At 40.3% G+C, this 72,089-nt stretch overlaps 2 pseudogenes; one reads left to right on the plus strand and one right to left on the minus strand.

Moving 5' to 3' along the window:
• Positions 1-27,484: 27,484 nt before the first annotated feature.
• LOC148037366 (pentatricopeptide repeat-containing protein At2g03380, mitochondrial-like) lies at positions 27,485-38,303 on the minus strand (annotated as a pseudogene).
• A 47-nt stretch (positions 38,304-38,350) lies between these two features.
• LOC148037367 (subtilisin-like protease SBT1.7) lies at positions 38,351-41,430 on the plus strand (annotated as a pseudogene).
• Positions 41,431-72,089: the final 30,659 nt, after the last annotated feature.

Here is a 72,089-nt window from a genome sequence, read left to right on the forward strand (position 1 = left end):
AGTGCAACGCCTAAGGATCATCCAAAGCTTTTATTTTTTTCAAAAAGATATTTGAATTCTTGTAAATATGCATCCGAGTTCTTATTTTCCACATTGAGCTAAAATAATTTATGAAAATTTTGAATTTGATCATTGCTCATGAAGTGTTTTCGAAAAATGGATTGAAATTTTACCCATGTTTCCAATTTGGGATATAGCCCCACTCACCAAAAAGCATACATCTTTCCTTGTAACATAATTTGTATATGTTAAATACTTTGAGCATCATAGAACTTATTTAAATCGAAATAAGCCATCCATTTGGCTAGCCATGAGTCGACATTTGTCTCATCACATTCCTTCTTTTTCCCTTTGAAGAGATCAAGTTGAAATTAAAAGACAACATCCTCATGGCTACAGACAAAAATGGAAAATGGAGAGCATATATCTCAATCGATTGCCATTACATGCCTTTGATATGGAGAATCACAATGACTGACGAATCCTCATCAAATTTCAAGGAAGAAGATCCCTTGGAGCATTGTATGTGCATAAGTTTGGGTTTGGGAGAAGCTGAACAAGCATCCTCCATGTGTTGAGGTTCGATAGGAAGGAAATATATTAAAAGGAGATACTCCATGAGAAGCCATGGTGGTGTGACAGGGAAGGAATAGACTGAGAGATAATAAAAAGATTAAGAGAAAAAGAATAACATAGATGCAAGAGCATGCGGAGATTAGAATTGAGAGAGAAGCACAATGCAGATGAGGGCATGATTGTAAACAGAATGCATTTAATGCAGATCTAATCAATTGTTTTTTTAAACAAGTAAGGGGCAACTTGTTTATTTCAAAGGTTTGGAAGAAGCAAAAGAAAAAAGAGAATCGTGGAAAAATATGATGTCTAAACCTTTCTCCCATTCATAACACGTAAGTAATACATTTAGGTGCCACATGGGCTATCCCTCTTCACCTTTGACTACTCAAGAGAGAACACAAGAAAGAAGGAAAATACCAGAAGGCAGCAATCATACCATGCAACAGTCTAGGCTTGACAATCATGCCATGCAACCAATTTGTGGCACAATCGTATCATCTTCTCCTCTACAACCTATCTTCATAGTTGTGCCAGCCAATTGGTAGCACTATAAAAATCCATCTAATAGTTAGGGTTCTCTCTCTCTCTCTCTCTCTCTCTCTCTCTCTCTCTCTCTCTCTCTCTCTCTCTCTCTCTCTCTCTCTCTCTCTCTCTCTCTCTCTCTCTCTCTCTCTCTCTCTCTCTCTCTCTCTCTCTCTCTCTCTCTCTCTCTCTCTCTCAAAATGCTCTATGCTCTCACTTCAACACAATTATGTTTCCCTCTTCTCGACATCAAAGTTTGTTTCCCTCTTTTCGACATCAAAGTTTGTTTCTCTCCTCGACCTCAGATTGTTTGATGTACTTAGACTCAACATGAAATAAACATTAAAAATGAAGCAATAATCACACAATTATATATATAGGTCCTTGAGTCCAATACATAGGACTCGACTACCCTAACCTCGAAGTGCCCTTAGTACATTCACACTAAGTCACTTCATGACCATTGTGACTAATGCTATTAGCACCCTTCCAAATATCCAAAGATATAACACTAAGGGAGGTGTTTGAGTGTGACCTAATGTACACCAAAGACAAATCACAAGTGCTATAACCACCAATTAGAGCTGAATTTAATGGAGGAGTGGACCTGCAACAAAGACATAGCTTGTAGAAGAGATGTTGGAGCAAGATGATCCACTAGCAATAAGGCAACAATAGTGGAGCCTAATCTAGAGCAAAACACAATTGTCCTCCAAGTGTAGATCAACACACACGATAGTATAAGGCAAAATAGGTGCTCTTTGATATCAAGGGAGCTATCCAACAAGAGCAATGTGTAGCTAGCTATCAATTGCATCTTGTAGATAGTAAAATGCAAGTTGAACCGATTGAGATTATGCAAAATCTAACAACCTCAACAAGCTAGGGTAAAAATATAACCTATGGAAACCTCCTAAAAGAAAGTGACAACTAGTAGATAACCTTAGCAAGTTGGTTGCAGATGATCAGCAATTGGAACAAAATGAAAGCTATGTGAACCTCCAAAATGTAGACAATGGCTGAGAATGGTCACTACAATAGATGAAGATGAAGATGATAGAAAACTATAATGAAACATAGGCTGGACGAGTCACTAGACTAATGGGTGAAGGGGAGAGTGCGCAATGGAAGTGTTTCACCATTGGTGAAAAGACATCCTCAAAGTCTATGCCTTCCTTCTATGTATAGCCCTTAGCAACCAATCATGCCTTATACTTAGGCTTCCCATTAATACATTTCACCTTGTAGACCCATTTATTAGGAATAGTTTTTCTATCCTTGGGCAAAGATATAAGCTCCCATGTGTTATTTGCATACATAGACTTCATCTCTTTCTGCAGAGCAAGCTCCCACTTTCTCTTTTTTTCACATGATTGTGTCTCTCTAAATGTCAAAGGCTCACCCTCATCAGTCAACAAAATGCAATCCAAAGATGTTAAAACCTGTGTGGTTGCCTTTTAACACATGTAGACCTTCTTACGGGTCTACATCCTTAGGTATGTGCACACCATTACTAGGTGGCCAATTTTCAGCATTTCCTTACTATTGTAACATGTTTTCAGTGTGTTCTTCTTGCTATCCTATTCCATCATGTGCATATAGTTCCTATCCAGTATCTTTTGACTGTAGCATAATGGGTTGCTGCTCATTTTCAGCATCAAAAGAAACAGAATCGTCAGCTAATGGCTGTTGAATGGCAGTCGTTCATGCTGAAATTTGACATTTTTGTCAAGGTCACCCTCTGTAGCACATTTCAGTAATTTTGCCTCATTAAATACTATGTATTGGTTGCATGCTATCTTCCTACCCTGAGGAAGTCAAACTCTATAACCCATCTCTCCCTCATCTCTATATCCCATGAAGCTGCCCTTGATGGATTTCATGTCTAGCTTGGTCCTCTAATCTATAGGTACATGCACAAAGGCATCACAACTAAAGATACACAAATGGTCATATGAAGCAAGTTTACCAAACCAAACCTCTTCAGAAATGTCATTTTTCAATACATGATTTGGAGAGTAATTGCATATATGAATTGCAGTCTTAAGAGCCTCTCCCTAGAACTATTATGGAAGATTAGTTGTGGACAACATGCATCTGACTCTCTTACAAAGTGTGCGATTATATCTTTCAGCCACGCCATTTGATGCACGATTATAAGGGGTCATCAACTCCCTCTTAATGCCATGCATCTCATAAAATTTTAAACTCATTAGAAACATATTCTCCCCCATTATCTATTCTTATAGCTTTTAACTTAAGCCCTTTCTGTGTAGCATGAAACCTTTTAAAAACATCCAACGTTGTCGCAGCGCGTAGGGTTGAAGGTCACCACAGGGGTTGGCAAGAGAATAATGTATGGGGTTTCAAGAGCTTAGACTCCTAAGATGGTAGAGATAAGAGAAGGGTTGAAGGTTTCAAGCCAAGTTCTTGAAGATAAGAGACAGCAGGGTGAAGGTAGATTTAGGGAGAGGAGTAGACGAAAGAGAAGGGGTTCGAAGAAATTAAAGACATAGAATAATACTCAAAAAAAGGAATTAGAAAATGTAGAAGAATACTAACAGAGATTAAGCCTGACAATTTCTTTCAGCATTATGAGAAGATATAACTAGGACATCTCACCAGAATTCTGCCAGATCACTCCTTCATCTCCCACTTTGGAATGCTATTCACGGCCTAAAAACAACGATCGCGCGTCGCACGATTTCGTCAATATCTCTTTTTACATAAAATCCTCTCAAATTGGCTGAAGGCTACAGGCTTTCTTTTACATGACATCCTAATCTAGAAGTTATCTATAGTTTTATGGATTTTTACAAGAGATAATATCTAGATTATCAAAAATTGGCTAAACACTTGTCCAAAAAAATCTAATATTTTGAACCATGGACACTAACACTAATACCTAAAGTGGCATTGGCTCTCTAAATCTAAAAGGAAGCCACACTAGATTTTTTTACATGGTGTGTGCGTAGCGGTACGACATCCACCCCCTCCTAACCTGCACATCCTCTGGCATGTGCCAAAGTCTTACGGATTTGCAGTGTTAAAAGAAGTATCTTCCGCCATGTCAATGTCTTCATCTTCTGCCTTTTCTTCTTCCTCTATGTCTTCATGCTCTTGAATTAAATCCAAGTCTTCTAACTCATATGTTAAACTTTCTCTTTGTTTGAAGAGCTTGATTCTTTTTCCAGCTATGGACATCTTTATGTTGGTCCCATCTAATTCAGCCAATGAATATGTGGCATTGTCATGAACGACCTTTCCCACATACGAGCCAAACCAACGCTTTACCATCTTCCTAGAAGCACTATATTGATTGTCTAGGATGTTGTCATAGACAAGCACCCAGTCATTTTCTTGAATAGCTCTTGGCCGAAGTCGATGTCGTCTATCAAATCTTCTTTTTGTTCTTTAGTCTCGATGTCTTTAGCTTCTCAATGGCTGCTTTAACATCTACATGCCTTCTTTCTAGCTGCCATATGCGCAAAGTCAACAACTCTTCTCTATTGATGCCTTCCTCCCAAGGTAGAAGACTCCATATGAGAATAGATTCTTCAATTGGCATAATTGGTTGTTGTCCATGCATAAGTTCAGCTGGCATATAGCCAGTCACTGAACTGTGAGTAGTTCGGTCAACCCATAATGTAAAAGGTAGCATTTTAGGCCATTCTTTGATCTTTCCTCTACAAGACTTTGCTAGAGCTTTGAGAATAGGTTGATGACCTCTCTCACTCTTTCCATTGCCTTCAGGGTTGTAGGCTAATGTTAAAGCCAACTTAATACCCAATTGAGCAAAGAAATTGTATGTCTCATTAGCATCCAACTCTTCTCTATCTGCAGTTACTTTACCCACACAACCATATCTACAAAACACTTCTTCAAGCAAAAAACAACAAACAGCTTGAGTGGATTTGGTTGTTAATGCTTTGCCTTCAACTTGATTGGTTAGATCCTCTCTTGCAATCACTAAATACTGCACATTCCATATTCCTGTAGGCATGGTTACAAGATCAATAACCCATCTATAAAGTATAGACAAGGGATAAGTCGGTTATAAACCATCTCGATGCTTGACCATAGAATACATCTGACACACATAATAGGTTTCAACAAAATGTGCTATGTCCCGACACATGTTTTGCCACCAATATTTTTATTTGACTTTACTAAAGGTTCCCCATATGCCTCTATGGCCAGCCCATAGGCTTTTATGAAACTCATTCATTACCTGTTGTTGCAATCCTTTGTTACCTAAAACTCGGGCAGGTGCTCCTTTCTTCTTCTTTGCGTGCTTCCATAGATATCCTTCTTTAAGGAAAATGCCATAAGCTTTCCTCTTGATATGCTTGAACTCCTCATCAGTCCAAGTCTCCTTCTTCATTGTGCTCAAATATTAGCTGATCTTCAGCCAATCTTCTTCATAATCTTCTTCAAGGAAATGAACTAGAACTTAAGCAATGCAATGAGCATATTGACTTCTAGTTCACCACCCTGTTGTTTTCAGCTTTGGACCAGTATATGCAGTAACTGAAAAGGTATTTTCAACAGCCATTGAATGAAATTCAGCAAGTATAGATTCTTCAGCTTCATCTTCTTTCATCAACTCTTCTTCATTGTCATATCTTGCACGTGATAGCATGTCAGCAATTGGATTCGCCTTTCTTGCAATATGCTTTAATTTGGGGTTGAGAGATTTAATATATGCAATCCATCTTAGCATGGCAATGTCGAGTGTAGTGCAGTTGGCAATCATGCCCAAGAGTGGGAGACAATCGGTTTCCACCACTATGGAAGCATCTATAAAGTATTCACGATTACACTTTAATGGTGTTACAACTCCCCACAATTCCCTTTTTACTTGTGCATACCTTCTTTGATGTTCATTGAGAACTTTTGCTCCAAAACGAATTGCATGGCTATTACCTTCAAGATCCTCTTGGCCAACATCCCATCCTATCCCAATGGGACTTGTATCCACAGTAAGGATGATGGGTTGACCATTTAAATAATCATCCCTTTTAAGAGTGGGGGCTGGAACTAATAGCTTCTTTAATTTACGCATAGTGAAAGTATGCTCATTACCCCAAGAGAATCTGTGGCCCTTTCTTAATAATTGATAAAGATTTTTTGCTACATGAGTAAAATGTGATATCCATATGAGATAGAATACGCATGCGCCAAGAAATCTTCTTAATTATGAAACATTTGTGCATTTTTCTTACATTCGACTAATGGCATCTATCTTCATTGGCGAAGGTTTGCATCCATAGGGGCCTCATAGATGACCAACCACTAAGACTTATTCTACTCCAAAAATCGACTTAGCTCCAAAAAGGGTAAGATGTACCTCTTCTAGCCTTGTCAAAATCCTGTCACAATCATGAATATGGTTAACTACAAATGTCATATAGTCATCTTCGTCAAGCTCCTCATTCTTTTCATTGACTTCACATCCCTTGATAGGTACATCATCAAGAAATGGAAGAGTAAGTTGTGGAATAAAGTCTCTTAAGACTTTGTGCATGGCATTCATCACATGGGCTATGGAGTTTGTTGCACCTTATGGTAGAGTGCACATGCGGACCAATCCAAGAGGTGTCTTCATTGTGGTAATGTCTCAGCTTTCTAATGAAAGCTGAAATTGGTCGTATCCTAAATATAGGTCACCCATAAAATAAATTGCTCTACCTGCAAAACCTTCAGCAAACCCATCAACAATTGGACCCGAACCAACATTTCGGATTGTGACACGATTAATAGGCTGTAGATCTTGGATGAATCGTAAAGATCCATTTTTCCTGGGTACGGTAAACCATCGATTTGAGTAAGGTGCTGAAGAAGGTTCTAAAATCTTCATTCTGATCTTCTCACTTAGAAGTTCCAATAATTTGGGCAAATGTGCCCTTGGAATGGGAATGGGCTTGAGGTTCCAAGGCACATGTGGGACCGTAAAAATGACCATAGGAGCCACAATATTTGGATCCACACAGCCTCACTTGGTTGAAATGCAAAAGCTTTTCCATGTTTCATTAGCATTTGTATAAAAGAGTGTTTTTCAGCCGACGAAAGGAAAGAATTTTCACCTATTTTGAGCTCTTTTATACTTTCAGATGTGAACTTGTGACCAATGTTTGAAGGATCACTAAGACTTGGCTAATTTGTTGCCCTATTAGCGAGCCCTTCACTTTCAAAAGGTAGTGAAACTACCACAGGTTTGACTTTCTTATCCACCATCTTGTATTTTGTCTCCACTTGCGCTTCAGCCTTGTTGAGTAAACCAATGTCTCCTGCTCAACAAATTCTTGAATTATTTAATAAAAATCCAATGTACATACTTCTATGGACTGATTTTCTACCTGATTTTTTGCATGAGCAGTAGCATATATTTCAACCAATGTATCAATAGTAATCAGTCGAAAAAAAATGTCCAAAATATCTTCATTTTCAACTATCATATCATAAGTTTTCAACTTCCTTTTTACATGACATAAATATTTTATTTCAGCTTTAGTCATGGCTGGAGAGACTTATAACAACCCATACTATTGGCTATATATACATACAAATTTGCTAGAGATAATTTCTGTAGCATAAGGAGGTTTAATCTTTTTACATGACGCACTGCCATAGCCTCCTTTTGTAGCAATGCAGCCTGAAAACCCTTGAATTCTCAGGCATTAGGAGGTATAGGATAATCATGCAGTCGATCTCTCTTTCAATGATGGTTAGCACACACAGTAAGAAATTAGACAGCTCGTTCATTATCCTTGCTTCGATTTTGAGCATAAGAAGAACCATCATCAAGAGATTTTGTTTCCAACCAGGCTTTAGAAATGTAAGGTTGCCCAAGAATGATAGGATAACTACAAGAGTCTTGAACAAAAAAGTGAAAATTGTCTTTTATGTCTCCAATAGTTACCTGTACATTAGGACATGTAGCATATAGCTCTCTAGAAGAGTTATTTACAGCTCTCATTCGCCATCCTAGATCAACATCTATGGGCCATCCGCCACTTTCATAGAGACTCCTTGCCATGACGTTTATCTCCAAGCCATGGTCTAAGAGTGCAATACAAGGTGTTTCTTTTTCTCCAATTTTGACGACTGTCTCCGTTGTTGATCTTGCCCAATGTGTACGGGAGTAGTGACTGCTTGAAATGAACCGAGCATCTTCCTCCTCAGGCATGTGTTGTAGATAGCCTTTGTTTTTGAGAGGTGGACTCCCCAACTTGCTTGGACCAGCCGACCATTACATTTTCAGCTTTCACTTCTTTAATATTTGCATTCATGCTTTCTTTATCTTTAACTTCAATTGCTGCAATTAATTCTTTAACTACTTCAAGATGAATTCCTTGTTAGATTAGCCTTTTTCTCTTCATCCTGCACAAAAACTCGAAGAACGTGCAAAAAAGCATGCATTATTTCTTTAGCTTCATCACCAACATATTGTCTTTTCCTTTTGATTATATTAATAATTACATCATGGAATTCACGTTTGACAATTCCAAGAATTTCGCCTAATGTGAATTCAATTTTACTTCCTAGAATTCGTTCTTCTAAGACTCGTTTGAGATCGGTTGCAGCTTCTATGTCAGACTACAATTTGTAGCCTGGCTGCTTACCTTTCTTCTTTCCTTCGATCTTCTTTGTTTGTGGCGCATCTTCCATCTCTTGATCTGGGATTATATTTTTAGCAAGCTTTTGTTGTTCAAACGTTCTTCTCGTTACATGTTTCGGAGGGCCAAAAGAGAGGCCCTGGTTCATTTTCTCTTCTTCTCTTTTCTTCAATCAAGACTTCTTTATAATTGACGTCAACCAAATGTGCAAAGGCGAAAAAAGAATCTACCAGTTGTTTCCAACCAGTTATTCCTCGAATGTACTGACTGGCATTAGCCAAATCTTCTTTGGCTGCTTTACCACATTCCATTTGATCTAATGCATGCATCCATACTTTAGATTGCACATTAGCTTTACATGCTTTCAAAATTAATTTAATTGGCTCAATTTGTAGCCCATAGGTAGCTGCATCAATTGTTGCGTAGGCATTCATTACAGCTAAATCTTCTAATCTTTTCTTCATTCCACCATTGTCAAAATTTGACTCCAATGGAAGACCTGATTTAGCTACATGAATGTTTCTGTCTTTCCAAAAGACGAGCTTCTGTGCTTCAACCTCACGGAAGGCAGAACACTCCCTCTTGTCATGTTGTTGGCTATCACACCAAATGCAGCATCTCATTGCCTTCTCTCATGGGTCTTTGAGTTGATGATCGTCCTCGCTCTTCAACTTTGGCATCCAACTTCTCCACCTTGGAACTAATTTCTGTAAGATCCAGATGAAGCTCACGCATGCCTTTAATGAGTTCATCCATTACATCATTTTTAGAAGGAACAGAAGAAGAAAGAGTTGGTTGATTAGTCAAAGGAATTGGGGATTTTGAAGGTGGAACAAGCTCCATCAATGGAGTTGTTGAAGTTGAAGTAGAGCCCAATCTTACTCACATCCGCTCTCTTCGAGAAGATATAACTTTAATAGGCAAAAACGTGTACAAAATAATACCTTCCTCTATGATGCTCAGTTCGACAATCTAATGCCTCAATTGGCTCCGAAAGGGGGATTATCAGGACACCTGAGCAGAATTCTGCCAGATCACACATTCATCTCCCACTTTGGAGTGCTGTTCACTGCCTGAAAACAGCCATCGCCCAATTTCATCAATCTCTCTTTTCACATAAAATCCTCTCAAATTGACTGAAAGCTACATGCTTTCTTTTACATGTCATCCTAATCTAGAAGTTGTCTATAGTTTTTTGGATTTTTACAAGAGATAATATCTAGAATATCAAAAATTAGCTAAGAACTTGTCCAAAAAAAATCTAATATTTTGAACCATGGACACTAACACTAATGCCTAAAGTGGCATTAACTCTCTAAATCTAAAAGGAAGCCACACTCTTGATTTTTTTACACGGTGTGCATGTAGCGGCACGACAACGCTTCATTTTTGCTCTTTAACACATACACCCATGACTTTCTACCGAAATCATTAATAAAAGTGAAAGTATGATGCATCTCCATATGATTTAACATGCATAGTGTACATATCAGAGTGTACTAAATCAAGAGCATTGGACTTCTTAACAACACCACAGTAATAAGGAGACTTCACGTGTTTTCCATATACACAATCATTACAAAATTTGAGACCAATGCCTTTTATATCAAATCCCCCTAAAAAGAAGAGAACTTGAAGACCTTTTTGGCTCATATGGACAAGTCTTTTATGTCAAAGTTTCATTTGTGAATGAACTTCAGCCATAGGCAAGAGAGAGCCAAGAACTTGCCAGGTAATGCTTTACAATGCAAATAATACAAAGTCCCCCTTTTCCTACCTTTAACAATCAGCATAGAGTCCTTGTGGACCTTTCAAGATGCACCACCAAATGTAGTTAAATACTCTCTTCCATCAAGTTGCCCAACTCACAATAGACTTTTCTTTATGCCATGTACATATTTGACATCTTGTAAAATTAGCTCTTTGCCATTTTCAAGGACCAATTGAATGGATGTAGAAAATAACTCCAAAGAGGGAGTAATGTGAAAAGAGGTACCATTGTCCACTAACCATGATTGGAACAGCCCATCATGGGCTAAAAGTAAGGCATCAATCACCTCTTTTTGGTGATATGCATGTCACATGTTGTTGCCATAACATCTACATCATTGCATGAGACTGTAACAAATATCTCTCCAGTGTCAGGAAGTTCTTCAATGACCACACTAGATGCAACATTTGCCTTTGCAACTTCTTTTGAGTAAGAGTTGTCATCATCTTTCTTTCCATCCTTATTTTTCTTTCCTTGTTGTTTCTTTCTTTCTTGCTCTTCCTTGTAGTACCAGCAATCGGGCTTTTTATGCCCACACTGATAGTAATAAGTAACATCATGTTGTTTACCCTTGCTTTTACTCCTACTTTTGCCTTTATTTACTACATTACCCCTATTCTCTAACCTACCTCTTAGATGATAAACTGAACCACTCCTTTCTCCACTGGATTTTCTTATGATCTCCTCATTGAGGATAGATCCCCTAACACCATCAAATGTTAAAGTAGTATTGTTATTAAGTGAAATAACCAAAGTCTTCTAACTATCAAGCAAAGTCATCAACAAGAAAATAGCCTTTGATTTATCACTAAAGGGCTACAAACTAGAGTCTTGCAACAATTGACTTAAAATCCCTATGCAAGTACTCAAATGCTCAAATGCTAGCTTAAACTCATCCAACTCCATGTTCACAAGCTTGCACATGAGATGTACTTGATTCATTAGAGTTGTATTTTCATAAGTATCCATTAACTTTTTCCATACAGTATAAGCTATATCAAGACACTTTATGTCTATAAGTACATCATCAAATACAGCTATGTTAACGTATGCAATGGCCTTCTTGTTGAGTCTAGCCCAATTCTCATTTGCCATAGCTAGATGCTTAGTTTCCAAGAGAGCATCATCACAATCCTAAGAAATAAAATGCCTTGCATCTTGTCCTTCCACATATCAAAAAAGCCAATGATATCAAACCTCTTGATTTCAACGAGAGATTTAGTGTCACTACTACTAGAAGCATTAGTGGCCATTTGTCAACAATGCACCGAAAGCAAATGTTGTAATTTATGACAGTAAACAACAAGCTAAATATTCAACTAATTTTAGCCCAGAATTTCAAGAAATAAGAGCAAGGTTTAGTGTCATTGTATTACTAATAGTGTCCAAATACATGTACAACAGTAGAAATGATGACTCTTAGTAATATAACTAAAATTTCAAGATATATTAAATGCATACATCACTGTTATGTGACTTTCACTTTAGCAATATCACCAAAAATAAATTTGCAACAATCCCAGATCTGCAAATGATCTCTAAGACTACTGCACCATGAATATTCAGCAATACATCAACTCAATAGAAGCAGCCTAACATGTATACTACATACATATGTGTCCAAATCAACTTCTAATACACTAAAACACCAAAAATTCTTTGCAATTTCTCTAAAATCTCACAATTGGGAGATTAAAAACTCAAATTACACTACTTACAGCACTAAGATTGCTTCAACAATGTCTTCAAAGTACATTGCATACACTAATTTCAATCAAATCCACAAATTCCAGTAAAAGCCCCAAATTTTAGCTGACTAATCTGTCCCAATTGCATTAATACATGTTCTTGAGGCATAAAATGAGCAAATTTAGCAAAAATTCACAAAAATTCACAAAAGCCCCAAATTTTTTGGGTCCAAATTGCACCATTGTCAGTAAATTCGACTTAATTGAGAAAAATTTCATTGATACATGAAAAGCCCCAAATTTTCCAAAGCCAATATGCACAATGTTTACAATTTTTGAGTCAAATATCATTGTTATGCATGAACAACATCAAATCTAGAAAAAACCCCAATTTCAACCATGAAATTGCTAGAAAATCTTACTTATGCTTCCATGTATGAACCGAGGTATGTATAAATGCCCCACTAATCAAAACCAACTACCGCTTAATCACTTTGTCAAGCATTTTTGTGAAAACTGAAAACCCCTAGAAAAACTGTAGATAGGTTGGATTTTTGTGTTTTATAGCTAGATTTTTTATGTTTATCTAGCTTAGGAATTGACTTTGTCATTTTTTTGAATTTTTTAGTGTGGAAACTTGATAGCCTTGGTCGAGATTGGAGCTTTCAATATGAAGCTTACTGTTGAGAATGAGTATGAAAAAAACCCCGATCATGATTTTGATTGTGAGGCTCCATCTAGTTTTATGAAGCCAAGAAATAAGTATGCTTTCACTCTAAGGAAACTTCATGATACTATTTCATTCAGTAAGTTAACTTGCCTCAATCAATTCATGATTCTCATGGGGATACCTAGTTTTTCCAAAGGTGAACTATCAAGGAGTCTTTTAAAAGACCATGAGGTGGAGGGCTTAGAAATTGTAAAAAGGTTCCAAGATGAAGTTGAGGGTTTAGATTTGTTTAAAGAAGAGAAAAAATTATTTGAAAAGTCTTTCTGTTTCTTTGTGTTCTTCTAGTAGAGATTTTGATGATGTTTGTGATAATTCTAATTGGGATTTTGAGGACCTTGAGAGTGACAATGATGAGAATGTGAAAGAAAATTTGAGTAAGGCTATGAAAAGGATTGAAATATTGAGGGAAGAGAGATCTAAGACTAGGGGTAAAGAGTGTGAAAAAGATTGTGAGGTTAAAGTTGTAGAGAATTGGACAATTGAGTATTTAAATGAGGATTTTAGCCCTAATATATTGCCTAGTATTTCTATTTGTGATTCTTGTGAAATGTCTATTGAGTTCAATTGTAAGAATGCTATGGAAAGGGTTAGTCATTGTGATTGTGGAGTTGAAGAGCTGGAGTCTACTTTTGTTGAAGAGATGAGTAGTTTGAATAGAGAACCCAAGTTTTGATGAGTTTGGTCATGAGATGTCTCAGTTTAATGTGAATGATGGTGTGTTTGGATGTTTTGTAGTGATGGAAAATATTTTTCTAGCACTTTTTAAAGATTTTATTGATGTCTTAGTGGATGGAATTAAATTTGGCAATATAGAGAGGGTTGAAACCTTGTTCCAAAACCCTAGAATTATCATGTTTTCCTTTTGGGAGGATGGGAGAGGTATGCGGATAGTTATAGCTGACAAATTTCTCATTGACAATGTGGGTTATTTTGAAGATTTTGGATTTGAAAATTTTATTGATTTTAAATAAAAAAATTGTGGATGATTTTTGTGTGCTCACAAAGGAGTTATTGGTGAGAAATGTGCCACTATTTTTTTTAGATTTTGAGTTTATTAAGAGGATTGTGGATAAAGTGTTGGATTCGATTTTTGATTGGCTCATAAATGTTGCATTGTTTTATAAAAGTAACTGTTGTGCATGAATGCATGCAGACTAGTGTGAGGGCTAAATATGTCGAGCATCTTTTCAAAAACTGAAAACCCTTAGAAAGACTGTAGATAGATTGGATTTTTGTTAGGTTAGTTGTTTGTATGGCTATTTGTTTTGTGTTTTGTAGCTAGATTTTTTGTATTTGTCTAGCTTAGGAATTATCTTCATCACTTTGTTTGAATTTTTGAGTATAGAAACTTGATAGCCTTGGTCAAGATTGGAGTTTTCTAGACTAGTTGGAGTTAGAGTTTGTTGATAGCTTCCAAATATTTTGGAACTGGTAAGTTTTCCTACCATTACTCTTCCACATCATAGGGATTATGGGATTACAAGCACTTCACATAACACTTGACAAATACACTGCACTTGGGGGTCGTCTCCTGATTTTATCAAACACTTCCATGCCATGGGTTGGGTCGATACACGTTTTGCACCATCATTGAGCACTAGCACGGCATGAGGCTCGTTGCAACTATATAGAGTAAATCTTAGATGCGCACATACGAGATACATCACCTTCATTGTGTTAGAGATCACAGCCAGTGCAATCGGACAGACAGCCGCAGCGTGCAGTCGGATTGCCACGTGGCAGTCCGACCTGTGCAGGCAGTCGGCTGCATTTAATGCAGCCAACAGGCAGTTTTCTGGCGCCTCATTTTTCCCCAGATTTCTGGCTATAAGTAGCCGACATCTCCAGCAGTCTCCTACACTTCTCTGCTCGCAAATTACAAACCGGTGACACGCGCAGATTCCGTCTCTGTTCGCAGATTTCAGACAGGAGACAATGCAGACTGCAACGGACTTCGAGGTGAACAGCAAGTTGCATCGTCGAGGTGGAGACACGCAGTCCAGCGCACTGCGCCCGTGTATATATCTGCATATCTTTGTATTCAGCACACTTTATACAGCAAATCTTCATCTTCCACTGTCTCTTTCTCTCTTCTCTCTCTACATTCTCTCTCTCAATCCTACGCTTCCGCACCGCTGCACTCTGACATGGTATCAGAGCAGTGTTAGAGGGCTAACTGAGCGCAGAATCAACCTGAAGAGGAGTTTCTATCGCGACACAAATTTGTGTTTTCAACGTTTGAGGGCAGACAGGAGGGCTGCGCCTTGGAACAAGGCTGAAGCGAGTGTGGGCGCGCAGGAAAGGAGTCCAGGTGGTGGATTTGCTACTGTTTACTGCTGTTTGATGCGGAGGAACTTTGAGTTTTCAGCCTACAAGTGCAGGTTTTGCTTTTTCATCGCCTCCGGCGGGTAAAGAAGTTTCAGGACGCGGAAGAGCCTTAGCAAGCTGAGTTTTCACAGTCAGAGGGGGCTACTTTTGCATTTGTGAAGGCATTTCAGGTGAAGATGTCTACAGAGATTGACTTGGAGTTCCAGTCGATTATGGACTGGAAGGTGCCTGTCTTATCGGCTCTTCCTGCAGATCAGAAGCTCGACGGCGACAACTACCGCATTTGGCGTGTCATGATGTTGGCCATCCTTGAGTCCTATGATTTGGCGGAGCTTGTACAGGAGGAGATCGACCGGCCCTCGGTAAGAGATGAGTCCAAACTCTCTTCCGATGCTCGTGCGGAGTTGGCCAAGGCTCATTCTCATTGGGACAAACTGAATGCCAGGATTCGTTCCTTTCTTTTTCTATCATGTACTATAGCCGTGATCGCTCACATCGAGCACTTGACGGTGGCTCGGGAGATATGGCTGGAGCTTGATCAGATGTACAATCGGATGACCCTTATGAAGCGAGTTTCTTTGGAGGTACAGATGCGGACCTTGTCCGTAAACAAGTCTTCTTCGCTGCGGGAGCACATTAACAAGCTAAGGCAGCTTCAGATGCAGGTTCAGAATGCGGGGAAGCTGATTTCCTCCGAAGACATGGCGATCACACTTTTGTCCCAGTTGCCGCCACGATTCGGTACATTCTACTCTACCCTTATTACTTCGGGGCGAGAGTCTACTCTTCGGTGGGAAGAGTTGGTTCCTATGGTCTTGGACCAAGAGGAACACCTAAAGGGACAGAATGCTTCCAAGACGGAGGCATTGACAGGTCAAGCCTCTCAAAAGAAGGGGAAGGACCAAAAGAAGAAGAAGGGGGATAACAAGTCAAAGAAGGACAAGGACAAGGACAAGGACAAAGAATCCACATGCCATATTTGTGGAAAGACTGGCCATTGGAAGAAGGATTGCCCTGACAAAGACAAGAAGGACACCAAGGATTCTGGAGCGGTGGCTGCACCCTTATCAGCTGCATTTCTTCATCTAGCTGTCATTGAGGACACTTCACCGAATGCTTCTGATGCTGCAATGACAGCTCCCCAGGCTCGAGAGTGGATCGTTGATAGTGGTGCCTCCCGGCACATGACTCCTTCATCAGATGGTGTTGCCCAGTTACGACCCTCGCGTGGGCAGATTCTCATTGGAGATAGCTCTTCAATATCTATTGCAGGTCGGGGTAAGATGCAGCTTATTCGAGATGGACGAGGTGGTACCCATACCTCAGAGGTTTTGCATGTACCAGACTTAGGGTACCATCTCCTGTCAGTTCATAAGATTTACTCCCTTGGCCTTTTGGTGGAGTTTGACAGTACTATGGTGCGAGTCCTTGATCGTGGATCGAGGAAGGTTCTATCATCCGGATATGAGGAGAACGGCATTTATAAATTGAAGTCTTCCACCGCCCTCTCTACTCTTCTTCTTACCTCTCACTCACAGTCAGAGTTATGGCATGCTCGGTTTGGTCACCTTAACTATGATTATCTTCGGAGGGCGTCACGTGGACAGCTTGTTCGAGGGTTGCCACATATAGTGGTGAGCCAACAGCCATGTGTCTCCTGCATTACGGAAGCAGCATAGGGATGCCATTCCCCACACAGCTTTGCGGTGGTCTACTTCACCGATGGAGCTTGTATCTACGGATCTATATGGCCCTATGAGGACTGAGTCCTTGCGTGGGAGCTCGTACTTCATGCTGATCGTAGATGACTACAGCAAGATGACATGGGCCTATTTTTTGGCATTAAAGTCAGAAGCTTTCTCACACTTCAAGGATTGGCTTCTCTTTGAGGAGAACCGATCGGGCCGGAAATTGAAGACCTTGCACTCCGACAAGGGCGGTGAATTTGTTTCTAATGAATTTGCTCAGTTTTGTGCAGATAAAGGAATTCACCAGGAGTTTGCCAATATCAACACTCCTTAAGAAAATGGCATTCTTGAACGGAAAAACCGCAGTGTGATCGAGATGGCGCACACCATGATGGAGCACTGACAGACCCCTCAGGTTCTGTGGACCGAGGCTGTGGCTACTGCAGTCCACATCCTTAATCGATCCCCTACTTCAACCGTTGAAGGGATGACCCCGTTTGAGGCTTACTTTGGGACCAAGCCAGATGTTTCTTACTTCAGGGTCTTTGGGTGTGATGCCTATGCTCACATTCCCAAGGCTCACCGTGATAAATTTGAAGCAGCTTCCCGAAGATAGGTATTTGTTGGCTACATCTCCCAGTCCCAAGGCTATCGATTGTATGATCCCGTCAAGCGGGATGTGTACACTAGCCGCGATGTGCGGTTTGTGGAGGTTCCGGCTATATCAACGGGTGAGGAGCATCCCGTTCTTGGAGATCCAGGGGAGAGTTGGGCTCCTGCTACAGTTCCACTGGAGCCTGTGCCTTTTGATTATGATTCTGGTTCTAACATAGAGTCTACTATTCCACCGGACGCCCCTGTGGAGTTACCAGCGGTGGATATTCCAGAGTCTTCTGCTGATGGAGAGAGACGAGGGGAGGTTCGGCCTCCTCCTCGATGGGCCCGTGACACACTCCGTGATTCAGGGATCGAGGGGGTTCCTGAGGAGTGGGGACCGCAGGATGGTCCGCGGCGGTCACGGAGGCACCAGGCACATTCTACGGAGCTTGTTTGCTCTAACTATTGTTTGATGACCCGTGTCATGCAGGATCAAGAGCCCACCTCCGTGAAGGAGGCTTTACAGTCCGCACCATGGAAGAAAGCTATGAAAGCCGAGTTGGAGGCTATTGAGAGGAATGGCACTTGGTCACTCGTGCCCCGCCCCCCGAATAAGAAGGTGATTGGCGTCAAGTGGGTCTTCAAGACCAAATACCTTAGCGATGGTTCTTTGGATAAGCACAAGGCTTGCCTTGTTGCTAAAGGTTTTGCACAACGCCCAGGGATTGACTGTCATGATACTTTTGCCCCCACAGCTCGTATGGCGACCATTAGAGCTGTTCTTGCCTTGGCTGGCCATAGGCGATGGCTTGTTTACCAGTTGGATGTGAAGTCGGCCTTCCTCAATGGTGATTTGAAGGAGGAGATCTATGTTGAGCAGCCTCCTGGCTTTGGATCTTCAGATGGGAAAGTCTACAGGTTGAAGAAGGCCTTGTATGGCCTCAAGCAGGCTCCGCGTGCATGGAACGAGAAGATTGATTCGTTCCTCCAGTCTCAGTTGGGATATCAGCGTTCCAAGGCCGATCCGTAGGTTTATGTTCACACTTCCGAGGATGGTTGTGTGCTTTTTATGTTGTATGTTGATGATTTGATTGTCACAGGTGATGATGCACAGCAGGTCCAAGAGACGAAGTCAGCTTTACATCGGACGTTCGAGATGACGGACTTGGGTCTACTCCATTTCTTTTTGGGCCATGAGATTTATCAGTCTCAGAGGGGGATCTTCATCTCTCAACAAAGATATGTACAAGAGCTCTTGGTGTCTTTTGAGATGGAGGATTGTCGAACCCTTTCTACTCCTATGGATCCGAACTGGAAGGCCACTTCCCATTCAGCTTCTCCTTTGGCGGATGCTTCTTGCTATCGTCAGTTGATTGGGTCCCTGATTTGGCTTCTCAACACTCGGGTTGATCTTTGTTTTGCTGTTGGGCTCTTGGCAGGGTTCATGAGTGAACCTAAGACGGTGCATTGGCAGGCTGCTCAGAGGATACTTCGGTATTTGAGGAGGACGTCTGATTTAGGGATTCGTTACCCCGCAGGGACAGATGGTTCAGATCTTGTACTTGCAGGTTGGAGCGACTCGGATTGGGCCAGTGATGTGGACCACAGGCGGTCTACCACAGGTTACTGTTTTACCTTGGGTGCAGGTGTTATCTCATGGAGTAGCAAGAAGCAACCCACGGTAGCCCTTTCGTCTACTGAGGCGGAGTATCGAGCCGCGTCTTCCACCACATGTGAGGCTGTGTGGCTTCGGAGATTATTGGAGGAGCTTGGGTGCCCCCAGACTCGTCCTACTTTGCTGCAATGTGACAATGAGAGTTGCATTGCCTTGGCACGGAACCCTGTTTTTCATGCCCGGACGAAGCACATAGAGATCCAGTACCACTTCATCAGAGAAAAGCTTCAGGATGAGACCATCACTGTGGAGTACTGCAAGACGGAGGACAATCTTGTGGATTTGTTTACGAAGGCACTTCCCCAAGCTCTACTTCGGAGACATTCCAGATCCCTCCGGCTTCTGCCTTGCCCAGGCTCTGAGAGGGGGTGTTAGAGATCACAGCCAGTGCAGTCGGACAAACAGCCGCAGTGTGCAATCGGACTACCACGTGGCAGTCCGACCTGTGCAGGCAGTCAACTGCATTTAATGCAACCGACAGGCAATTTTCTGGCACCTCATTTTTCCCCAGATTTTTGGCTATAAATAGCCGACATCTCCAGCAGTCTCCTACACTTCTCTACTCGCAGATTACAGACCAGTGACGCGCAGATTCCGTCTCTGTTCGTAGATTTCAGACAGGAGACAGTGCAGACTGCAACGGACTTCGAGGTGAACAGCAGGTTGTATCGTCGAGGCGGAGACACGCAGTCCAGCGCACTGCGCCCGTGTATATATCTGCATATCTTTATATTCAGCACACTTTATACAGCATATCTTCATCTTCCACTGTCTCTTTCTCTCTCCTCTCCGCATTCTCTCTCTCAGTCCTACGCTTCCGCACCGCTGCACTCTGACACATTGTGCATGCACAGTTTCTTGCACACAACATGAGAGTTAGGATTATTCATCACTGAGTCAGGAACCTATGGTTGAGTGGGAAAGGTAGTTGGGTGAGTTTGAGGGTCGTGAAGAACACTGTCAATTGTGAGATGGGTTGTTTTCTTGCTCAACATCATGAGGACCATTATTTTTCTTGAGTGACTGTAAGATTTTACGAGGGTGAAGTGGAGTACAACATTTCTTGGTTGAGTATTAAGAGGTGAGATTAAGGATTTAATTTAATCAAGGAATTTTGTTTGCATCTTGCATGACACACGGGCACATGTAGTTTGGCTAGGCACTATTTTTCAAGTGCATTGTGTGGAGCATCGTGTGTTTGTTTGCATCACATAGATCCAAATTTTCATATCTTTGTAAATCATGTTTGACGGAGCACCGTGTACATTTTCAAAGCATGTTCTCTAGGACACATTGCATGAACGAAAATCAAGTACATATGAAGAAAACAACATTCTTTGAAGACTCAAGGGTGGGAGAGTCATAATATGCGCACTCTAAACTTTGAATATCTCTATGTTCTAGACAATCACTCTAGTCCTAAGGCTGGCTCAAGTAATTTTTTGGTGGAGAAAGAGGAGCCTCAAATCATTATGGATTAAATGAGGCTGTCAAGAGTGATGACAATCTGGAATACAAGAAAGAGGAAACTCTGAAAAATTCAGGAGATCTTGATGGGTTTGGACCAGACGAAAGCCACTTGCATAAAATAGAATATGAAGCTTTCTGTTGAGGATAAGTATGAAAAAAACCTTGGTCATGATTTTGACTGTGAGGCTCCATCCAGTTTTGTGAAGCCAAGGAATAAGTATGCTTTCACTCTAAGGGAACTTCATGATGATGTTCCATTTAGTAAGTTGACTTGTGTCAATCAATTTATGATTCTCATGGGGATACCCAATTTTTCCAAAGGTGAACTATCAAGGAGTGTTAGAAGGATGTTGATCTATTGATAGAGGTTGGAAAGAAGAAATAGAGGAGAAGCTAGTGGAGCGGCAAAAAGAGATGGACATGATGAGGTCAAGAATGGATGAAAATTGAACGAGAAGTAGAGCAGTTTTTGTAATCGACTTGTTAGCACAGCATGATTGCCTATATGAAACATTGGAAAGCTCGAATTCTCACACTTATCTTGTACCTAGCAATAGAGTTTGAGGAAGAAGATATGAAGTATGAGGAGACTTGGTGGCTGCCTATTACACCTAAAGAATCTGAGGGAGAAGAAGACATGATCGAAGAAGATGAAGATGATCATAAAACCTTACAGTCGATAGTAACAACATATGTATGGATAAAGAAAAGAGAGAATGAATTATCAAATTCCAGGCATCTTAGTGGACAAGTTCCTGAGAGGTACCCTATTTGAATGCTACTGAGAATAGTGAGGAAAATGATAATGAGAAGGAGTAGAGAATGGAAGTTAGACAAACTAACAGCGACTATGTTGTATGAATGCCTAGAGAGCAAATCGTAGTTCTTTGTATTTAAAAGCAACTTGCAGAGGAGTGATATAACATGAGAAATTGCTCTATCCAACCTGAAGACCGATGTGTAAAGTTCATAGGAAAGTAGAATATATCGAGAAATTGAAAATTTGCAAATTGACATTGACAAATTGCAGACTGAAATCAAGTATGAGAGCGACCAACAAAGTCATCCATGTTGACACACAGATGGAGACACAAAGGTTCACAACCAACCAAGCAGAAGCCATATTTTCAATGATGAAGAGACAAGGATGTGTTTCACGATATTTTCAAAACATTAGTGGCATCAATCATGTGGTGATCATGAAGAAGATGATGAAGTTTTTAACTAAAGGTAACAAACAAAAAGAAAAAACGAAGGTAAAGATGAAAAGCTTAAAAAGCTTATAGAGCGCTTTAAGCCTTTAAAAAGCCTTAGGCTTTTAAAAAACACAAACACAACGTATGTTTTGTGAGAACTAAAACTATAAAAGAGGGGAGATAGAAGCAATAAGGGCCCTTGCCTTACCATTCAAAATTGTTCTTTTGAGAGAGGATAGAGAGGAGGATCCCATACAAGAGTATGGATTTTTGTGAGTGTTGGTCGAACCTTGCAAAAGTTTGAATGCTACCATAGTTGAAGTAATGTGTATCAAACATCAAAGAGGTATGAGGTGACTATTTATTTCCAGACTCAAGATTTTCATGTTTTGATGTTCATTTATGCTCTACCTAGTGTGTTTCTTCGATCTTTTTTAGAGCTACAAGAGGCATAGTTGTTTGTTTGTATTCTTATATTTGTTGAATTGTATTCATGAAACATTGAAAATTTTTGTTGTGTGTTGAACATTGACAAAGTCAATTTCCTAACTGGCACTCCTTATTATATCGTTTTCGGGTTGTGAGTGAGGCTTGTCCTCGATCACCACTCACTAAGCAACATGAGCTATCGCCTATGTGTTGCCTGGTAAGAGAGCTGTCGTCTGACGCTAATCTGAGAATTATCACCTGCACTCACTTGGTCAAAACTGACTGAAAAGACTGTCACCTACATAGTTTAGGCTTTTTGACCTGTCACTTGTCTATCCAATACACACATGCTTGAAATGAGTGATGGCATGATGTTTCTTCATGCGGATGAGCTAGAGCTAACCCGCATGAACTTCAAGAAGTGCACACACCTTAGCTGTAACTTTGATACCAATTTGAAGGGGAGAGTGTGCAATGGAGGTGCGAGACGAGCACGAGCAACAGCATTGAGAGTGATAGAGAGTGAATATAGGGATAGGTATACCAAATTGTGATGGTACACAAAGAATAAATAACATATTTATATGTTGGGGGTGTTATATGGGTGTGTTCACATTCGTATAACTTTATACACAAAGACGAAGGGACTTTACACCCAACAATGGAAACTAGTTCAAAATCACCATAGCAGCACAACGAGATAAGGCGCATGATGGATGGAGGTTGGGATGAACTAGGATAACCTGCAAAAACAAGAGATACAAGTGAACTAACACACTCTATTTACACAAGGAACCAACCAAAAATAGGGGAGTTTGCTTATGGGGTACTAAAGCATATTGAGCAAATTTGACTTTTAGGACTATTTAATGAGCTAATGAACGTTTCATGTGTAATATGCCCTTTTTACCTTAGCATCCCTTCTCATGTCTAAAATTGAAACCAAAAAGGAACTGTAAGCATAGCTCAATCCATGTATACCTTAAGATATCCCAATTCAAAGTAGCCAAAACATCAATTAGTGGGTGCACATTGATTGCCCAAGAACCCACCAAGACCACATAAGCGATGGTTATCTTGTCTCAGGAGTCCAAAGGACCTCCCTAGAGAGGCCAAGGCATCAAACAAGAGTGCAGATTAGTTGCCTAGTGGGTTACCTAGACCTACAAAGGCAATGTTTGACCACTTTGAGCTTTGGGGTTATTTTTTCTTTTTTTATTTTGATCTAGCAATGCCCATGGGGAAAAAGAGGGATGGTCGATTCACAAATCATAAAATCAAAAAGCATGTGCAAAGTTGCATGTAAGGGTGTCAACAATGAAGGAATGGTGAAGAGAGCTCTATATGAACATATAGTGATGATAGAATTGCAAGATGCTTAAGGCTACCCTACAAAATGAGATGTAAAGAGTAATGCTACACGATGAGAATATGCATACCGAAGGTGTCACTTGGACAATGTCCCCCTGGAAAAATTATTCACTTGCCCAAGTGTCCTTTTATGATGATAATCATGCAATGCAAAATGCAAGCACAACATGAAAGGCATATCAATGTTAAAGACAAGACAATTGCGAAATCTAAAGTAACAAAGTGAAGAGTAGAAGCCCTCTCTCAACCATGGATTGGTCAATGGGTACATGTCAAATGCCCAAGAACCTATGAAGTCTATAGAGGCAATTGTAATCTTACCAAGGGAGTCCAAAGGGCCATCCTAGAGAGGTAAAAGCATTGTAAAAAGAGTACATGTCGATTGCCTAGTGGTCGACTAAGACTTGCAAATGTAGTATTTAAGCACTTTGAACTTTGGGCTTTTATAAAAAAATTTGATGTAGCACTGTCAATGGGAAAAAAGAGGGATGGTTGACTCACAAATCATAAAATCAAAGTGCATGTATAAAGTTGCCCACCAAGGTATTAAAGCTGAAGGAATGGTGAAAAAGGATATGGAGGTATGGTGGTGACAGAAGTGCTAGTGGAAACAACTCAAGATATGGAGGTATGGTGGTGATAGAACCACTAGTGGGAACAACTAAGGATCCATGTGAGCAAGGTTCTCAAGAGTGCTTTGCATAATTAGATGCAAACAATAATGCTACATGATGAGAATGTGTATGCATCAAGGTGCTACTTGGACAACATCCCTCATGGGAAATTTGTTCGCTTGTCTAAGTGTCCTTTTACAAAGATGATAATCATGCAATGCAAATTATAAATATTGTGTTTCATATTGAGATGCTTTGGATACTTTATTGAAGTGAAAAATAACAGCTAAATGAGTATAGATGCATCTAAAAGAGATAAGAAAGTAAGGGACTAAGTACGCAATGGGGCTAAGCCTAAAGGAAATGGAGCTAGCCTAAGGTTCCTAAGGATAACTTAGGACTCCTAAGAACTAGCCTAATGAAAGATAAGTCAAAGATGCCATAAGGTGCTAATTGTGGGGGAGATCAAGAATTTACTACATCATTCATCAATGGCCAGCCATTGATAAACATGGACATCAAGGTGAGGAGAAACTGTGTTACCTCCTTAGAGAAGACCCCCACTCAACCTCCTTAGGAGTGCCAACACCACCATTGCAAGGGGAGGTTGGTGTTAGAATTTGAGTTGGATTCCACTTGGATATAGATAGAATATCCATGACTATGGATAGTGTGATTATAGATGTGGGTTTAATATCCTAAGCCTTTGAGCAATACTTATTATCTACATAGCCATGTTTCTAGTACAAGATGCAAAACCTATATTTTTAAGGTAAATAATGCTAGAAGGATCTTTATGATATTTGGACTTTACCACTTCCTTTTTCCATCAATTAAGAAAATTGAGCATTGACATCGAAACACAATATGTAGGCAGGATCAAAGGAGGGTGGAACTAGATCTAAATGTCTAAATGATTCCTTTTCACTGCATGTTTTCTTCAATGAAGGAGGTGATTCATCAACAGAAGACCAAACTCTATGCTTTGGAGCCATCACGGAGGGTGGTACAATGTGCTTGAGGGGGATTCTCCACACAACCGAACCAGAGAACAAAAAGTGACACACTTGTGTACATGAAGAAGGTGCATAGTACATTGATAGCACTTCCGAAAACACCAAGGTGCAAAGTGGTATATCTTTGAGTGTCAAATGATGGCCTAGAGCCTAAATGTGCACAAAAGACAATGTGAGCTAAGATTGAATAACTTATGGTAGATCTAAATTAGGTTCTTGAGATTTGGCATAGATAAATCTAAATGTAAAGTGCTAGTGGGAGGGAAGGGTAGAAAATGTAAGGGTGAATATGAAGCACCAAACTCATACTCAAACGAAATGCATCTCTAATCATAGAGTATTCCTTTAGTCCATATTGATATCAATCTGATTATTCATGGTAACTTACAATTGTTCCCCATATGGCTGAAAAAGCAATATAGACATAATTAGAATCACAAGAAACTGGATTGCATAAACCTACCACGTGGCTTGATTGTGAAGAATTTAGGTGTCCCCAATGGATAGCCTTTCCTCGACTAAGAGATGAACAGTCTTGTCATCAAGGGAGTACTCCAACTGAGATGCCTTGTGAAGCAATATGAGACAAGCTTCAATGAATGATCCCTAGAATAAAGGATTATTAATTAAAGGTGGAGCATTGTCCTCCAAATCAAGACCATAATGCATTTACAAAGCCTCCATCAAAGGAGTGACCTGAGAAAACATCAAAGGGTCTCAAGATTGAGTGATCTAAGCCATCACGAGTCAGCAATTAACATATAGTTTAGTCAAGAATAAATGAAGCACTCACAATAGCCTCATGTAACTCTTTAGAAGAGCATCAGCTCTAATCCCATGTGGAGATATGCTAGGGTTTCCAAAAAAAACGCAAAAGTGTACAACCACAACCGAAACACAAAGAACTCAGACACAAACATAGAAACACAACACAAGAGAAAATTGGATGAATAAAAATGAATGAATTTACAAGATGCTTAGACACAAAGAACTCAGACACAAACACACAAACACAACACAAGAGAAAATTGGATGAATAAAAATGAATGAATTTACAAGATGCTCAAAGGCAAAGCTATCCACCAACAATCAATGGGTCTCCTAGGAGTAGACTAATGGAGGAGTCAAAATGTGCCATTCACCAAAGATAGATCCCTAGTACTGTAACTAGTAGTTGAATGTGAATCTGAATCAAGAGTAGCCGAGCAGCAAAATTTGCAACTTCTAAGAGAGATGTCAAAGCAAGATGATCCACCAAGAGCAAGGTGATGACAATGGGACGACCTAATTTGGGGCAAAACACAACTGTCCTACAAGTATAGATCAATAGGGCAGCAGCGAAAGGCAAAAGAGGTGATGTCCAATGTCGTGGAACTGTCCAACAAGTGCAGTGTGTAAGCAACTATCATGCGCCTGTTGTAGGAAACAAACCGCAGGCTGAATAGATCAAGATGATGTAAAACCTGATGATCTCAAGAAGCTGGGGTAAAAACACAAGCTATTGGAATCTCCTAGAAGCAAGCAGCAACTGGTAGATGACCTCAGCAACAGGCTGAATCCAAACAATCAGCAACTTGGGCAAAACACAGGCTGTGTGAACCCTCAGAATGTGGGTGACAGGGAATTGTAAGAGGTAGAGATGAAGGCAATGTTTACCTTCCAGATGGAGTGGAATCGGTCTGTGAAATAGTTATAGGATTATGGAGATGTTTAAATGCACTAGAGGTGATGCAAGAATGGTGAGAGGTGATTACCTTGAGCAAAAGATATCTAGTCAAGGTAATTGCAATAAGGTGATTTGAGTTGAGGTCATGCTGAACACTTTGAGTGATTCATCTTGAGCATAAATGTGAAGCAGTCTAGTCAAAGGTGATGTCCACTTGGAGTGGGGGTGATAGATCAGTGTGGTTAGGATGGACTTTTACCTTGGATGGTTGTACGAATGTACTCAAGGTGATTTGAGTTGAGGTCATGCTGAACACTTTGAGTGATTCATCTTGAGCATAAATGTGAAGCAGTCTAGTCAAGGTGATGTCCACTTGGAGTGGGGGTGATGGATCAGTGTGGTTGGGATGGACTTTTAACCTTTTGGATGGTTGTACGAATGTAGTCAAGGTGATAATCACCTTGAGCAAGAATGAGTCAAGGTGATGATCACCTTAAGTGAAATTGATATGAGTTCACCCTACCCTTCAGCCTTAATCCAACAGTAAACTTTCACCTTCTTACTGGGAATATCACAACTCTGTACGATAAAAAAGTACTCATATTCAGCCTCATTCACAGTCACAACAAAGGCTACTTCACTCGAACCATATACTATAAGCTGTCCAACAGGATTTCTTTGTGGTTAGGAGTATTAGCATGACCAAACTATGCAGAAATTTCTACATAAAAAGGGACCTACATGTCCAGTAGACTCATCCTTGGGACTGACAGCTTTTAGGCAGCCCAAAGTCTACTAAGTTCACAACTGCAGTTATGGATTGCACTTGTACAACCCTTCAGTATAAGTTTGACAGCATAATATGTGCTGCTAAATTTTCAGAGTCAATTTCAAGAATGTAATCAGAAGCACTCAGACCTCGATTTTTATCCGAATATCTTCCACAAGCATCTAGCAGAGTGAGCCATGTTGTTATAGTGGGCTGACAAGGCATACAATAGGCCAATTCCTCAGCCTCATCTAGTTGGCCTGAACGTCCAAGAAGATCAGTTATGATATTATAATGCTCCACCAAGGGTATCATTGAATTATCATGGATAAGAGAAATAAAATAATGACAACCTTCAGCTACAAGTCCTGCATGACAACATGCAGTAAGAATGGATGAATAGTTAGGTTTTACAACCAGATCTTGCATTTGCTGAAAAATATGGAAAACCTCTTTGGCCTGCCCATGCTGAGAGTCAACTCCAATCATAGAGTTCCAGCACACCAAATCTCTCTTAGTCAACATATCAAATACATCTTGAGCAGCTGCCACATTCCCACATTTACCATACATATTGAGAAGGGATGTACATGCCATAACATCTAACGCAGAGTAAAGACGGAGGGCCTCATTTCTGAGACCATGCTGCATGTAAGTAGCAATCATTGCATTCCATGAAGATTTGTCTTTCTCAGACAGATCATGAAACATTTTTTGTGCCTCTTCCAGATTGCCAAATTTTCCGTGCATGTTCACAAAGGTGTTGCCCATATTAACATCTAATTCTATCCCAGAGGCTAGAAAACATGCATACAAAAGACTTCCTGAAAATTTATCAGGCTGGCAGACATGTGCATCAAGGAGGCTAGTGAAGGTACCTTTGTTAGGCATCACACCCTCCAGTTGCATTTGGTGAAAGACTTGGACTGCTGCTTGCCCCTGTCCTTCATGTGCATAAGTAGAAATCAAGTTACTCCGAGAAACTGCATCTCGCTCAGGCATGTTCTCAAACACCTTTCGAGCACTGTCAACCCATCCACACTTCTCATACATAGAGACCAAACTGTTTCCAACAGCAAGATCTGCGGCAAGTTCAGTGGCTGCAAAACAGGCATGGAGGTACTTGCCTATATTGACTGCTTTGAGGTCTCTGCATATAGAAAGAAATGCAAGAAAGGTTACCTTGTCTGGCATGACCACCTCTGAAAGCATTTGTTGAAAGAGCCCAAACACATGATGACCCTCAGCATGCTGCACAAAAGCTTCAATCATGGTATTCCATGAGACAAGGTCTCGATTGAACATTCCATTAAACATTCTCTGTGATTCCACCAGATTACCTTGGTCGCTGTACATCTTAATTAAAGAAATCCTCACAATGACATCTGTCTCCATTGCAGTGCCCATCAGGACACTGTGGAGCTGCTTGCCCTCCGGTATGTCCCAATGATAAGTGCATGCATTCAAAATGCACACAATAGTATACTTATCTTGCAAAACACTTTCTATGCGCATTTGATGATAAAGTTGAACTGCCTCTTTGACCCGGATGAAGTCAAGGCATATTCCAATCATTATATTCCAAGAAACTACATCTCTTAGAGAGAGCTGGTTGAATATTCTCCAAGAATCTTCTAAACAGCAACACTTCCCATAAAAATTTACAAGTGCATTCAGAATCCAGTCCCCTAAAAACTATGCGTGCATGTACCTGCTTGCCTTCAAAAAGTGCAGCTTCTGTGGCACACGCAGAGACCAGTATAATGAAGATAACCTTGTCTGCTGGCATACCTGCTAGCTCCATGTCATCAAAGAGTACCAAGGCCTCTCCACATTGACCAAAATGGACAAAAGCTTCGATGATCAGGGTCCAAGAAAACACGTTGTGTTGCACCATGCCAGCAAACACTGCCAAAGCCTCTCGCAGAGCTCCACATTTGCCATACATCTGCACAATCAGGTTGCTCAAGAAGACGACTTGATGAAGTCCATTTCTGATGATGTTATGGTGCAGGAGCATGCCCTGAAGGAGGCATGCTTTGGCGCCAGCAAACCGCAGTAGCGCCACATAGCCAGTTTCCTCCACTTGACAAGGCAGCCAATCTGAGGCCTTGTCATTGGATAGGACCTTTGCCGCCGTTAAGCGTAGCAGGCTCAATATTGCGCTTCTCCTTTCCCTGCTGCACGTCTGCACTTGCAAGCCCGCAATGGCTGGGGTTGCTTGAATGAGCTCCAATGGATTGTTTAGCCGTCCAAGCTTGGGCTCAGAGAACGTCAAGGATTTTGCGAGGAGGCGAGCACGAGTAGGTGATACGATTGCATAAGAGTGCACGCTGAAGCACAAGGAACTTTATACGCCTATCCATATAGAAAAAAAAGAGAAATTTTCTAAATACTTATCAAAGTATCTAGAAAAAGTGTGATATAGTAAAAGTGGAACACTTTACAAGTTAGTGATATAGTAAAATATTTTTGTATGGGAATTTCAAAATTCTCTAGTTATTTATGTATTGAAATTTTACTATATAAACAGACTAGTTAGAACTAATCATATAGTATTTTTTATATATAAGAAAACTAGTTGCAATCATGTAGATAGTTTTAAGAATTATTATTATTGTAAAAAATTTAAATCAAAATAATAGAAAGAATTAAAAGATATTATCTTCATTAATAAAGACGTCAATTCAAGATACATATATCATCAATACTCAAAGGTTTATTGTGATTTTTTGTGACATAAATTTTCTCTCTATAGAGTAACCAATCCATGAGAGCTTTTCTCATGGCTGGCAATGTTTGCTCATTGCGTCCTCCTAAAAAAGTAAGATCTCTCTTAATAACACCATATGTAAATTTTAACGATGCATATAGCTCATCAATGGATTGGATGTCTAAACATTTGAGGAGAATGGTTTCTTAGTCTTCTTCTTCAAATGCATTAACAACCTGCATTTTAGAAATACAACATAGATTAGTGTGCTACTACATCATAATTTAATTAGCTACTCTATTGTCTTAATATTTAATAACATTGAGTTACCGATGAAGTTCTTAATGGCAATTCTACATTAGAAGGATCCACACTTTTTGATGGCTCAACATGGTCGAGAGTCTATAGTATAGACAAGAAAATAAAATTAACAAAATAAAATTATGCCACATTTTGTAAAAAGAAATGCAAAGAAGTACCTTAGATAATTTCTTATTTTTGCCTTTACTCTCCTTTTGTTGTTGCTTGCTTTGCTACATTTTCTCGCTCATCTTATCACAATAAGTTTGTAATTAGACATAATTTATTAAATGCATATATTAAAATAAAATATCAAGAGATGGCTAAGTATACCTTTCGTACACAAAGACTTTTCCGTGCTACTTCAATCTCCTCAAGATCTTAGATCATATCTTGTGGAAGAGAGTGTTCACTACTACATGAACCCTATAATACAAAAAAAGTAAAACTTAAAATGGAATATATTTTAATTTAAAAGTATACAAAAATTAAGAATATATGTATATATTCATTGTATAGATGGAATTCCTTGTAGTAGCTCCATAAAACTATGATCTGAGTTTAAATAGTCCTGAATCATAGGTTAAGTGTTAAAGACAATTAAATAAAAAAAGAATATAAACTAAGATATACTAACCATTTCATTATTTTTTTGACATTTTTTAGAAGCAGAAATTGAAACAAGAGGTGGACCACCATTGTGAGATTCCAACTCGTACAAGCAAAAAAATTGAAGTCAATATCAAAAACTAAAAACTCCAAATATTTAAATATTTAAATAGGTGAACGATTTACATACATGTGTTGCACTATTCTCAAAAAATATACATTGTTCTTCCACCATAAGTTGTGGATAATACACCTCCTCACTTGTATCCTAAAATTTTAGAGAAAATATAATGAAAGATAAATATATCTAAGAAACTTAAAGTGAAATGATTATAATAAAGATAAATATAATAAAAATTATACAATAGAAAAAATAAAACTTGAGATGAAAATTGCAAATCTTACCGATTTTTGTTGCATATCTACTTGCTCGAAGCTATGATTCTTCTATTAAAAAAACATAATTGTGCCAATCAATACCAATTTCTTATGTATATAATCTATGGTGAGAAAATTTTGATAAATAAGTATGCTTACCAAAGATATATCCACCAAAGATTATCTTTTCCTCTTGAGTTTCTTTCTGAGATTTTGAGCAACAGAAAGATAGTACAGATATACATCCTCCTTTTTCCAAAGGTAAGTAACACCAGGAAACTCAAGGGGTAAAATTTGATCATAGTTTTGATCTATGATCTCTAAAATTCTATGTTTGTCATCTTTATTATTATGAAACCGTAAATCATTGCCAATCTCATGGCTCTTAACCCAATTATACACTTTTCTGTGATTAGCACAATACCTAACATTTTGCGTATCTCGATAGTATTTTAGTAAAAATGGTTTTTCAAACTCATATTGGTCTTCTCAACTAATCCTTTTAGGTGTTTGAAAATCTGGTCATATGTAGGAGTCTTCATTAGAGATACATCCCCTATTTGTATACTCGTGATTTGCTTTTGAGGTGGCAACTGGACTCTTTTACTTGGTATTGAAACCGGTTTGCTCATGCTCACTGTTTGTTCGAAACTATCATTCTTTGATTTTAGTTCCTCAATTGTTTTTTGCAAAGTGATGATAGTTTGCATCATTGAATCTAGAGTTTGTTGACTTGGGAAGGCCATGAGACAAGCTAAAATTAAATCAAGAAACTATGTTAATATTCAACCAATAAAGAATCAATCAATCATATAAAAAGGATACAATATACAACTATACAAACCATGAGACAAGCTAAAATCAAACAAGATACAAGCTAAAATCAAATTTACAACTTTATATGCTAGTATTCCTCAAACAAGAGATTATATCCATACATTAATCTTCTTCAAGCAAGAAATTTTCTCATTTTTTAATAATCACACATGCACACATACACACAAAGGTCCAACTACCTATACATGAGACACAACATGAGCTATATCCACGAGATACCGTCCTAATATACAAACACCCATAGATAAAGCATTATGATATACACAATGGGATGGCGATCAGATAATGATGTCCATTATGACCAATGCTACTAGCACCCATTTGGATCTCCAAGAATGCAACACACATACACACACTCTCTCTAAAGCAGTCAAGTTACATCACGTGATCTCCACACTATTGGAACATCTATAGACTCTCCAATTGATCATGTTACTCTCCTTCTCTTTGTAACTTCAAAGTTTGACATTACCATGCAATACAAGTTCCAATCCCTCCAAATATCTTCATCAATATCAATTCTCCATGTACTTCTATTATGATCACACTTCAACCATGACAATTTACACATTTTTTCTTCATAATTTACCTCTCTTATCATTGCATGAATGTACTCCCCATCCATATCATCATGTTTTCTTGCCAACACAATATCATATTTTTCCAACCAAGGAGGTATACAACCAACTGCCCCTATTTGTAATAATCTTGTTCTTTGAATTAGATCTTTTACCTCATATCCAACAAGTCTATTATGTAAAGGTAAAGTAACAAACTTATGCAATAAAGAACTCAATGGTCTTATGCAATCCCATGTAAATGGAAGTCGTTGAGTTCGTAGTACACTCATTCCCATGATTGGATCTATAAGTAAGCATTCTTTATTTTCTTCTACAGTTATGCATTGCTTGTAATATTCTCCACTAAAAAAGGTGTAATACTCTCCATCCCATTGAATGGAAAAAATTTAGTAAGTCTTGATTTCCAATGACCTATACTTTCTAACGTACTACAAAAAGTGTCAGTTTCTACCACGACGTCATCTGCGATCTTGTATATTTCTTCATTATAAAGAATTCTTGTATATGTGGTAACTAGATGTCCTAATAGTGTATTCTCTTGAAGACCAAGAAATTGCGCAATATATTTTTGTTCTTCTGATGAAAGGGGCCTACGTTCTCTTCTCTTTTTTGTGATTAAAATGTCTTTTTCATGCATCAGTATGTTACAAGGATATTGGGAATCATCTCTTTCAAAAAGTTTCCACATCTCCTTTGCCTTCTCAATTGAAGAAACCTCCACAATACCATTCTCATGAAATGAATAACAACACGATGTCTGGTAAGTAGTGAAAGCATAACCATCAGGTAAAACAAGACAGGCATGTACTTGGATAAGCATTCTTTCATGTGGCAAAGCCCATCTACTTCCATTTCTAATAACTTAAATATTGAAGTGAAAAATGTCCTCTTATACTAATTTACATAAGATATTTCGTTAAAGCGATTATTAGTCTTTACCGCTATATATAATGCTACCATTCGCTCAAAGTCACAACACCAATACACATCATGCAATCCATGTCTCAATATGTCATCTAGTAGTTCTCCATTTCCTGCAAAGTGTTCTAAGGGAGAAGAAATAGCACCAAAGGCTTCTTTCTTTCGAACTCTCCAAGCAGAAAACAAAGTACGTACAACACCTAAACATTCTTTTGATCAACCAATACATCGACTATAACTATAGAAGGCATGTGCAATATCTATGAGCAACAAACCTAGGTCAAAAATTGACTTTGGTATCTCATCAACTATACCTAAAATATATGGTAAGCACCATTGGATGAACTTTTGGTTCTCTTCGGCCTTAAAGCTTTCATTGTACTTACTTGGATTACGAGGCCATCATCCATGACGAATAGAGGGTGGAGAGAGCTTATAAGCATTGTCACAACAAAAATCTATCATCTTTTTCTTTTCATTGGACATGGCTCTCATGAGTACTCGTATGTATTTTTGAAATATATTTAGAGATAACACACGCATCACATCAGATACCAAGTCTATTGGCAAGTTAAAACCATACAAATCATATAGTTTCCATAGAATAGACTCTCCAGCTAATCCTACAAGCTTTAGTTTTCCATCCTTTTCAGCTTGTGTCGATGCCCTCTTTGAACTTGATAAGGCATCAATCATTTCACCTATGGACCATTGGGTTGGAGGATATCTTCCTTGATATCGACTACCATCGTAAAGGTAACGTCCTTGGAATGAGGGATTACTAGTATCAAGAGTAGCTTGGGCTTTGTCTCTACGACAAAAGAATTGCCCACCATCTTTGAAGGATCCTATTTTGCATTGTGCAGGATGATCCCCTGTAACCATCATTAGCATTAATCTAACAACACAAAAGTTTGATTGTCCCATTGGATTTTCAAAAATCTTTTCTACATGGTAGTTGTATGACACTTGCCTACCATTTATGTAAAGGTCTTGTAGCTCATTAATAAGTGGTCTTAAAAAAGTTTGAAATACATCAGGAGTATTACGAATAAATTTGGAGCAACTAAAAGGTATGAATAAAATAGGAGAAATGCCTAATATGGAACCCTTCCCACCATTAAGGATCTTAATTTCAACCACACCATAGTCCTTTTGAGTGGTACGAGAGGCTTGGAAGGCATCCCAATGTAAAAGAAGTGCCAAGTTCCGAGGATCACCTCTACACATTTTCCTTTTACATTTGTTGAGATGTCGACATTTTTTACAAACAAAATTATACTCTTGCATCTCTTGGTCAAAACCTTGTTCTAGAACTATTGAGAAACAAGACCTTGGAAAAGTTGTATATACTTTCCCACATGTAGGGTTGTTGCACGCAACAACCATCTCATACTCAGCATCAGGATTCCAAAAATATTGATACTCACGACACTTTGTTCCATCCCAAAACTCGTTTATGAATTTTGGTTGCATATGGATGTCTTTCCCTAACCATCTTGTTTTATGACGCCACATGCTTAGGAAATCATGACAAAGTGTCCTGGATCACACTAAAAGCTCTAATTGTTTCTTTAGAGGTAAATAATCAATAGCTAACATTTCTCTCCTTGGTTTATTGCATTTTTTACACTTTTCACAACATTCAATACAATCACGCTTTAGTATTCTTTTTCGCATATTTTGTTTGCAAGAACACAAGACTACATCTTTGGCATAAGAATCTTCTTTACTAGGTGTAAGAAGTTCAATTTCATGATCATTGTTTTTACTTCCCATGCAAAACCTATAGTGCTCAAGTTGGACCATGCCAAGACCATGATACATAGATTCAAGTTGCTCCCAAGATGTCAGGACTCTCACTCCATCAAGGTTTCCATCCCATGTATCAAGTAGTTGCACTAATAGCTTACTTAAACTTGGCTTGCAGTCTTCAACTCTTTGAGCCCTAGCCCTTGGATTGCCCATGTCTCCAAACAATAATTGGAGCATTTTCTCTTGTGCACTAATTGATATTTGGTTCTCATCCTAGAGAGCTTGAAGCTCAGTTATTTTTTGTATAGTTTGTTGATATAATGATGGCCCAGTAATAGATATGTGATTGTCTATAAAAGGATCTATTTGAGGAGACTCAACATGGTTAATTGAGTTGTTGTCATGACTAAAGGAGGGACTTATAGAAGTATTGATAGTTTGATTATTGCCTTGTTCATGTTGCCTTTCATTAGAAGGAGTAAGACCAATTTGCATACTTAGTGCATCATATTTGGCCTTCAACTCCTAGTGCCTAATAAAAGTTTGTGGACCAACACTCCTCCCACCATTACAATATGCAAGGCAATCACACCACCTCCGTCGTCTATTTAATTCACCTATGTTAGTTTCACCATGCATTAGAGATGATTCTTTGTGCCTTCTATTCTCAAGATAATCTCCTTGCACATTTGAGTCCCTTGGTTCAGTAGGATGTGATCTTTCTAGAGAAGAATGTGTAATCCCAAGCATGTCATTTTTAGCGTGTCTAAAATAAGTACTACGATTCACTAATTGCCAACCTTCAATACTATGTGCACACTTATAGTTACATGTGCATTTTCTTAATGTGCTTGTAGAAGAAGACATCCCTTACTTGAGTATCTTCAATCTTCAGTCCAAGGTTGATGAAATTATGAGCTCCACAATTAAAACTCCAAGACTGCATAAAAACGGCCCATAACATAGTTTACGTTAATAACATATTTTAGTTGCGCAGTTAATATCATAGTTTATACTAGTTTAGCAATAGAGTTACATTTAAAACCATACTTTGTAGTTGATATCATAGTCTATACATGTTTGTTATTCTCAAACACTTCCTTAAAAACAATTAAAAACAATTAAAAAGAAGCAATCTTTCCCAAACACTTCCTTAAAAACAATTAAAAACATTTTAAAAAAAGCAATATTTCCTAAACACTTCCTTAAAGTGATGGGGTCGAATTTTGTAAACATTGGCATTAGTTGATGAGTACATAAGTGGGTATGAGGCCAAAATAAGGGATTGGAAAGTCGAGGAAAAATGAGGGAAAACAAAAGTTGATGTACACAAACAAGGGGGATGCTTAAGCGTATAGGTAGCTTATTATTTGCAAATAGGGAATAAGAACCTTTTCTAAATTCGATAGAACCATCCAAGTCATACCCTTTGGTATCAAAGGATATTTATTATATGATGAAAGTAGGCATAGATTCTTTTATGCCCGCACACTTGTCTTTGATGAGGAATCCCTCCTTAACCACTCTCCAAACACACAGAAACAACAATTAGATCCTTTTAAAAATAAGTTATTATTCAAAGACTTAAATGAGGACACCATTGGGTGGTCTCATGAATCCCCACCTTACCATTCCATGTCCCACGCTGAGATTATGTAGCCAATTGTCATGTTTGCTACCACTAGACCTACCATTATTCCTACTGCTCCTCAAATGTCAGTGGAGTATGTCATATCCTTGGTTCAATTAACGTATGTGACACGTGGCTAACTCTCATGCTCTCATGCATGATGCATGTCTTCTCATGCACACTAGTCAGTGTAGTAGTACTGCTGCCAAAAGACTGGGACTTCTCTCCTTGCATGTCGTGCAGGAAGGACAGGGGTGGCAGGTGAGGCCATAAGCAATATCCGCACAGTGGCAAGTGAGGCCGTAAGTAATATCCGCACAGTGGCTGCTTTCTGTGTAGAAGACAAAGTAATGAGGCTGTTCTGCAAGGAGCTTAAGTGGTACAACGATCTCTCCTCTCCTCTGTCAAAGAACTGGAACCCAGTAGTAACACTCACCTCTCCCCATTGTTGCTACTGGACCAAATTTTGGCTTGCTTGTTTGCCTTCACAAGTCTTTGCAGCAAGGGTTTGGCATCATGACACTCACCTCTCGGTCCTGAAATAACCATAGATATCTATTCAGGAGTGTGCAATGTTTCTATCAGCTTTTGAACAGCTCTTGTACCATGCATATTCAAGGAAATGGAGATGAGATCATCATCCTTGGTCTCTTGGCAAGATTTTGAGAGCTGCCTTTGCCATGAGAGCTGCCCGCTGCCTGGCCCTTGAGACCATTGACCTTGCCAAAGACCCCTACTTTATGCGGAATCATATTGGCAGTTATGAATGCAAGCTGTGCTTGACTCTTCACAACGACGGCAATTATTTGGCAGACACGCAAGGCAAGCGGCACCAAACGAACTTGGCTAAGCATGCAGCTCGTGAGGCAAAAGAAGCTCATACACTTCTTATGGGCTCTGACCGGTCTTTGGCTATGGTGATGATTAGATAATTAGAATCATGGATTCGGGAATTTGGCCTGAAAGGAAAAGCTTTGAGGATGAGGCCCTTGGCCCTGTTCCCATCAAATGGAAGGGTGAATGTGAGGCTGGAGCTAACTTCTCCACTTCCCTCTGTAATGGCAAGCTTATAGGTGCATGTGCATTCTACAATGGATATGAGTCTGCAGTAGGACCCATAAATGAGACCTTGGAGTCGAAATCTGCTAGAGATTATGAAGGTCATGGAACCCACACTGCCTCCACCGCTGTAGGAAACCATGTCCCCCAGGCAAGCTTGCTTGGTTCTGCATCAAGAACAGCACGGGGCATCACTACCAGGGCCCGAGTTGCCATGTACAAGGTCTGTTGGAAAGGGGGTTGTTTCAGTTCTGACCTGTTGGCAGCATTTGACAAGGCTGTAGAAGATGGAGTAGATATCATCTCAGTGTCTATTGGTGGTGGAGTGCTTCCTTACTTTATAGACCCCATAGCCATTGGGAGCTTTGGAGCTATGGAACGAGGGGTCCTTGTAGTTGGCTCAGCTGGAAATGGAGGCCCAAACCCAGAGTCAATCACAAACGTTTCTCCATGGCTGCTTACTGTAGGTGCAAGCACACTTGATCGTGATTTTCCAGCCACTGTAAAGCTTGGTAATGGAGCTACCTACACAGGAGTTTCATTGTATCAAGGCCATGATCTGGCCAATGAACACGTACACATCCTGCTGAAACTTCAACTTTCTTGAGTATGTCTAAATGGATGCAAAACATAGCTTGTGCATCTCTTCTGGGATGGTATAACAAGCTTCTGCATTTATACCAATTGATGAAGGTTCTTTTGTGTGCAAAAATCATGCAGGTGCCCTTAATTTATGGAGGCAATGCAGGCTAGCCAAACAGCAATGGAGAGGCCAATTTGTGTAGGATGGATTCACTAATGCCAGACCTTATCAAGGGTAAGATTGTAGTCTGTGTGACAGAGGCCTCGATCCTCGTGCTGCAAAGGGGATGGTGGTGAAGCAAGCCGGAGGAGTAGGCATGATCCTTGCAAATGCTCAGACAAATGGTGAAGAGCTTATTGCAGACAGTCATGTTCTGCCAGCCACACTTGTGGGCTACACTTGTGGTCAAATAAAACAAACACTATCAGTAACTTTCAGCGTCTCAGATTGTTGGACACAGCATCCGACCCCACAGCAGCTCTATGAGAAGTGTAAGTCTATATAGAGCTTTAACTTTCACCTATTATGATCATTACATCTTCCTTTGCCTTACTAGTGATCCAAGATGCTACAATTGGTGCATGATAACCCCCCTTGAATGTACTTTATTCCAGATCATACGAGACTGGGACAGCACTCTCTTCTCCAAAGATGAGATTGAAGCAAGGGCTCTCAAGAAGCAACATGCAGCAGCCATGCGGCAGAGCGATAACCCCCCTTGAATGTACTTTATTCCAGATCATACGTCGAGACTGGGACAGCACTCTCTTCTCCAAAGATGAGATTGAAGCAAGGGCTCTCAAGAAGCAACATGCAGTAGCCATGCGGCAGAGAGCGATGGCATATGGAGAGACTCGTCAGGTACATTCTTCAAAATTGCCTAGGACATGCAATCATTAAAGCATCTGGTAGGAGCTAAAGCATGCAAGGTATGAGGCTACTGCTGGTGGCCGTTTCCATTCTCATGATTCTGCTCCAATTCTGTGATGTGGCCTCTGCAAAGACTCGCTACTTCAATTTCACAGTAAGCCTAATTAACGATTATGGCTTCCATTCTCGTGATTTTGCTCCAATTCTATGATATGGCCTCTGCAAAGACTCACTATGTATGAACTTTTTGATTCTCGTGATTCTGCTCCAATTCTTTTTTGTGCAGGAGGAGGTCAAGGACCAGCCAGGTACGAACTCATCATTTTTCTGAGTATTACACCTTGAATTTCCCATCTGTATGTGAGATTGGTGTTTCCCCTCTTAAGTAGCAAGCTTGTGTTTTTGGAATGCAGTTTAGAAAACTTGAGAAATGTTAAAGGTTTTTGAGTTGGTTGTGTTTGTGGAGAACTAGTGGGGTGTGTAAATTGTCTGAGACTCTAATTTGTAAAACTGAATCATCTCTAGTTGTATCATCTCTCTTTTCATGTCGTTTGTGAGAACTGTGATTGGTGTTTAGCAATGCATAAGACTTAGGTTGAGGTTATGTCACCTTAGGTACTAGAACTTGGAGCTTGGGTGAAGTATGGCAAGTGAGAAAGGCAAAATAAGCAAGGTGTTGCTAGTGGATAGTTTCTAGCTGTTTGTATGTGTTTAAAGCTAATACAAGTTGTAACAAGGTGGTTTGGACCAGGCATGGCTGTGTGTTTTGTAGGCAATGCTGAGACTGTGCTGGCTGCTCGATTGCCTAAGAAATGCAGCTGCTATATGAATGAAATCTGTTGATACGACCTTGACAGTACATGCTGCAGGTGACATGTTTCCTAACCATGGTGGAGGACTATATGAATGAAATCTGTTGATACAACCTTGACAGTACATGCTGCAGGTGGCATGTTTCCTAACCTTGACAGTACACACATGAAACAAGAAGAGACAAGATCAAGTGTAGCCTTGAGAAATTTTTAATCACCTCTACTGGCCATTCTTTACCCACATGTCACTATTACTGTCACTGTAGCTAGTTTTTCAAATAAGAATTAGGCTTAGAGTTGGCCACATGTTAAGAGTGAAAATCCCTTCACAACCCTTCTTAATAGCTCTAAACCATTCAGTTAATCTCTGAATGTTGAGCTATGGGAAGAGCTAGCTATGTTCTCCAAAAGTTCAAAGCTACAACTAATCTTGCATATGGTCACAATTGCTTTCTGGTTCATCTATAGAGTGTTCATGTGTAATTAACGGTTCCCTCGATTTTTGCTTATTTAATACTGACAGGTGAATGGTGGAATGCTAATGTGGAGGATGTTATCACTCAGGCTTTAGCCCATGGTGGGGCTTACAATATCTCAGATGCCATCACAATCAATGGCCAACCTGGTGATCTGTACAATTGTTCATCCTCTAGTTAGCCCTAAAGATCCATGTCTTATTAGGCTTCATGAACAATAATTCCTGAGCTCGGATTAGAATGTGTAGTCCAAAATGGTCACTACAGCATGATGTGGAATTCCGGTCTAGATGCTTGACAGGCGATTCTCCTACTTCAGAAGACGCTCGTTCGAGTTTGTAACAGAATTCATGCAAATCTGCGCCATCTGGGACTTTATGTGTAACTATTTAGCAGGCCTTTCTTTTTAACTTGACCGAGTACAGAGTACCTTGTGTCCACCATGGGCTTTCATCGCATGAGGCCAAACTTGTTTTGTTGACCTTCTACAAACTGTTCAGCCCTCTCGCTTATTCTGGAAGCATTATAGTATAGGAAGTCCTTTTACAGCAGTGGACAATACGATTCCGTAATGGAGAGTTTTCTGTGATTCATAATCATTATACACCCCAATACCTTTCAAAGTTTTGATACAACTGTATAAGCTACTTCCCTTCAAAGGACACAACTAGCATCGAGGACTACATATGCGAACAATAGCTGCAGACTTGGCTTATTGCACTAAGTTAGAATGGTTGAAGCTTGGGAATAATTCTTCGTATGGAGAGTTTCCAACTGCATTCGGCTCACTCAGGCATTTGCACACACTCTCGCTTGCATACAACAGCATGACAGGAGCTCTTCCAGCATCCTTTGCCAATTACACTAGCCTGGTAGTTTTGGATATACGCCACAATCAGTTTTAGGGAACTTTACAAGATTCCTGGGCTCAATTTGAGAATCTCAAAGTGCCCAGTTTAGGTTATAATAGACTCACTGGATCTTTACCTTCTTGGATACCGAAGCTTGACAAAATTAAGCTTCTGGACTTATCGAATAACAATTTTTCATGCACCATCCCAAAGCAGATCTACCACATGGAAGGTCTTAAGATTCATGTAGATGTAACTGGCAACAGTGCTCTGTCGCAAGACAGTGTACTTCACAAGCCTGAAGGAGAGAAACTACTCAAAGGGCTACTATTACTATGACATCCCAAAAAGTGTCTGTAAGCTAGTGTATGTACAAGCACAAGAAAGAAGTACTAGTGCAGGAGACCCCCGTAGCAGAAGTAATTACTGAGACCTAACAGGCCTGATAAGCCATAGCAAAAACGTACTGATGCATGAAAGAAGCTTATAAGACATTGCAAAAATATAATTGTACCTGGACTGGAGCTTAGTGATGGTGACCGATGCTGCAATATTCTATGACGTCTTTTCTTTCTCTATCATGAAATCTGTGCACCTCCACTCAGCTCATAGAGTACAGCCTGCTATGTTGCTGAATGAAAAAAGGGGAAAAGAAGAGAAGGCGTGAGTTCCAAAATGTTAGAGGGAAAATATATTAAGGTTAGTGTTTCAACGGTAGAATGAGAACTTTTTAAATTTTTTTTGAGTTTATCAATATTTATTTCTCTATTTCATTTTTGAAGAATTCTAGAAAAAGATAAGTCACATGATCATATTGATAGCATCACCAATTTGTTATAAAATCTCCCCCCCCCCCCCCCCCGCCTTCGATGACTCAACTCTTGGTGATTTTTGGTGCGTGCACCGCATCAATTATCTCTGTGAGTACAATGAGTAGACTTTGTCGATCATCATCATTCCAAACGCAAGTTCTTGTAGAGATTTTCAATGTCTCATCAAAATTGTAAGACTTAAAGGGATCTTGGTAACACTCAAGATTCTTTAAATTTAAAATGTTTTGTCTCATCAGTGATAATATTAGCTACCAAGACTCATGGATTTATTTACATATCTAATAGAGTCTACATCTCTAATAGACCCGTTTCTAACATCTAGTGTTTAATTGGATCTTATATATCCTTTAATATTCGTATCTACCCAATGCTTCAAATCAATTTGCATATGTTGCTGGCATTGGCACCTTAAAATCTCAACAAATACCCCAATGACTCGTTGTTGGTATATTATTATAGACAAGGGCTCTTAAAAATAATCCTAATTGTTATCTCAAAAATATATTTGTAATATAGACTATATCTCTATAATAGTCTACATCTTTGGCTCAACAAACAAAATTTTGTTAATGTTGATTATTCAGCCTTTAAGAGAGAATTAGATTTGTCTCTACTAGTCATGGGACGGTTTCATGGTTTTGCTTTGGAGATATTTAAAAAAAATAAAGCACAAATATGCACGAGGGAGGGAGGGAGAGAGAGAGAGAGGGTGAGTGAGAGGCATGATTCCCTTAGAGGCAATCATGTCTCTCTCTATACAAATATTATTTTTAAATTTTGTAGGTAAACTCCTCGATAGATGCAAATTGTGTTTGGGGTTCGACTCCCCTTGAGCTTATCTTTATTTGTTTCATTTACTCTCACATTGATATTACTTATTACTTGTCTACATGATAAGTGAACAATGTCCAAACAGAATTTGAAAAACAACACTTTGATGAAGGTTATGATTGAAATCAACTATGAAGGTATAATCCTAATTTTTTTCAGGTATAATCCTGATTTGTACAAAGGCCCTTCTCACTAGTGTGTAATAGTATCTGATTTCCATTATGAGTGATGGCATAAGCATAGATTAGATATCTCTAAAAATAATAGTAACCATTATGTTTATTTTCATTCAGTCTCACATTCATGATGCTTATCACTTGTCTACATGACGGGTTCACTATAAGACAGTAACCATTATTTTTAGTTTCAGCCTTATGTTGATTATTACTTTTGAACTATAGGACAATAACCATAGTTTGTTTCAGTTTTAGTTTCAATTTCAACCTCATGTTGAACTATAGGACAATAACCATTATTGCTTTTGAACTACATAAACCATTATTACTTCTGAACTACATCTACTTTGAAAACATTAGGGAGGTTGTCTGCTACACCTACTTTGAAAACAAATGATTTGATATGAATGATTGATTACTTGTTGATAATCGGAGTATTGCCTTGAAAAGTGTCCTTCAATGCTTGATAACAATACTTATACTAAGCAGTTGATGACTACAACACAGTCATGCATCCGAGGTAATCGGCAAACAAGGATGAGATTGTGTGCATGTGAGAAGATGGACCTAGTTGTGGAGGGAGAATGGACAATGAGATTGTCTGAATATGAGAAGTTGGGACCTAATCGTGCACGTGAGAATGGACATTTCTTGAATCATGGAGGAACGTTGAGCTCCCATTCAAGAAAACAACTAAGATTATTTGCATCTTTCTTTTTTTCTCTTACATATCCCAAGGTTTAATGACCTTTTACATGTGTCTTATTACCTATGCCCAATGGGCATCCTAAGTACCCAATCCCTTGCTCCGATTCTGCTACTTGGAAGTTTGGCTCCCTTAGCAACTTTGCTAACTCATTCAATCCTAGGAAAATAAGCTTGCTCATCAATTTATAAAATTAATTGGTCGAAGCACAAGCCCCATAAGATACCATTTTCCTTAAACTAAAATTTGGCAACTTCACCTTTATGTTTTTGCAAATCTTCTATTCACTAATATGAGACCAGTTTTATGCCTTGTAACATATGCAAATTCACTGAATCCAAATTAGTAATAGAGGGAGAATTTTTCGTTATTCCTCTATTCTCATTGCATTTCTTTTAAGCCTAAAATTATCATGCAATAACAAACATTATAACATATCTACTAGTAGAATCGATTGCTACCTCTGCATAATATGCCCCGAATACGATTTTCCCAAAGATGAACCTCAATTAGATGACTTTAGACTTGACTACTTAAAGTACTACTCACCCCTACCAATGCCCATTGACCTTTGAGTTCATGCTTCTATACTACACATCAATATCATTTTCTAACATTTCTATATTGCACATCATAAAATGTAGGTTTGCTTGGTGAGAACTATTAGATACTTGGGTTGCACATATAGCCTATCTTGTAATCATCAATAGTGCACCATCTCTTCTTCTTACTTTCATTACACCTATAAGGCCATGGGAGAAAGAGAGTCTTGTGATTGGGATGCACACTTGTAGATGGATACATTTAAATTGGAAATTTTCCAAATTCATCTCAAGATTTTGAATTTGCAAACCTCAAAGAGTCCATCAAGATATATTTTGGACATGCTCTGCAATATTCAAGTAGAACAAAATGTTAAATCAAATCGAGTCAAATTGATATAATCCCTTGATCAGTTAAAATGGGATGGTTTCAAAAGAGGTTTAGTACCCCTTACTGAAGATTAAGATACACTACCTAAAATCTGCCTTCTCCTTGTAAAATTGGAACTTGAACAGAACATAGAGGAAAATCTATTGGTAGAATGCATGTCAAGAGATAGAGACCACTTGTTCTTGCCATACAAAGGATACCTATATTCCCTATATGCTCTTTTATACTTGGTATCAGCACATGTTTCTCATATTTTAGACATTCCAAGCTCCATTTGCATGGAGCTTATAAATATTTGTTGACTATGAAGCATGAAGTATAAGAGCCAGTGTCCTAGAATGCCACCCACTTGGCCTATGCTCGAGGAGAACACCTAGGCTATCTGAAACCTAATTGCCCTTCCACATGCACCAAGGGGTCGCATGACAATCAAGGTCACAATGCAATTGGCCATACCATCAAGCACCCATATGATTGTCACTTCCCTCAAAACTATAAGAGGTAATTACACTCTTCCACTTTAACTAAGAGTAGCTGCACATAAATGACATTTGGCCCCCCTCCAATAAATTAACTAACCTACTTCCTAACTCACACAAAGGAACACCTACTCACTATGACCTTCCAAACTAAATTGGCAATAGTTAAGTGAGTTAGCAACAATGTAATATTATAAGATGAGACCCAAACTCCTTGCACTATGGTTCAATACATTTTTAATATTTGCATGGTGCAAAGAGATGAGAAAGAAATCCAACAAAGGACCAATATCAATGATTGCTATATAGAGACATTGTTGATGTACATGTCATATGAGAAATATGACATTGAATAAGATAGTTCTACTCCCATTTCCTAGTCATCAAACTCAAGTGGCTCTTACACTATCCGACATGGCTTGATATAAGTTAGTTGCAATAGTTATTGGGTCCTATCTCCATGGCTCGATATAAGGTAGGTGCAAGAATTGTTGGCTCCCATCTCATAAGGTCATACAATTGTTGGCTCCTATCTCATAAGGTCATACAATTGTCATCTCAAGGCTCCTTTTCACATGCACATCATTGCTATGATTTAACATTATATTAACAATGCATGTATTAATAAATGTTGAGGTGATCCTTGCTTGATAGGATCATGCCTTCTTCCTCAAACAACTTGCTTTCTACTCAAAAGTCTACAACAATAGGCATAATTACTAAGAGACATTGTTTGTATGCATGATCAATTTTGGCAAAGAGAAACTGTTTAAAGTTACTAATAGTGTACTTACTAATACAAATGATGTACCACACGTCATGATAGTTGTGTGATCGCCTAGTGCTTTAACAATTTTGGAGCTTGGTTGAGCTAAATGGGTTTTCATCTCATCTTGTGAGCTCTACTACCTCTAGGTATAAATAAATGAGTTCTTATCTCATCTTATGATATTTTCCTAAATTAGAAGGTTCATCTTTATTGTTAGAATATTAAGTAATCCAAAATGTTTTCAACCTCTTGTGATAGACCTTGCGAGGATGTTATCCGAACCTCCTATCTTGTAAAGCTAAAATTGTTGGTCAATCTAAATGCGATTGTGATAGTTTTGTGCCATTTCTCTAAATGATATAGTAGTTGAAGAAATATGCAAGACATGAACCTTTTATAGGAACTCAAAATAGACCAGTTGCATGTGCACCCTCGTTCCTTTAGAAGTTTTTAGTTAACACACACACACACACAAACACACACACACACACAAATTTTTAAATGATATACCATGACATAAATTAGTAAGTTTTCTTTTTCTACTTGCCTTAACAAAAATACACATTTTTAAAGGGCAGTCCATTACATAAATTAGTGAGTTTTCCTTTGCTTTTGTCTTCACACTTTGATGGTTCATAAAGGAAAGTCATAATACCTAATCTACTAAAATTGTGGTATGAGAAGTTCTAAGATAAGCATCGCAAAGCAAGATGGATCAAGAATGGCTTCAAATTGTATGATAGCATGGATAAATTCAAGACAAGACTTGATTTGCATAAGAAAATCCTCCTTAATTGATATTTTGCTCCACTTAAACATGAGTACTATGACAATTATTGAAGTCTAGTTGACAACAATTGACATTGATTAAAAAAATGTGTGAACATTTCATTTCTAATGTATTTTGATTATGTTGAGAGAGAGAGAGAGAGAGAGAGAGAGAGAGTGTGTGTGTGTGTGTGTGTGTGTGTGATTGAGGGAGTTAATTTAGTAAATCCATTACATTTGATAGCATTGAATAGGCTCACTTATGAGGTTATCTTAAGTTTTACACAAGCATGAAAATATTCAAGTTTCATAAAAGAAGGAGAACATGTATGCACATGCATATTTAATCATCCCCATGCAAAGAAATGAAGGATTGAGATGATGTGCATGTGTGTGTCTTGCATTTAAAAGTTTATGCCTTGCAATGATCAAGATTCTCACCTAAGTTTTACATTTTTCAATTCATATAAAATATATCTCTCTTGCAATACATACCATGTGCATGCACAATTTTTATAAATGAAAGTACATGCAACTGCATGATTATCAAGATATCAAACATAAACCATGCATGAGAATATTAAGCATGAGAATATTAATAGATGGATATGCAAGAATTGAATTGACAAGTTTGTGTTCTAATAATTTTGCATGTTTCTTATGATATTGTTATAAAATCTCCATACGTATTACATCACTCTACAATTCTATACATCCTCCCCTTTGCATTGCAAAACTATGTTTGGTGCAAACAATGGCTACAAGGAAAGATTATTCCATTATTGCCTCTACATCAAATAGTATATTCTAGATGAAAAACATGCAAGAGGAGATTGAGAACATAAGCTACACTAATAACTCTCCTATGCTTGACAACATCATAGGTTGAGGTACAATACACTAGCATAACATGCTTGCAACAACTTCTTAGCTTGGTTATATAAACATTATTATTTACTATAACTAAAAATTTATTTGTTTGCTTTGCTATATAGACATTTATTTTACTTTTTTAGCTTTATATACATTTATCTAGTAAAATTAAAACTTAGTTTAAATCCAAAATATCCTACATTGTAACTACAAAATTTTCATACATTTACAAGCTAAGAGTCATTTTACTAGTTATCATTTCATTTCTATGTAGTAAAATTAAAAACTTAGTTTGAATATGAAAATTTCTACTTACTAACTAGGAAAATTAGTTCATTTACTAGATGTTTGTATTTTTACTATCTAGTCTTGTGTGTAAAGTTCCTTGTGAAGGCGAGTCGAAAAGGCTGCTCATCGCGATGTAAAGCCAAAGACTGTTTCTTCTGTTGATTTACAAATGTCCTTTCACAGAAGGCGAGGGATGCTTACATGGAGGGGTTTTGGTTTCCGGGCTGGATTCTTGAAACCGCTTCCTGCAATGCTCCAATTCGCCGGAGACAGAGCGACCGAAAAGTAGTGAGCAGGAGGTCGCGATGGTCCATGGAACATTGCTCGTCGTTGTGTGCGAGAGAGAGAGAGAGAGAGAGAGAGAGAGAGAGAGAGAGATGTGGTGCCACCACATTGGTGGAAAGCCGTTCAGGCGGACTTACACGTGGCACTCCCTCAACACTTTATCAACAGGCTGGAACGACATAAAGGGCAACTCTCCCGGTTATTGTCTGCATCTCCCACATCTGCGCTCCTCCGGCTGCGAAGACCTGCTTCTGCGCCTCTCTCTCCCCTCACACACACACACACACACACACTCTCTCTCTCTCTCTCTCTCTCTCTCTCTCCAGCCTATCCCTACCATGGCATGACACCCACTGAACGGCCTGCATCTGCGTGTTGGCAGAGCTGCTCTCTCTCCTGCGCCTTCTCTCTCTGTGCAATCTGCCATTGCCTGCTGAAAATAATAAACAAACTGCACCTGCATCTCCCCTTCTTTCTCTGTTAGTCACCCTAACAGAATCTGTGTTTACTGAACAATTGAAGCCACTTTACTCCTACCCATCCTCATCGTCTCAACCATACACCTCAGCAGGCTCCACTTTAACCTCATCGCATAGCCTTCAACAATGGCCAGCCAGAGTACATCACCTTCAACAAACTCCAACAACTCTGACGATGACTCCACATTACAAATAATTGTTGTCAATCCGCAATTGTCAACACGGGCTCAAAGGACACGCTTCATGCTCCTCGCGCTGCTGCAAAACATGCTGACATTGTTTACTATTCTTGGCCAAGCTCTAGATATCTGTACCCATCAAGCATGTTTCTCTTATGATGAAGAGGAAAGCGATGACAAGGACACGGTGCTATTGCAGCAACTCCCTTTATCGTCAGCTGCGGGCGCTGCAAAACGTCGTCGATTCCAAACAACCGTTGGTGTCATGGTATGTCAAACTCAGATCATCTTCAATTAATTGGTGGAACCATTATGTCTCCTTTGTGCATGTAGATGATGCAAGATTTAGAGAGGTTTTCAAGTTTCCTGTAGAATTGTTTGATCTTGTTTACTCGCTTGTCCGCAATGACCTGTGCTAAGGAAGTATTCCAGTGTATCTACAAAATGTCCCAGGTAGAATTTTCTTTGTGGAGCGGAAGGTGGCCATCGCTATCCTTCGCCTGTCACATCAGCTGGCATGTAGTGCATTGATGTCTCTGAACACTTTGGATGTGGCCGCTCAACTTTTTCTAAAATTATTGTGGACTATGCGTTCTCCCTGGGGAAAAATGGAAGGCATTTGTTGCAATGGCCTCAAAACAGAGAGCAAGCTTACGGAGATGAAGGAGGGGTTTCGAGCACTCCATTCGTTTCCAAACTGTTGTGTAAGTCATGCCACCCACCTCAAACTGGATCTGCCTTCCCTGGAAAATAATGTTGATTGGTACAATCGGTATGGATACTATAGCATGATTGTCGAGGGAATTGTGGATGCAGACATGCATTTCCTTAATGTCAACATAGGTTGGCCTGGTTGTACACACAACATAAGAGTGCTTCGTAACTCCACTTTCTTCAAACTTTGCCATGGCCAAAGAAGACTAGTGGCACTACAACATATACATGCTATAACGACGTTTTCTTTATATATGAAAAATATCCCCGTCGTCGCTATTAGCGTCCCTACAAAACCGTCGCTATTTGTCTCGCTATTTTCGTCGCTAATTAGCGACGAAAGTGGCGATGGTTACAGAGGAATTTCCGACGCTAATACCGACGATTGCAGAATTATTTTGCGACGCTAATACCAACGGTTGCAGAAAAAAAAAATTGGCAGCGCTGCAGATGCAGCCCTGCCACAGTTAGAGCCACACAGGGCTAAGAGACAATTCCTGTTGTTAAAGAAGTTAGACAATCGATCCCAAATAATGACAAGACTTTGCAAATAAGTACTTTCATGACATTAATTAACACAAATGTGCACTGCATTGATAAAGAAAATAACAGAACTTAAATTGAGAAGTGCTACTGCGACAAAGCAAATATGTATACACCTGTACATCAATATGTGGTGAATAACATGGAGATGTGTATATGGAGTCATGCTACAACATAGAAGTTCGAATCATATACACTTAACTATTACATATGGAGGATAAAGGCTGTAAGGCCTTACATAATACAAGATGGGGAGTAATCCTATGTAGCCTAATCTGCTCTCTACGACTCATCCGCATGAGACAACTCCACTCGCTGTAGTGGCATATCGAAGGGAGCCTGCAACAGCAAATACATATATAATTGTGAGTACCAAATACAAACTAACATATAATGACAGATTTCTCAAATTAGGAATGATATTTATTACTACTTACCAGTTCTCCGCAAGCATAAAGCTTCTCGATCAAGGTACTCAAGCCATGCTTCTCCCCGTATGTCACCTCTAGTGCAGTCGGGTCGCGATTCGTAAAACCTTGCTGTGGCACACAAACATTGAAAAACAACGTACTTGAGATTCATGTTCGAAATACATACATCAACATGGATGTCATTAAATTAAAGTACTCTACCCTATTAATGCTTACGAAATCTGCCAGGAATGTTGCGTAGCCACCACTACCAAGGTGATGCACCGATCCTGCGTCCAAGCGCGCCTTTGCTGCATCCTTCTGCTGCTTCCACTTGTCTGGAGTGGATGTCGCCTCGTCCTGAAGATTACTCCAGTCCTCTATATCCAGCCACTCCGGCTTCGATTTGCCCTACTTGACTGCTTCGCGTGCATCAAACCACCTATGCGACTGATAGTCACGCATATGCGTCATCATCCACCCTCTTGAAAATCTGTCATTGCTAGAGGGCTGAGGGAACTCTCGATATAATGTATCGATTATGTACTCCTTGCTGGCATCTAGGATCTGCTTCCACTTGTCTGTAATGTTGTGCCGAAATACTTGTTGGCACAACTCATGCATCCTAGAGATGATAGCTTTTCCCTCATCATTCATGTATAAATGGCCAGTGGCCTTATCTATGAGATACGAGTAACCTGCAAGATTTTGCAAACGGGTACTTTCATGACATTAATACAAATGTGTCAAACACAACTTGAATTGATAAGTGCTACTACAAAAAAGGATGCGAAAATACATACCTGGAGGAGTGGGTTTCATGTACTTCTTGTCGGCCCTAGAAGTGATAGGTGGGGTGTGTGAAGGAGTGGGAGTAGTAGACGTCTGCCCGCCACTGCCAATGAAAGATGGTGTCGACTCCCTGGTGGCAGTGCGAGTGGGAGAGGCTGCATCTGTATCCCTACAACAGGAGCTGCCTCCTCCTCGACTACGTGACTCTGAAGCAAAGCAAGACCTGCGACTGCGTCTATTGGAGACCGAAACATCGGACCATCTGCCGATCGTGCTGAGGTGGAACGGGAAAGCTATGCATCAGCTCTATCTCTAACCCATGCTAGCTGCTCCGGTGAGAAACGCACTAACATCGCGTCAATGTCGTCATCTGTAAAATCGCGACTCATCCTGCCGTCCGTGCCCAAATCCTAAACCTGCACATACAAGGAAAAATAATAATATTAGATAATGAATTGCAAGACATAATAAAACTAAGACTTAATTTGCAAAACTTCATTTTAAAATAATAATAATAATTAGATAATACAAAACACCATACTCCAAAAACATACAAACTGTCCTAACCAATTTGCAAAAAGTGGCATTGCTGTAGTGGGAGGAACGTTTTGATTGAGTCACTTTTGTTTAGGGTTCCACAATCTCATCTTGATATAGCTCAGTATACACCGGGAGATCTATACAAAATTCTCCACAAAATGAGGACTCTACTTCATTTTCAAAAAACCCATCCTCTATCTCCTCTATCTCCATAGGTGAGATGTCTTGGTCCTCCAAGCGGTTCATCCTAGTTTCTTGTATGCCTTCTGTCATTGCCGCTATTAAAGGTGTCTCTTCTACGATCGGTACGGGGATTCTGGCAAACACGGGGATACTCCTAGATGTCATGGGAATGACATACCACCATTGAGGTTATTGCGGATTAGGGAAAAAGACGACCTGATCCATATTACGATTAGTATAAAAGTCCACTTTGAGATTGCTAAAGCGTGTCAAGTATTAGGGACTCTTACCTGCTCACAGTGATTTGGCAAAACAAATGTATCACTCAAATCGGTCCACTTCTTCGTTGAGTCAATCTCAACAAAGCCACTTGGCCCTTGCCGAACAGTTGCACCTGCTCCTTCGAGAGTAACCTTAAACCATTGCATATCAAATATGGTCACTGAGAAACTTCGATAGTCCACTACAAGGATACTCTGTAAAAATCCAAAATACTCCATCTCTGTAACTACACGGTTTGGATATGTGGCACGTTGTCGGCTTTCCTGCTCAAACATTACTATCACTCCACAATCCATTGTCAAGAGTAACTTGTCGATGTGCTCTACTCTGAAATGTTATCCACGTGACCATGCTGCACTATGGACCTTATACTGGGAGAAGAACAAGTATATTAGTTGCGATTTGTAGTATAGATTGTAATTTCTTGGGATTGCATCCATACCTTGGGATTGCATCCACGTGAGAAGTCCCACTCTTCTTTAGTAACTGTTTCTCCATCTTGAGATGCTTTGGTTAGGGCCTCATGTAGCCATCTAGTGGACATGAGTAGAGGCATCTCCTCTAAGCCCTTTGGATATCGAATGGGCCGTTGCCGCGTACTCCGTCGAATGGGCCGTTGTCGCGTACTCCGACACTAACCAACCTTCAGCCATGCTACCCTCAGGACAAGCCCGTTGTCGCACAAATCCCTTTAAGGTCTTCATGAACCGTTCAAGGAAAAACATCCATCAACTATGGACTGGACCTGCAACCTACAATTCATCTACAATATACACTAGAAGATGGGTTTGTATAGTGAGCATGCTAGTGGGAAGATACTTCTCCAAAAGACAAGCAGTCTCTACTGCCATGCATTTCGCGGATTCAATTGATGATGTGTGAATCTTTTTTTGGGAGACAAACTGAACCAACTTGGACAAATTGTAAATGGCTGTCCATACCTCCGATGTCAGAGGACCCGCGATTGCGATCAGCAATACAAACTATGAAAACCATGTAATTAATATTGTGTATAAACAAACGGAGATTCTGAAATCTAATATGCAGAATCATGCCATACGCAGCCTCATACCGTACATACCTGATACATCTTATGCCAATCATGGGATTTGAGTCCTGTCAGTTGGTCATTCTTTGTGAATGCTGTCTTGAGAGAACGCATTAGGCCAGTCGGTGTGCGAAAGGATTTGATGTTTTACTTTACTCGTCACACTTCATTGCCAGACAAAACCCAAGGAGCGCGTGGCAATTGCACTTGACCATCGACGCCACTTATATGCCAATATGGTTCCATCTTTCCCACTACTTTCAAATCCATCCTCGCTCCTAGTGTGTCTCGCTGCCCAGTGAGGTGGTCCCATAGCAAGCTACCCACATTCTTAAAAATGTGCATGGGATCTAAAAGGTGGTTAATTTTCAGTTTTTCCCAATAAGTCAGCTCATAGAAAATTGAGAAGCGTCGCATTCCACTAGAAAGCGAGTCTTGGTCCACCATCCTACGATCAAACCAGCTCAGTGCGTTCATTCTCGCAGGAGAGCGACCAAAAAATCCTTCTCTTATGACATGACCTTCTGGCAAAAAAGCCCGATGTCCCTCAAATACCATCTTCTTCATAGATTTTGACATACGAGAATCCAACCTTCGTCGACACAGAGGATATGCATGGTAACCTAATGCGACTAGCCCTGCAGAACACACATGTACAATGAGGCATGTCATAACACCAACATTGCTCAAAGAAAACTAGCAAAATAAGAAAACACGCTTTACCAGAGCATTCTCCATAACCTGGAAAGTCATGCATGGTCCACATAAGAATTGCCCTTATAGTTGCGGATCGCCTACCAATATGTTTGCTCATGTCCTCCACTACAATTCCCTTCCACAACTATTTTAGCTCATCAATCAGTGTAGAAAGGTAGACATCCATATTCTTGACTTTGTATCGTCCAGGCACAAGCAAGCTGAGCAAAAGGTGTCCTTTCTTGGTGGAAAGCCATGGCGGTATATTGTAGTTAACAAGGACCACGGGCCATACACTATAGGAGGTGGAACGTAAACCAAAAGGATTTACCCCATCCATGGCAAGACCAAATCGTAGATTTCTCGCCTCCTTTGCAAAGTCAGGGAAAGTCTCGTCAATGTGATGCCATGCTTCTGAGTCAGCTGCTGTACGCTGTACAACATTAGTGGATCGATTTTCTGCATGCCATGTAGTCAACTTTGCAAAACTCTTGGTCCGAAAAATGTGACGAACACGCGGTATTAGTGGAAAGTGCCTCAAAACCTTCTGTGGAATAGTATGTCCTTGCAAGTCATTTTGATACCTGTCCGCACCGCACTTGGGACATGTGGCCAACAATTCAACTCTCCCCAGAAGAGAACACGATCATTGGGGCAAGCATGAATACAATTATAATCCATGCCTAGCTTTCGTAGCACTTGTCTTGCATCATCACGAGACTCTGATGCTAGGAGGCATATGCCACGGTGGATTCCGTGAGGTTTTACAGTGGATTCCGTAAACTTGATGACCGGGGCTCATACACAAAGTGGATTCTTTGTGCGAGAAGTTGATGGGAACGCCTGTCCTTTTCGGGCGTTTCATTAATTTAGTGTGTACATGGGTGATTCCATACCAGGTGATTCTGCAAAATACATATTAAATTAATAAACGTTTATGAGTTTAGAGTGCGCACTCGTAATAAATTAAGGTTAGGATTTATTTCTAACCAGTTGATTTATTTATGTAGCTGAAGTCTGCTAGGTATTCACTTTTGTCAGTTTAATTGTATTATTTTACTAACAATTGTGAATGCTTCAGTTGATGTGTAGAGATAGCAGCAGTGGCGGAGGAAAGCATTGGAGTTGAGCGAGTATTCGATCTATGGATTATATTTTGATAGGCGCCATGCCTATATTTTGTCATGTCTATTGAGGCGTTGATTATTTATTATTATTTTGTATGCGCCTATGCACACGGATATGTTATTTCTATTTGGGACATTGTATTGGGCGTGCCAGACTCTTTGGGCACCGTCCATTAGCTTTATTTCTATTTTTGTAAAAGTAAACTCAAAAGCTAAAAGCTTGATATATTTTTGTAAATTGGGCTATTATTGAGCATGAAGATGGAAATATACATAAAATACATGCTTTGTGAAGTGCTCACACAAGGCATGGGGGGAGATTGAACCCAATTGGTCTCTTGCTCTTGTCGTTCATACTTTTTACATTGTAATTTGTGCAAAAAGGTAGAGTTCATTGTTCTTAGGGACCTTCCGGGATTCACTACGTGAGCATACAGCGACCGATCTGCGCACCACTGGTATCAGAGCGGAGCTGAGATCAAGAGCTTCCAATCGCTACCCATCTCATGCGAAGGCGGAGCTCCTGGAACGATCGGGCTCTACGGTCAATCTCGTCGCGAACCGTCGATACAAGCAGACTTCTGGCGATCAAGAACCCATGTTTCTGTCATCAGATCGCGAAGGACCAAGCAATACAGGCGGAGGACCACTCATTCATCTCCATCATCAAGTCGTCAACAGAGAGAGATAAGCTCTATTATTTTTCTAATTCTTTCTTTCAAAAAGCTTAAGAACAAGCTTAGAAGCTTGGTTGGAGGCCACAAATCAATCCGTCTGGTAACGAAGGATGTCCGATTTTTTCGCGTGGCGGAAACACAAGAAAAAATATAAAAACACTCTCTTCCATTTTTCTCTTTCAACACTTCCTAACCTACATTGCAAATTAAAGCAACACAAAGATTGAAGAAAAACCAACACTTTCTAACCTACATTGCAAAGAATAAAAACCAACACTTTCTAACCTACATTGCAAAGAATAACAACCAACACTTTCTAACCTACATTGCAAAGAATAAAAACCAACACAAGAAAAAATTTGAAAACACTTGCTTCCATTTCTCTCTCTTTCAACACTTCCTAACCTACATTGCAAAGCAACACAAAGCAACACAAAGATCGAAGAGAAACCAACACTTTCTAACCTACATTGCAAAGCAAAACAAAGATTGTAAAGAAACCGAAATAGGGCATACCATCGTGCTCTCTTCTTCTTCCACGACCTCTTCGTGCGGGCGACGCTCCTCTCCTCGCATGCGACTCGCGGCTTGCTTCCTTGCTCACCTTCCTTTCTCTTTCTCTCTGCCTTCGCCTTGCTTCTGCAGTTCACGCACGCATTTGAAAGAAACATTCGAGTTTCTGCAAAATGTTACCAAAGTAAGTCGTCGATATTTGCGTCACTAAATAGTGACGCTAATAGCGACGTTTTTAGCGATACAGATAGCAATGCTAATACCGATGCATTTTTTGACCTAAAATATTTCGACGATTAGCAACATAAATAGCGACGCCGAAAAAAAACGTCGCTACTTAGTGTCGCTATATGTGTGTACCCTTGTAGTGTGGGCGCTCCTTTTGAATTTGATCATCTCCGGATCAAGGAATACATCATGGGGGATGAAGGATATCCACTTCTTTTATGGTTAAGTACTCCATTCCAATGTGACGAGGTCACGGACGATTTCAGGGGCAACTACAACTACATGCAGTCTTCAACAAGGATCATTGTTGAGCATGTTTTTGGTAGGTTAAAGCCATGATCATGGCTTCACCTTGGTAAGACCATTCAAGACTCTGACTTGCATTCCTTGCCCAAAAACATACTCGTAGACCACAAAGAGGAGGAGTGGAGGCCCAAGAGTAGGTTGACTTGAATGATCCACTGGTTAACAATCCCCATCTGTACCTGGACTTTGATTGGGATGATGAGATACTCATGGCAAGCCAATGCAAAGAGGGAGAGCTCATCATCAGAAATAGCTTGATGGAGTACACCAACATCATGAGAGATGACTTAAATATGTAGGACTTTCATTGTCATGCGAATGCAGTATGATTGCATGTACACAAGCCATTTATTTGCAACTGTATGTATTAGCTCTTTCTATCTCTAAGATTTTAGGTGGACGCATCAGAGTTCAATTCATTTAATATAGTTTCCTTTTAACTCTATATTCTGTTGTAACATTCTGTTACACTTTGCACACGATTTTGTATATAGCATTACGCAGTATCACGTTGTATTATGTCAATCCATGGAAAATATGTTTATGTCTCCCACAAGGTAATTTGATCAGTTTAGGGTGCCGCAAGACATGCTACCTAAGAAGCAACAGTCTAAGAAGGCCATCGCAATATTCAATTTAGAGTTGCACCCTAGACCAGAACATCATCTATAGACATGTATTCCTTGAGTGTTGTAGCAAGCTTAAAGTGGGTGCATGGGCTTTACCCAAAAGTGAAAATTCAAACCTACCAACGCATCCATTGTTGGCATGAATGACACTTTCGTGCATTCACAACATTCAAAATTGCCCACAACTTTACTTGGAAACAAGTGTAAAGGAAGTAATCTCAAAAAATTGTATTAGTTTTAACTCAGCAGTGTTTTTTCTTGAGCAACTACATTGATGCAAGCACTAAATGGCAAACATCATCTACATATATTTGTGCATGCCATCTTGTTAATATGTACAAAAACATATGACAAAGACATGGCAAAACATTGGGCCCAAATATGATGGCTCCCAAGAAGCTCGTTGTGGCTAGAGTCCTCCTGAACTACAAATCTCAATTTGACTACTTAACTTGAAATGTATTACTTGCCTTCTTTGTAGTTATAGTACTCCATAAATGATATTAATATTTTTCAATATTGACTTGTTAAATACATACCACAAAAATATTTCATCTTCTTTTCAAATCAATAATATTCCTAAAATACTCCTCTAAAACGGTTGTCTACGAATGAGAAATTGTTTGCCAAAACACAAAGAGTACAACAAGAGGATTGCATTTCATTGGGTTATTGGGAACCAAACATGGATTAGTAAAGCAACTTGTGAACCATGCAAAGGAACAAATAGAAGAAGAACCAATGATATTCATATATTGTGGGCTGACAGGCTAAAACATGGGTGTTATATCCTCCTACTTCATCACAAGTATTGAAATAGTAGTAAGGTGTATAATTTGTTTTGATGACCAAAGAATGATGCTAAGGACACTACAGTGTATGCTTGTAAAACATAAACGATTGTGATTCCATTGCCAAGCTTTCATGAAACTCTCATTCTTAATGAATAAAATACCTCAAATTTAATATTGTCTTCTAATCACATACATCAACACAATAAGCAAAGGCTTGAGAAAATATGTTTACATTGCAATAGAAATTTTGAGAATTATGATACAAAAACCCTAGAAACCCTAAACCATTCCCCCACAATTTGGGGATGATCCATCATAAGTAGCATTTCACCGAGACATTTTGTTACCAAAATGTTGGCCTATAAGGATAAACAGAGACAAAAGTCATCATGAATCTCAATAAATGACCTTTAGTTGGAAGAATTCATTAACTATAAGCAAAATGTGCTTCATAATGGATTGGTGCTACTACAAGCATGGCGATAGGAGGTGAATGTGGTTCAAGGGATATATGCCTCATTTATAAAACAACCTATTGGAAGAGACACCAATGTTTGTGCCTTTTGATGGGAGCAACAGTCACAATATCCCACACATAAAGATGCCTCGCTAACAGCCTTAAGCCACCTACAGGATGTGAAATCTTTACCATGTTTCCTTACATTCAGGATGTTGTTATTCTTCTAGTATTTTCACTGCTTAAGTGCTTTTATTTGCAAGGTTGTGGCAAAAATTCACTACAAGATATAGGCCTTATACCGACGTTAAAAGCGACGAAAATGTAAATAAGAAATTTGCCTCCGTCGTCGCAAAAAGCATCGTTATTGGTGACGCCATAGAACAGTCAGTATTAGCGTCGTTATCAACGTCGCTATTTGCATCAGTGATACCGATGCAAATAACGCCGCTGATAACAATGCTCTGCGATGCTAATAATGACGCCAATGACAACGCGTGTAGGTAATTTTGAGATGCTAATAGTGACAGTAACAGGGACATACAAAATAGTTTCTGCACTGTGTACAATGCTCGTGTAAATAAAGACAAAGTGTACTTAAATCATAACACTGATATATGAAATAAATACATGATCGCATAATGAAAGTGACTAGTACAATCATGGCAAGGTATCACTACTACATAGAAAATGTCTACACAGATCAGGCGACCAAAAAAGAACGATGTGTGAGCTCCAGGGATCCAAGGGCGAGCTATACATCCTCGCCATCGCAAAGCTCGTCCTGCTACAAATGAGCATCAAACGGACTCTGCAAAAAAAGAAACAACTACACATCAGTCCACCATACAATAATGCATTCTAATTAAACATGGTAACTACGGACAAGAAAGATGAGTGACTTACAGGGCCGTCACGTCTATACAATCGGTCGACCAATGCAGTGAGGCCGTGCCTCTCTGCATATCGAGTCTCAAGGCCGGTCGGATCGCGATTTGTAATGGAGGGATGCAAAGAAAACAAAATACTAACTGTTAGAAACATGATTGTCAGTACAAAGGATATTGCAAAAAAAATAAGCAAGCAAAACAAAAAAAAAACTTACAAAGTCCTCCAGATATGTCCTATGGCCGCCACTCCTAAGATGATGGACCACTTTGGCCTCTAGTCATGCCCTCGCCACCTCGCATTGCTGACTCCAACGTCCTGGAGAATATGTAGCCTCCTCCCTCAGTCGGTGCCAGTTGTCCGCGTCTAGCCACTCAGGCTTTGGAGCCCCACTCTTGAGTGCCTTGCGTGCGTCCGCCAATCATCTGTGTGACATATATGCACGCATGCATTCCATCATCCAACCCATAGAAAATCTATCTACTGTGGTTGGAATCGAAAACTCCTCATACAAGGATGCTACTATGTAGTCCTTGCTCCCCTCTTGTATTTTTTTCCAATGATCTAAGACGTTGTGCCGAAAAACTTGTTGGCACAACTCTCTCATGCGAGTCATCACTCTCCTCCCCTCATCATTCATGATGATGGCTCCTGACCTATCATCGACAAGATAGGCATATCCCTCTGGGGCATGCCTAAGATCACCTACGACTATGCTCCTAGGCATATCTAGGAGACCCCTGTACATCTGGTGTACCGACCGAGGTAGTATCTATCGATGTAGCATCCATAGGGGTACCACCTCCAGAGGGCTGAGCAAAAGCCGGAGTAACTGGAGTAGACGTCCCCACAGGTGTGACAAATCCTAGAGGTGACGCAACTCCTGGAGGTGTGACAAATCCTGGAGTAGACGTCCCCACAAGTGTGACAAATCCTGGAGGTGACGCAACTCCTGGAGGTGTCACAAATCCTGGAGGAAGATGTTCCCGCAGATGTGATAAATCCTGGAGATGACGCAACTCCAACAGAACAACAAGATGGAGACACCGCATACGTGCCTCCACAGCAACCACCTAAGCCACGCTCCCTGGAACCACCATGAGAGCGAGGAGTAGCACATGTATCCCATGCTGACTGCGGGCTCACTGCCTCCGTATCTCTGCAGCATCCCCCTGACCCTGAAGCACTCCCTCCCTCTGGCCCAAGTCTGGAGCATCGACCTCGCCTACTCGAAGTTGAAGCATCTGATCGCGCCGAAGTAGATCTAATAGAGCGGCTTGATGATGTCTGAGACAGCTCCTCGTCTGCCATGTCTCTGAATCTTGCCATCTGATCTGGAGACATGCGCGTGAAGATATCCTACAACTCCTCATCGCTCATCCCTCGACTCATCCTAATGATCTAAGTATCCAAAAAGGTCACCTACACAGACAAAAAATGATGTTAGCATAATCAATTTAAATCATATAAAGCACGGTAATATAAATCCTTAAAAAATGATCTCACTTAAAATGCATATCTTATGTACCCTTATAAGCGATTGGTCAACGAATTGAGTAAGTGAATGCTCCAAGTATGAAGTATCATATGGTCCCATGTCAATCTCCTGATACAACTCCGCATACACTGGAAGGTCGATAGACATGCCATCACAAAAGGATGAGTCCACCTCGTTCTCAAAGAATTCTTGGACTCCTGTATTTCCATCATTGTTACCCGATGTTGGCTCCTCTACATGCTCTAAGCTTTCAGTGGCCTCCACCCCTTGCAATATCGACCCCTCTATTTGCATATTGTCCTCATCTATGCTCAAAACATCGCTTTGATCATATACTCTCACACTTTGAGGAGCTGAAGATATAACATACCACCATCGAGGTTGTCGGGGGTTTGGATAGAAGATTACCTATTCATAAACATGTACAAGAGAGATTAAACTATTGTGATATGTACCATGTCGTAATACAATTAACACACAAATGAGTTCATGCACCTATTCACAATGGGCCGGCAACACAAAGGTGTCGCGTAAATCTGTCCATTTTTTTTCGGAATCTATTTCGAGAAATCCAGGTGAACCTCGTCGAACTATTACTCCAACTCCTTCAAATACCACTTTGAACCACTGCACATCGAATAGTATCATGGAAAAGCTACGGTAATCTACCATAACAATACTTTGCAAGTTTCCAAAATACTCCATCTCATCTATAACCGTGTTTGGATCCGTTGCTCATCGTCGGCTCTCTTGCTCGAACCTTGCCATGATACCTTGTCAATACGCTCCACGTGAAAATGCCATCCGTGCGACCACGCTGCACTATATATTTTTTGTACTATACATTGAAACACTCAAATTAGTTGTCGCATATAAAATATAGATATGACAAATCCTAAACACATCAGCACATTTAGATTACATCCCCTCGAGAATTTCCACTCCTCGATTGAGACCTCCGCCTCTTCGCGAGACGCTGCTGTCAAAGCTTCATGCAACCATCGTGTTGACATGAACTGCAGCATCTCCCCCATGCCCTCAAGATATCGAATCGGTCGATGGCGCATACTACATCGAAATTCAGATTGCGCTTCCTCTCGATCTTGCCTAGCTTGCTGATACCTGGCAAGCCACATCTCCATAGAGGCATGGTACAACATACAAAAGCGATTCACATTCTCCTCCATTGCAACATCCATTCTTTTTTCTATCCCATTTTCAACCACCACATCTCCGATCACTCTATCATTGTCATTCAGCAACCATAGCATTTTGTTGTCTGGATCCATCGTTGGTAGCCATTGTGAAATATGCACTAGCGCCTCAAACACCAACCAACCTTCAGCCATGCTACCTTCTGGCCGAGCTCGTTGTCGCACAAAGCCTTTCAAAGTTTTCATGAAGCGCTCCAAGAAGAATATCCATCGCATATGGACAGCTCCAGCAATCTCCACTTCATCTACAAGATGCATAAGAAGGTGGATTTGTATCGTGAGCATACTGGTAGGCAAGTATTTCTCAAAAAGACAGACCGACTGCACTGCTCCCTACCTCGCGGATTCAATAGAGGATGTCTTAATCTGCTTCTATGAGATCCATTGCACTAAAGTCACAACTTGTAAATGGTCCCGCGTATTTCTGGAGCAAGGCATCCTGCGATCGCGATCGGTAGTACAAACTGCCAAAAATGAGAAAGCATTATGAAAAATGGCTACACTCCAAAGAGCAAAATGCGCACGCCAATTACAATCCATTCGTAGTACAAACCTGACATATCTTATGCTAGTCATGGGATTTTAGCCTTGATAATTGGCCGTCTTTAGAAAATGTAGACCTGAGAGAATGCATCATACCCGTCGGAGTGTGGATAAACTTGACTATTTGCTTCACAATGCGCTCTTCTTTAGTGGACAAAACCCAAGGAGCATGAGGTAGTTGCACGTGACCATTAGCACTCGATTGTGGCCAAAGCACCTCCATCTTGCCTACCTCCTTGAAATCCATTCGTGCCCCTATAGTGTCTTTCTTTCCTGTGATGTGGTCCCATAGCAAGCTGCCCACATTCTTAAAAATATGCATGGGATCCAACAAGTGGTTGATCTGTAAGTGGGTCCAATATGGCACCTCGTAGAAAACTGAGAACCATTGCATTTTGTTTGGATGTGACTCCACGTGGACCATTTTCAGCTCGTACCAGCTTGCGGCATTCATACATGTTGGAGATCGTCCAAGAAAACCTTCCCTGAGTTCATGACCCTCTGGCAAGAAAGCGGCATGTCCTTACTATACCATCTTCTTCATGGTTCGTGACCTTCGGGAGTCTAATTATGGCCCGTACAATGGATATGCATGATAACCTGAGGTAACCAGAGCTGTTCCAACACCTCTATCCAGTGAATACAAACTTGAACGAGTTATGATAGATATTACCAACGAGAACAGAAGCCTATTTACCTGAGCACTCTCCGAATCCCGGAAAGTCATGCATCATCCACATGAGAATGGCTCAAATATTGGTGGACCGTCAACCATCATGCTTGCTTATATCTTGCACGGTGACCCCCTCCTTCCACAAAATCTTAAGCTCATCGACTAATGGATGAAGATACACGTCCATATTCTTTACTTTTAGCAGCCGGGGACGAGTAAGCTAAGGATGAGATGTCCTTTCTTCATAGAAAGCCATGGAGGGATATTGTAGTTGACCAGGACTATAGGCCACACACTGTAAGAAGTTGAGCGCAGACCGAATGGGTTCACGCCATCCATTGCAAGACCGAGACGAAGATTCCTTCACTCTCGAGCAAAGCCTGGGAAGGTAGAGTCAATGTGGCTCCATGTGGGTGAATCCGCTGATATTCATTGAACTCCATCCGTGGACCTATTCTGCGCATGCCACATTGTCAAGCTCGCCATGCCGGACGTACGAAACATGTGATTTATGCGGGGGATAAGCGGAAAGTGTCTGAGAACTTTTTGAGGGATGGTTTTCCCTTGCAAGTCTTGTCGATACCTGTGAGCACCACACTTTGGACATGTCTCCATAGTCTCGTATTCTCCTCGAAACAGTATGCAATCGTTGATACATGCATGGATGTTATTGTAGTCCATGCCAAGCTTCCGTAAAACATGTCGTGCATCATCACGAGACTCAGGCATGGTATTTGCAGGTGGTAATATATGATATTTTAATAACCTAAAAAAATCATAAAACACCTTGAAAAAGCACAAATGTTTTTAATGATAGTGCCGAAAAGAAATCAACTCAGCGTACGTACAAGAAATCAACTCTCATTTCCTTTTCTCTCTTCCTCTCCCTCTCTCATTTCCTCTCCCTCTCTTTCTCTCTTTCCCTATTAGGTTTAATATTTTCTCTCTCTTTTTCTGTCTCCTCTCCCTCTCTCATTTTTTTCTCTCTCCCTCACCCTCACCCTCTCCCTCTCTTTCTCTCTTTCCTTGTTATGTTTAATGCTTTTTCTCTCTCCTCTCCCTCTCTCATTTCCTCTCCCTCCCTCTCCCTCTCTTTCTCCCTTTCCCTATTATGTTTAATGTTTTTTCTCTCTTTCCCTATTATGTTTAATGTTTTCCTCTCCCTCCCTCTCCCTCTCTCATTTCCTCTCCCTCCCTGTCTCTTTCTCTCTCCCACCCTCTCCCTCTCCCTCTCTTTCTCTCTTTCCCTATTATGTTTAATGTTTCCCTCTCCCTCTCTCATTTCCTCTCCCTCCCCCTCTCCCTCTCCCTCTCCCTCTCTCATTTTCTCTCCTTCCCTCTCCCTCTCCCTCTCCCTCTCCCTCTCCCTCTCTCATTTCCTCCTCCTCCCTCTCCCTCTCCCTCTCTTTCTCTCTCATTTCCTCTCCCTCTCTCAATACACATGAATTATACCAAAAACAAGTAAAAGACAGAGAGAAAACACAAAAGCAAAGCAAGAATGGACAATGCACTTATCGTAAAGGCTCGAAGAAGGGTTTGGTGTCTCCTCTTCACGACGACGGCTCCTCTTCGCCCTCCGTACACCTCCTCCTCTTCTTCACGAACGGCGGCAGTGGCGGTGAGAAGCCTTCTTTCTCCCTCTTTCTCTCTTTCTCTCCCTTTCAAATGCAAGATGTTCACTCTCCCTTTCGCTCTCTCTTTGCGTGCAAAATAACGCGCTCGGGTTTTGGCTCCCGTTTTTTTCGTCTGAGTAGCATCGCTATTTGTGCCACTAATAGCGATGCAAATAGCAACGCCGTTATTTCATGTCGCAAATCGTCATTGCTATACCCTCATATCCTTGTAGTGGTTAGCATTGCAGCCTTCATTTTCACTTGTATGTTTGTAATTTTTAGAGAGAGACAGAGAGGGAGAGAGAATGTGAGCAAGTGTGCTTGCATATTATAGAAAGTCCAAATAATCAAAATTGTTGGAAATACATCACATATAAGAGAAAATCGCATTCTTAAAGGGTCACATTTCATTCCTTAACCAAAACAAATGACCATGATTACTTGCCATATTGTTAGCCATAAAATATAATATATTATTGCAATGAACCCATGTAGAAATAGTGTCATACTAAGCAATACTAATATTCCCATACAAGAGAGGATGGCGGGGCTATGTCTTCTCTTTTAGATGGGAACAAAACATAAATTATCTCAATTTTCAAATAAATTACCATGGAGCCATCATTTTATTTATGGTATTTTTTTAATTGTAGAAGACTCAAACTATTTTACACGCCGATGATACATAACATTTTCTTATCAGTGTCCCGTATGTAATCAAACACATGCATGTATCCAATTGCCATAGGAAGCCTCAATTCTAACATGTCTAAGTTTCCCAAATTTGTCATGACTCCCTTCTTTTTAGCACTCAAGACAGCAACCCAATAACACCATCCATATCTCTCTTTGCTTGCTCTAGAGCTTCCTTGTGACTTTGTTTTGCCCTCAGTGCTCTTTTATCAAAGTCAAAGGGCAACGTCTGTGACTATGTTGTTGTAGGACTGCTCCTCGCATGTGGCATTCACAGTTCTGCTTGAGGATGATATGCTTGTTGCCATTAAAGAAAACATTTGCATATGCTTAAGACATACAAAATGGAACATTTTGTTTACAAAAACATAGCTATGCAATTAAAAGACACTACAAGATATAGGCCTTATACTGACATTTAAAGTGACGAAAATGCAAATAACAAAATTTGCCCCCATTGTCGCAAAAAAGTCGTTATTGGCGATGCCATAGAACAGTCGATATCACCGTCGCTATCAGCGTCGGTATACCGTCGCTGATAGCGGCAGTTTGCGACGTATATAACAACGCCAATAACAACACGAGTAGTAAAATTTGCGACGCTAATAGCGACGGTAACAAGAAAAAAAAAATTGTGGCAGGGCAGCCACATATAGCACTGTGTGCTTTATGAGAGCCATACAAAATAGTTTCTGCACTACTGTGTACAATGCGCTTGCAAACAAAAACAATGTATACTGAAATCATAAAACTGATACATTAAATAAATACATGATCACATAATAAGCAATTGGTACAATCATGACAGGATATCGTTAATACATAGAAAATGTCTACATAGATCAGATGACTCAAAAATAAAGGTGTCTGAGCTCCAGGGATCCAAGGGCGAACTACATATCCTCGTCCCCCAGAAATCTCGTCCCGCCGCAACGGAGCATCGAACAACCTCTGCAGAAAAAGAAACAACACATCAGTCCACCATACAATAATACATTGAAATATCTCATGGTAACTACGGACAAGAAAGATGAGTGACTTACAGGGCCGCCGCGTCTATACAATCGGTCGATCAATGAAGTGAGACCATGCCTCTCTACATATCGAGTCTCAAGGCTAGTCGAATCGCGATTTATAATGGAGTGCTACAAAGAAAACAAAATGCTAACTGTTAAAAATATGATTGTCAGTACAAAGAATATTTCAAACAAATAAACAAGCAAAACAAAAGAAAAACTTACAAAGTCCTCCAAATATGTCATGTGGCCACCACTCCCAAGATGATGGACCACTCCGGCATCAAGTCGTGCCCTCGCCACCTCGCACTGGTGACTCTAACATCCTGGAGAATCTGTAGCCTCCTCCCTCAGTCGGTGCCAGTCGTTTGCATCTAACCACTCAGGCTTTGCAACCCCACTCTTGATTGCCTTGCGTACATCAAATCATCTATGTAACATGTATGCATGCATGTAATCTATCATCCAGCCCATAGAGAATCTATCTACTGAGGGTGGCACCGAAAACTCCTCGTGCAAGGATGCTACTATATAGTCCTTGCTTCCCTCCGGTATGTTCTTCCAATGATCCAAGACATTGTGCGGAAAAACTTATTGGTACAACTCTCTCATGCGAGCCATCACCCTCCTCCCCTCATCATTCATGATGATGGCTCCTGACCTACTATCGACTAGATATCCATAACCCCCTGGAGTCTGCCTAAGATGGGTTCTCTCCCATCTACGTCCATGCTCCTGGGCATATCCAAGAGACCCCTGCGCATCCGGTGTACCAACCGAGGTAATATCTCTCGGAGTGGCACCCACAGGGGTACCACCTGTTGACGGTTGAGCAAAAGCCAGAGTAACTAGAGTAGACGTTCCCACAAGTGTGACAAATCCCTAAGGTGATGCAGCTCCAGCTGAACGATGAGACGGAGACACCGCGTCCGTGCCTCCACAGCATCCACCTGAGCCTGAGCCACGCTCCCTAAAAGGGCCACGAGAGCGAGGAGTCGCATCTGTATCCCGTGTCGATCGCGTGCTCAGTGCCTCTGTATCTTTGCAGCATCCCCCTGATCCTGATGCACTCCCTCCCTCTGGCCCAAGTCGTGAGCGTCGAGCTCGTCTGCTCGAAGCCGAAGCATCCAATCCCACTAAAGTAGATCTAGCAGAGCGCCCTAACAAAGACCGAGACAGCTCCTGGTCTGCCATCTCTCTGAATCTCGTGATCTAGTCTGGAGACATGCGTGTGAAGATATCCTGTAACTCCTCATCGCTCATCCCTCGACTCATCCTGAAAATGTCACCTGCACAGATAAAAAATGATGTTAAAATAATCAATTTAAATCATACAAAGCACAATAATATAAATCATTTAAAAAAATCTCACTTAAAATGCATATCTTATGTATCCTTATAAGCGATTGGTCAACGAATTGAGTAAGTGGATGCTCCAAGTATGAAGTATCATATGGTCCCATATTAATCTCCTGACACAACTCCGTATACATTGGAAGGTCGATAGACATATCACCACAAAAGAATGAGTCCACCTCGTTCTCAAAGAATTCTTGGACTCCTATATTTCCATCATTGTTAGCCGATGTTGGCTCCAAGCTTTCGATGGCCTCCACCCCTTGCAATATCGACCCTCTATTTGTATATTATCTTTATCTATGCTCAGAACATCGCTTTGATCATATACTCTCACACTTCGAGGAGTTCAAGGTATAACATACCACCATCGAGGTTGTCAGGGGTTTGGATAGAAGATTACATGTTCACAAACACGTACAAGAGAGTTCAAACCATTGTGATATAAATCATATCGTAAAACAATTAGCAAGAAACTGAGTCCATGCACCTGTTTACAATGGGTCGGCAACACAAAGGTGTCGCGCAAATCCATCCATTTTTTTTCGGAATCTATTTCGAGAAATCCAGATGGACCTTATCGAACTGTTGCTCCAGCTCCTCCAAGTACCACTTTGAACCACTGCACATCGAATAGTATCATAGAGAAGCTACTGTAGTCCACCATAACAATACTTTGCACGTTTTCAAAATACTCCATCTCATCCACAACCATGTTTGGATCCGATGCTCGTCGGCGGCTCTCTTACTCGAACCTTGCCATGATACCACAATCCATTGTGGAGCGCATTTTGTCAATACGCTCCACGCGAAAATACCGTCCATGCGACCACGCTGCACTATATATTTTGTACTGTACATTGAAACACTCAAATTAGATGTCGCATATAAAATTTAGATACGACAGATTCTAAACCCCTCATCACCTTTGGACTACATCCCCTCGAGAATTCCCACTCCTCCATTGAGACCTCTGTCCCTTCGCGAGATGCTGCGGTCAAAGCTCCATGCAACCATCGCGTTGACATAAACCGCGGCATCTCCTCCATGCCTTCGGGATATCGAATCGGTCGATGATGCATACTACGTCGGATTTCAGCTCGCGCTTCCTCTCGATCTTGCCTAGCGTTCTGGTACTTGGCGAGCCACGTCTCCATAGAGCCATGGTGCAACATACAAAAGAGATTCACCTTCTCTTACATTGAGGCATCCATTCTTTTTTCTACCCCATTTCCAACAACCACATCTCTAGTCAATCTATCATCGTCCTTCAGCGAACCATAGCATTTCATTGTATGGTTTCACCGTTGGTAGCCATTGTGAAATATGCACTAGCGCCTGAGATACCAACCAACCTTCAATCATGCTACCTTCTGGCCAAGCTCGTTGTCGCACAAAGCCTTTCAAAGTTTTCATGAAGCGCTCCAAGAATAACATCCATCGCGTATGGACAGGTCCAACAATCTCCACTTCATCTATAAGATGCACAAGAAGGTGGCTTTGTATCGTGAGCATGCTGGTGGGCAGGTATTTCTCAAAGAGACAGACCGTCTCCACTGTTCCTACCTCGCGGATTCAATAGAGGACGTCTTAATCTCCTTATGTGAGATCCATTGCACCAAAGTCGACAACCTGTAAATGGCCTCGCCTATTTCTGAAGTAAGACATCCTGCGATCACGATCAGTAGTACAAACTGCCACAAATGAGAAAGCATTATGAATAATGGCTACATTCCAAATAGCAAAATGCCCAAGCTAATTACAATCCATTCATAGTACAAACCTGACATATCTTATGCTAGTCATGGGATTTTAGCCCTGATAATTGATCGTCTTTAGAAAATGCAGACCTGAGAGAACGCATCATACCCATCGGAGTGCGGATAGACTTGATTACTTGCTTCACAATGTGCTCTTCTTTAGTGGACAAAACCCAAGGAGCACGAGGAAGTTGCACGTGACCATCAGCACCACTCGATTGCGGCCAAAGCTCCTCCATCTTACCTACCTCCTTCAAATCCATTCATGCCCCTGTAGTGTCTCTCTTTCCTGTGATGTGGTCCCATAACAAGCTGCCCACATTCTTAAAAATATGCATGGGATCCAACCTGACCTGTAAGTGGGTCCAATATGGCAACTCGTAGAAAACTAAGAACCGCCGCATTCCATTTGGATGTGATTCCGCGTGAACCATTTTCAGCTCATACCAGCTTGCGGCGTTCATATGTATTGGAGGTCGTCCAAGGAAACCTTCCCTGAGTTCATGATCCTCTGGCAAGAAAGTAGTGTATCCTTGATGTACCATCTTCTTCATGGTTCATGACCTTCGAGAGTCTAACTATGGCCCGCACAATGGACATGCATGATAACCTGAGGTAACCAGACCTGTTCCAACACCACGACCTAGTGAATACTTACTTGAACGAGATAAAATATAGATATTACCAGCGAGAACGGACGCCTGCTCACCTGAGCACTCTTCGAATCTCGAAAAGTCATGCATCGTCCACATGAAAATGGCTCGAATATTGGCTGACCGCCGACCCTCGCGCCTACTCATATCTTGCACGGTGAGCCCCTCCTCCCACAAAATCTTAAGCTCATCGACTAATGGATGAAGATACACGTCCATATTTTTTACTTTGTAGCAGTCGGGGACGAGCAAGCTAAGGATGAGATGTCATTTCTTCGTAGAAAGCCATGGATGGATATTGTAGTTGACAAGGACTATAGGCCACACACTGTAAGAAGTTGAGCGCAGACCGAATGGGTTCATGCCATCCATTGCAAGACCGAGATGAAGATTCCTTCACTCTCGAGCAAAGCCTGGGAAGGTAGAGTCAATGTGGCTCCATGCGCGTGAATCCGCTGATATTCATTGAACTCCATCCGTGGACCTATTCTGCACATGCCACATTGTCAAGCTTGCCATGCCGGACGTACGAAACATGTGGTTT

The sequence above is a fragment of the Lygodium microphyllum genome, chromosome 4 (genome assembly GCF_053477565.2).
Source record: "Lygodium microphyllum isolate KBCC chromosome 4, Lygodium_microphyllum_v1.1.10, whole genome shotgun sequence".
Taxonomy (NCBI): Eukaryota; Viridiplantae; Streptophyta; class Polypodiopsida; order Schizaeales; family Lygodiaceae; genus Lygodium; species Lygodium microphyllum.